Below are 62,377 nucleotides of genomic sequence, written 5' to 3'. Positions count from 1 at the left end.
TCTTTCCTTCATCGTTGGTTGCGGAAAATTTTTCCTTACATATATATCTCTTCGTGTCAGAAAAAGCCCAAAATTTGGAAGGAAAAGAGAGATGAGAAAACCTCAACCACGAATTTCACGTAAATGCCTCATTGGACTCAATGGATTAACACTGTGGACCACACAGTTCAACCCTTTTCTTCTCACTCTCTCCCAGGTTACCCTTTTCCTTTTGGTTTCCTTTCCCTTTCTGCTCTTCCTTCTCCATAATTTCTTTCATAATTCTTCTTCTTCTTCTGCTCCATTTCTTTTTTTCTTTTTTTCTTTTGATTATTATTATTATTATTTGCTTTTTTGTGTGTTAAATCAAAGGTGAGAACTCTACCCAAGATCAGTTATTGTTCTGTGGTTACCTGCACATTATTTGATACAGAACTGAAAGAACAAAGTGAAAGTGGTGGATAAAGATAAAGCTAAAGCAACTGTGAAGCTGTAGGAGAGGAGATATGTCTGCTTATGTAGATAATGAAACCAGTATAACTGGAAGGGGATCGAAGTTAATTAATGGAACGATTTCGGCTACAAACAAGACACATGAAGTAATGGTGTGTTACTCACCTAACATGATCACGACGAGCGGTATCTGGCAAGGTGATAATCCACTCGACTTCTCGCTTCCTCTCTTCATCTTGCAGCTCACCATCATCGTTCTTATTACTCGCTTTCTTGTATTCATCCTTAAACCTTTGCGTCAGCCTCGCATTATCGCAGAAATTATTGTAAGTATTATTTACAGTAAGATGTAATTTTTAATATTCGTTGGCTCTGATACCATGTTAAAGTATCTAATCAAAAAGCTTAAGCTATTAGGTAGCGATAACCAATAGATCGTTTATTCTTTTGATAGTCCCTTGGTTGATGGAAAGTGATTCTTTTTTTTTTATTTTTACTTGATTTTGAATTTGATTTGTGTATAGGGTGGTGTGGTGTTGGGTCCATCAGTGTTGGGAAGGAGCAAAAGGTTTGCAGAGTCAGTTTTCCCATTGAGGAGTGTGATGGTATTGGAGACTATGGCCAATGTAGGTCTCCTCTACTTCTTGTTCCTTGTGGGTGTTGAAATGGACTTAACTATGATCAAGAGAACAGGAAAGAAGGCAGTAACAATCGCCATATCCAGCTTGATATTGCCGTTCATCATTGGTGCTTGTTATGCCATAATCCTCATGAAAATGGAGGAAGAAGAAGGAGATATTAAGAAAACTCCAGAACAAACTAAGATCTTCTTCCTATTCTCTGGGGTTACCCTCTCTGTTACAGCATTCCCGGTGCTGGCTCGTATCCTTGCAGAGCTCAAGCTCCTTAGCACAGAGTTAGGGAGGGTGGCCATGTCGGCGGCTCTTGTCAACGACATTTTGGCTTGGATCCTCCTTGGCTTAGGTATTGCACTTGCAGAGAACAATAAAGTAACATTAGCCTCTCTTGGGGTTATCCTCTCCACCATTGCCTTTGTTATATTTTGCATCTTCGTGATCAGACCAGCCATTGGATGGATTATACGACGTACTCCAGAGGGTGAGAGCTTCAACGAGTTCTACCTAAGTTTGATCCTTACAGGGGTCATGGTGTGTGGTTTTATTACAGACACCATTGGTACACACTCCATCTTTGGTGCCTTTGTGTATGGTCTTGTGATACCAAATGGTCCACTTGGGACTGCACTCATAGAGAAGCTTGAGGATTTTGTGTCTGGGCTGTTGCTTCCTCTCTTTTTTGCCATGAGTGGGCTTAGGACAAATGTTGCAGAAGTTGGAGGGGCTCAATGGGGCTATGCCTTCTTCACATTGACCTTGGCTACTCTAGGCAAGGTTTGTGGCACACTTCTCGTCTGCCTCTACTATAAGATGCAAATGAGTGAAGGGCTCACTTTAGGTCTCCTACTCAACACCAAAGGACTCATCGAGATGATTGTTCTCAATGTCGGGCGTGACCAACAGGTAACCTTTGACATGCTCACTCATTCTCATGTGCCCTGATTTTTACGTTTTTAATATATGTTTTGGGGAAAGTTTTCATACACGGCTGTGTAAGCCGTGTATGTGAGAGGGTCTCTCACAGAGTATTGGCAAAGTCATAAATTCCCACCCATTAATTAATGCCTTGAAACTCCCACCCTCTCACATACACGGCTTTCACGACTGTGTATGAAAACTTTCCCCATATGTTTTTACGAAAAAAATTGTGCACAATGACAACTCAAAAATGAAATTGCACACCCCCTCACATATCACTATTCATGTGAGGGGATGATATATAATAAATGCCCTTCCCCCTATTGTCAGACTCCAAAGGGGGTTCATTCATTCACTGAAACTACACTCGGGTAGTGTAGGGAACTCTCTCCAATGTTTTTAATATAAGGACCATAATTGGAAAAAACAGGTTTTGACTTGGGCAAGTCATTCGAGTCAAGTAAAAAAACAGTATGATACTTGGCTAAGAGTCATGAAGATTCGTCCATGTTTAAGAAATGACCAGACAAGGTCCGAGTCAATCCGAATTTTTATTGATTCAATGTTTTTGGTTGTCATATAAAACTCACCGAGTATTATTTCCTTTCCATTGGGTCATATACTATTCATAAATCATAAGTTTGATCTACAACTAAATAAAACCCTAGAAGTTTTGTTTGTTGTCTTCAATAACACCTGTCTTCCTCTCACATGTGAAGCAACCATAACCACAATCAAAGTTTTAAGAATTGGTATTAGATAAGGGGTTAGCCTCGGCTGATATCAATCCTGATCATCCTGGATCAGCCCGAATCAGATAGATTTAATTACCTCTAGTTTTCATTAAAAAATTCAATTTTTTTAAAAACATTTTTAGCCCCATCCATATCGATCACCAATATAGGATCGCCCCCGAATCGGGCTATCCCTTGACTGATACTGATTTGATCTGAGTGATTCTGCCGATCTGCTACCGATCCCTAAAACCAAGACCTTAGTCCCTCCTAACTTGTAGAAAAAGAAGAAGGAATATATTAAAAAGAAAAAGAAAAAAAAAGATTCGTCCGATCAGGTTTGACTTGCCTGATTCACCAAGTTTTGAAAATGACAAGTCGAGTCGATAAACTTGATTTTCCAACTATCATATGGTCAAATTTGTTGAAAGGATATCCATTTCTTATGCACATTGCCATTACTGTAATGCTCATGTGTTTAAAAAGTTTGAAAACACATATCCAGACCTGGCTCTCCTCCAGCCATGGCGGGAGTTGGAAGATCCAGCCAAGCAAAAACAGGAGGGTTTTGGTCATTTCATAGGGGGGGATGCCTGTGAAATGACCCAAACATCCCTGTTTTTGCTAGGTTAGATCCTCCAGCTCCTGCCACGGATGGAGGAGAGCCGAATACCACATATTTGGAGTTTATAGCCTATTTCAACATATTCCATTCTATTTATCAAAGAAAAAAATAAACTTCACTTTATTACTTTGAAAGACACGAGTAAAGCAAGACCAGGAATGTCGCATGAGTGGAATATTCTCTTATAAAATGATCCAAATCAATTATATGACTTACCGTGTATGAAGATGCTAATGGAACAACCTTTCCCCTTGTTTTCAATGGTCCAATTTCTTCAAATAAAATCAAACTTTAGACTTGTTGTGAAACAAGATTGACTTGAAAAAATAACCACATGAGAAGATAATTACATGGAACATTAGTTTAGTGTAATTAATTAATTAATTTAAATTTTTTTTTGGGATTCAATCCTAATAAGGGTCTATATCCAAATCCGATTCTTGGGAATCATATCCTCTTATAGGGTCCATAGGCCACTATGTTGGTGTCTCAATCGGGATCTCTATCCCCTGTAATTCCCTGCCTGGTCCAGTTTCCCTAGTGCCCCTAACAAGAGGGGGGAGATGACCACTCCATCTCTACCCAAACACTTTGCCCGAGTGGGATCCACCCCCTCTATTATTACTGGCATTAAGGAATTGAACCGGACAAGTAATTGTAGGAGATAATTTTCCTCTCAAGAAGAAACGGTTTGGGGGTGGAACCCAGAAGAGGGTAGTAGCACCTAGCATTGCAAATGTAGTGGGAAAAAGTCAGAAATTGAAACCGAAGACTAGGACCTGCTACAATGTAACAGGAGCTAACCAACTGATGAGCATATCTCAGTTGTCCACAATACCTGTTTAGTAATGAATTCTAGCCAAACTGCCATGTGGAACTTTATGAAAAATTTGTTCGTATCACATCTAATTATGGGTTTCACATCAACATATTTGAATTTATGAAAAATCAAATTTTTTTTAAGAAGTGTGATAATAGAAAAATATGATATATATTCATTTAAATGATAAAGGCCATTAAATTTAACAAGTTGCTCTTTGAATATATTCTCTGTATGAAAAAAATAATCATTATTGTGAGAAATTATAAGGAAAAAAGTTTTAATACCTTATAAGTTATATCTATCTATCTTAGATTAGTATCCTTGAAAATTTCCAACCCATAAACAAGAATTATTCACGAATTTACTAACTATGAGTTTTATTTCCCTTGTAATATTATCAGGTAATAACCGAAAGTGCATTTGCAATATTGGTGTTGATGACAGTGTTGATGACAAGCATCATTATGCCGATCGTAAATGAATTTTACCGACCGGCGAGACGTTACATGCCTTACAAGCGTCGAACTCTGCAAACATCAAATCCCAATTCAGAACTCCGGATCTTGGCTTGCATTCACACCCCTCGCAATGTACCCACCATCATCAACCTCCTAGAGGCCTCTCACCCAACTAAGAAATCCCCCATCACTGTCTATGCCCTCCACCTAGTAGAGCTCACAGGCCGGGCCTCTGCCATGTTGATCGTCCATAACACTCGCAAATCGGGTCGACCCGCCCAAAATCGAACCCAAGCCCAATCGGATCACATCATTAATGCCTTCGAGAACTACGAGCAGCATATGGGCGGCATCTCAGTACAACCCCTCACAGCTATCTCTCCCTACTCTACCATGCACGAAGACATTTGTAACGTTTCTGAGGACAAGCGTGTAGCCTTCATCCTTCTCCCTTTCCATAAGCAACAAACAGTGGATGGTGGCATGGAAGCCACCAATCCGGCTTTTCGAACTGTGAACCAAAATGTCTTGGCCAATGCCCCTTGTTCGGTCGGCATCCTTGTCGATCGAGGCCTTGGTGGAACTGCACGTGTGGTATCAAGCCACACAACCCATCATATTGCAGTCCTCTTTTTCGGAGGACCCGATGATCGAGAAGCATTATCTTACGCTTGGAGGATGTCAGAGCACCCAGACGTACATCTTACGGTGCTCCGCTTCTTAGCAGGAGAAAATGCAGTGGAGCCTGCAATACTGGCCAATGAAAACAGTGATATAAGAATCTTGAATATTATCACAGACAGCGAAAGAGAGAAGCAACGAGACGAAGAGTTCATAAGCGAGTTCCGGCTGAAAAACGTGAATGTCGAGTCAATTGTGTACTCCGAGAAGGTAGTGAACAATGGAGAGGAGACGGTGGCGGTAATACGGTCAATGGATAACATCTATGATCTATACATTATTGGGAGAGGACAAGGGATGATATCACCATTGACCGCTGGATTGACAGATTGGAGTGAATGCCCAGAATTGGGAGCCATCGGTGATTTGTTATCATCGTCAGATTTTGCAGCGACAGTATCAGTGTTGGTGGTGCAGCAATATGTTAGTAATGGACTGGCCGGATCGCTTGAGAGCCCTATTCAACAACAAGATGATCAGAATATCAACCAATGGACACAGAGGGGTCAAGCAGTTAGCCATGGCGGAGGAGGAGAGGTTCAGCTAGGGAACATGCACCAGCGAGGAACAACAGGAAATGGGTGGTGAACTAAGTACAACACTCTCTCTGTCTTTCTCTCTCTTGTAAGGGTTAGAATGATTTAAAAAAAACAATCCAAGTAGTCTGCACCATGCCAGGCGGTCAGGAAGGCCTTGGGTAGATTTCGACTTTTAAAGTTTAAAAAGTTCATGATTAAAATTTGGCAAAAAAATTTCTTTGTGCTACTTGCTTAGAAAGGGAATTTTTATCTTCTAAAGATTGAGAGAATGAACTTTAAAGGTGGACTACCCAGTGCACTGTCGGATTGGGTAGTCCGCCGTTAGATGCACAATTGAGGTGCATTGGGGGGCAGTTCAATGCATTCGAGAAGATAAAGATCCAAAGGAAGGGAATCTGCCCTGTCTAGTCCTTTTATTGTTCCACATAGACAAATATTGGATTTTCCAGGAGTCAAATTTTGTAGCATAATTCAATTAAATACTTTTTCATTAATTAACATAGGGATAAAGTTCTCTGCATTGAGGGCGCAGGGTACGCCTAGATGTACACATGGGGGGTGGGCGAAATAATCAGCCTACCCCCCAATGATGCAAACCCTGACCCTGTCCCACCCCATGTGTCTAGGCTTAGCCTGCGCCCAAATGTGCTCCCGGATAGAGATCGTGCACCCATTAACATACAGGGAGAAAGAATGCTACCTGGACGTGTATGGTGCATAGCCCCTGCACCCAAACACATGGGTGGGTGAAATGACCACCATGCCTCCATGGAAAGGCGGAATTTTCCAAGGCCACAATGGTCATTTCACCCACCCTTGTGTTTGCCACAGGGGTAACGTACCGCACCTGCCCAGGTATCGTTCTCTTTCCCTAACATATATTACATTATTACCATGTATGATACTTTGATCATTAGTGTGCACTCTCCCATACTCTTGATATTTCAAAACACTAGTTTGCTACAACACTAACTCCCCTTTGGCTGAAATAAAATATTTGAACAGAACATTTTGGTGTCAACTTGTCCACAAAATTTAGACCCCAACTAGGTTGCCATGTAGCAGCTATTTAGACAGTGCAGGGAATCCTTCTTAGATGAGCCATGCAGTGAACCAATTAAAGCCCATAAAATTTATACCTTCCTAGATGGGCGCTACCATAGGGCTTGCTCGCATGCCAAGTATCAAACTTAATTATTAGAGTTTGCCACGTGAAAAAATATAGCTTTGAAAATCTAGGGTTATGAAAAAGTTCATCATAGTTATCGGAGTACCATCTTGAAGTAGTGGGAGAACTGCAATTTATGTCTCAATAAACTCTATGTAGTCTTAGAGACTTCTAGAATCATATTTGAAAAAAATAACCAAAATAACATTAAAATCAATCCAAAATTTTACAATAAATGATTTTATGATAAAATTCTTGTACTTGAAAATGGTTTGACAAAGCGATTATATGTAGGCACAAAACGATTTATTTATATATATAGAAAGTATTCTTTTAGCATCAAGTGATCTAGGGTTACTACATGAAACTAAAATTTTTTGAATAATAATTTTGATATATTTTTTAAGCCTTGTATATGTAAGCATAAAGATTCATCATGACATGTCTAATAAGACCTTAGGAAATGTCTTAAATGGATTATATCAAGTTTTGGATCGATTGGAATCATTGTTTTTAAGCCTAAAGTAGCAACTATTATAATGCAACTAGGTATGTTACCTAGTTTGAGGCAATGTCCGATAAGTGACTTGGAGCAATAATAAATAGAAAGTATCTCATATGCACTTGTTATTAAGTAATTTGAAGTAAAGTTGGGTCTATGTCACACCTGGCGGTGGGAGTATTGAGTCTATTATAAAATGAACTTAGATGATAATAATACTTTTAAAAAATTCGGCATAATAAAACACACATGACAATGATACAGGACGTGTTTAATACGACTGCTTCGTTAGCAAAATTTCAGGTATATATTCACTATACAACAAGTTTGTAAATCACCTAATATACAGAATAGTAACATACAAACAATGGTTTGTAAATCACCAAATAAACAGATTAGTAATATACAAACAATGGTTTTATCAAAAGAAAGCATCAGAACTGTTAATGACAAAAATAATCTCAATTCAGAAATGTTTCATGGAAACCGTTTCTTGTAATCAAGTGAGACTCTTGCCCCCCAACTTTGAAAATTCCCAAAAGCCATAAGAAAGGGAATAGAGACTAACCATCCTCATAATTTTTGTGTTTAATTAGCATTAATGATGTCAATAACATAACACAAATACACACACTCCTTACCCAAAAAAAAAAAACACACGAGTTATAGACAGAAGAACAACAACCAACTTTAAGAATGGGAGCTACAGGAAGACAAATTATAAAAGGCTAAAAGGTCGCGGGACGTGCGAACAAATAGGGTTCTGAATGCGATGGAAAAAAAAAACAAATTGAATCTTAAAACTTAGTTTAGCGATTAACTAAGATAACAACAGAAAATGAAGTTGTTTGAAAGAACATCCACCCTGGGGGGAGAATAGGAAGGGCCAAGGGAAAGGTACCAGCCAAAAGATTCAAAATCGAGACCTCTTGGTGAGCATGGGCATGAAGCGCACCACAGCTCACCAAATGCACTAGGCAACTGTTGGTAGCCGCTGAATTTTTTATTTCTATGAACCTGAGACCGACTGTCACCGTATTTATCTCAGTTCTTATCGTCCGCAATAACTGTTAATACAACTCCATTTGAACATACGACCTCCCATTGCAACTCATCCCTCCACGGTGACTTGCCGTTGCAACTCATTCTTCTGCCGGCAACCTTCCTCTTTTCCCATACTGTTTTCTCTTCTCTGTCCCCACATATCCATAGCGGAGATAGTCGGAGTCTCTGAGAACATTATGGAGTCTTCATTACTACTACAGACATCTAATGGTAGAATCGACCTCAGATCCACCGTCTTACAGACCTAAATCTCTCAAAATCCAAGAACTCAAAAGAATGGTGAGCAGGTTTTACATCGTGAAAAAGAAATTCCATCACTATTCTTTCCTTTTCTTTGTTACTTTTTTCTACTTTAAGGATCTTCTGCAACTTCAAGTTTCAATGAGCTAGGCTTGAGGATGATGAGAGAAAAAGAAGCGTTTTTTTTTAGGTAACTCTCGTTGGAGAAAGGTAATAATTACGATTAAAAATTATAAAAAATAAAGATCAAGGGTACCAAAGATTTAGAAAAATAAGAAGAAATTGATGATTGCAGAAAAGTCTAAGGAATTTGCGGTGGCAATTGCAAATCTGGTCGAACTTCAATGTCTTATTCTTCTCTGCATATGAATTGAGAGAGTATTTCATCTCAGCAGATCAATTTCAAAGGACAAAAAACAGTTACCCACTTCTACATTCATCACTCCTTCCCCATTTACCCTAATCGAATCTACCCAACCTTGAAACATACCATCCATCCTCCCATTCTCATCTCTCCATTTCCGAAACCTATCAACAATCCCACTATCATCGCTCTCAAAACCCCTTTTGCTCCCCATCGTTTCCAGTCTTTGATACCTAAAATCCATATTAATACACCTGCTGATATACAGATAGGTGGAAGGGTATACTTTTTTCTCTGCTGAAAAATGAAAACAGGGAAGAGAAGGGACAACCGTAGTAGCTAGGAACCGGTCAAAGGGAAAATTTATTGAATGGTTGAGATTAATCTCATGTGAATCTACGGTTAAATGACAATATACGGATGAATAAGGTCACAGTGCGTATGTACCGCTACCACTCACCCGTATCAGCTTCAATCGCTTATTGATTTAATCCGCCATGCGTATGAGATATCGCCAGCAAATAGACAGATTCACAAATCAAAAATATATTTACAGAGAGAGAGAGAGAGAGAGAGAGATTTGGGCCGCTGCAATAGGCACTTGCAGAGCTTTGGGCCACCACAATGGCCGACGCAGACGGAAAAGAAGAAGATGAGAGTTGTCGGCATATCAAGATTGAGAATTGTGGAATAAGGACTTAGGGTTAGAGAAGAGGAAGAAGGGGCAAAGAAATCGGGGTTTTTGGGGATTTTTTTTTTTTTTCTTTTTCTAAAGTAGCGTTTTTATGGTGTATAATACGTTTTAAACGTATAAATATGTGTTTAATATGTGGACCTTTAAAATGCGCATTTTCCCCCTATAACTGGATATATATGTTTCACCAAAAAAATAAAAAACTGAATATATACGTAAAAATATGTTTTTTGAATCATATGTACGGATACGGATATTATAGGCGTACTTACTAACTAAGCCAAGGACTACATCTTTTGTGCGTTGATCAATTGAACTTGGTTTGCTACTTGAATTCAGGTTACGCTACATGTGGGGATACGAGGAATTTTGCCTCAAATTATATCTTATACATTATTAGAGCAGAATTTTGGAGAAGCATTAAGCAGACTTAGAACAGCTTCTTCACCTATGAAAACTGAAATACAAGCATGCTATGAGGCTGTCTCTCATGATTTTGGTTAAGGTAGTTTATCACAAATTTTGAGGTGTACCCTCAATAGATATGCATATTTAAGTATTATGTGATAATACTGTAACAATGAGGACAAAGGAAATTGTTTGGATCGTGGAATAGCAATTGATCATATTTGAAACTGTTGCAATATGAAGCATATGATACTTAAGATCACATTTAAGAGATGGCGCAATCTATGGTTAATGATACTTGAGATCATACTTAAGACATTGCAATGTATAGTTTATTATTCTGAATGAGCATTCAACCGTTTAGTTTTTGATGTCATTACTGTTATGTATATGGTGATATCACATTAAGCTTTGTAATGACTGATGCCCATAAGACTGTAGGGAAATTTTGTTTGGACCTTGAATTAACCATTAGGTTGATTCAATAAAGTCTCACTCACTACATTAAGGTTCATTTTGAAAAGGACAATCTATCGCGTGATATATGGAAAGAAGTATTCTTTGTAAGGATGCATCGTCATGATCCGTGGATTGAAGTTTTCATTTCGAATGTTTTTTATACTCCCTCTTAAAATTTTCTAAGTTAGAGAAAATTACTTGGACACCCCTTATACTATGGCCTAATTACTTATTCTCTCCAACTTTTCCAACAATTACTTGAACACCCCCTGCAGTTTACCATTTATTTCAAGTAGGTCAAGTTCGGTAGTTTAGTGATGTCATCGGTTAAATTTTTGTATTACCTAAACTACCCTTAAAGGATACTGAAGTGACGGATTTACCCTCTTCTTCTTCTTCTTCTTGCAACCAAAAAAAAAAAAAAAAAAAACCGACAGACATAGGTGCTGTTTCAAAAACCACTAGGGCATCTTGTGAGCATACTGCGGCTACGTAAAAAAGCCCTAACTTTTACCATAAATCCTTGCTGAAACACCATCTCCTATATGTAATCCTAACTTGGAACCTCCACTGCAAGCCACGACATTAACAACGAAGGTGGTGCCAACGACACAACAAATTGGGCCAGGAAGAAGAGTGCCAAAGGAGGGATAATCGGTTTCTGTTTGACAAATCGATCTCATCCTTGATCTCTTCCACTTCAGACTCCTCTTCCTCTAACGAATCTTTCGCCCTCTCTTTATTTACTCCTTTTCCCATTACTACCTTCGTTTTGAGTTTTCCAAGTTGCTTATGGCAGATGGGTTTTGCATCTTCTGGTGTTTCAGAAGTAATTTATTGTAGGACACTGGGGCAGGGATAATGGGTTTTTCTTCTATTGTTTTTTCTTTGGTGGGTAAGGGAGGTTTTGGTTTCTTGTACTATAGGTGGGATTGAGAATGGGAATTTTGTGGTAGATTTCAGGAGATAATTTGTGGGTTTGTGTCAATATTGTTATGCTTTAGGGGATTTGTGGTGGTTTTGGACTTGAGATTGGTGATTTTCAAGTCCAGTTTAGTGGTTTTGAGGGCGGAAACTTTTAAGCGGTTCAGTTCAAATTCAAAAGTTTGTAGCAGTTTGGCTATTTGAGAGCGTTTCAGAAGTAGATCGAACACCTTTGGATGCGGTTATTTATTTCTTTGGCAGGGATTGCTGCGTTTTTGTTTACTCTGTTGGAGGATTAGAGTGGTTTTAGCCTGTCATTGGTGGCATTACATTTGTAGTTTTTCGGTCAGAAACGTTATGGATTTAGTTTCCGGAGATGAATTTGAATATGCAAGATTTTTTCAAAGTTTTTCGGTTCCTGGTTTGAAATCACAGTGAGCTTGAAAGTTGAAACCCCTTTCAGAGAGGAAATCACGAGCTGTTAATGAGCGTTATACTATGAGGTTTCCCCAATCTGAGCTTTCCTGGGTTGTTTGCAGGAAGAAGAAAGAGAGTAATTTGGTAATTTTAATTTCACTGTATTCTATGGAATAGGTGATAAGGGTAAAATGGACATTTTCATTTAAACACTAACAACAGACTAACACTGTCAGGTTTCAAGGGATGTCAAGTAATTGTTTCAAACGTTGGTAATTGTAAGTAAAATGGCCATAGTACAGGGGGTGTTCAAGTAATTTTCTCAATAAGTTATGTATGGTCATGCATTCAATCTGAGGTTATATTATTTATTTGCCACGTGGCAACATAGGTCAAGTGGGAAAATGAAAGCCGATGTGGCTATCATGCCACATTAACATTAGGTAGTGCGACTTAGTTGCTAACCATTAGGATAACCACTATGATGGGAGGGGTTAACTATAAGGGTACTTAAGAAGAGATAGGTCCATGGTTTTGGTTAACAGGAACTTCTTGCCATCAGATTCTTGCCATCAGATATAGCCATTGAATAAAACCCAAAAGCCAGAAAGACTTATCTTAGAACATAGGCATCGCCGCCGTCCGAGGTTCGTCATCGCCGGAGAAGATAAAATGCCAAATAGGAATTGGACTTTAGGCAATCTTCGATCCTACATGGAGAGGTAAGTCTGCATTCTCTCCATTATGTTTATTACACAAGAGAGTAAAATAAGTGAGAATGATTTTCCTATGATTAGGTTGTCTCAGTTATTGAAGACCCGACTTGGGATCAGCCCAACCATAGGTTGTCTCTTTAGCACTGGGGAGCTCGGCTTCGAATCACTTTGGATCAGACCGGACAGTTCATCTGTTAATTACTTCACTTAAGCTTGAAGGTCAGGAATGTGGTTGGAGAAGCCGAGGTGCAGGGACCACACGACCGGGTAGTGTTCTCTTGCCCATAAATTTTTTTTTAGAAATTAACTGTGATTAAACTTTAAACCGAGAGATGGCCGATCAAGAAAACCACCAATAATCATTTATAGTGGACCTATTAGAGGTCATCTTGTTACGGTCCGGACCGAACTTCCAATAATTCTTGGATTAAAATCCTCTTCAATTCCCCCATGGTGCAGTTCGGGGTGAAGAGATCAACACCTCACAGGCACAGGCACAGGCACGACATCCAACGATCCATCTACCACAAATTCGGACTGTTTAGGTGATTGAGTTTGAGTCAATCTCCTCTTGGTGTCGCCAACCGATAGGGACAGTTTCTTCTCATCTTGAGTCTTATCCTTTATACAAACCATGTTCACTCTATCCAATAGTTGGAATAGTTACATTGTTTTTCCGCATTGCCATTTTGATGAGTTTTTCAAATTAAGACTGTGATGATCGAAAATGAGTTTTCCTTTTTGCAAATGGTTTCCAACTTGAGTTTTGCTCTATTATAAAAGTTTTTATTAATAGGGGGTTTTTGGCTGAGGCAAAATTGGGAAAAGGAATTGTTTCTTCAGATTTAAAAAGGAATAAAAGTAGGTGCTATCTATAAATAAGTAAAAAATCAGGGACTCTTACCAAAAACAAAGTCATAGACTATTTTATTATATATATATATATATATATATATAACTGTAATGTTAGTGTATTTATTATATTCTTTTTAATTTAAATTGAGTAATAAAATCTATGTATGCTCATATTTTATGACATTTGTTAGCCACTTCTCTACTAATCTTTGTTTATCTTTAATAACAAATATAAAAGTTAAGTTTATAAAAATAAACAATAACAATAATACTACATTTTATATGGTAACTAACCTACCCTCGTAGATGCCTTTTTATGACTTTTGCAAGCTAACATCAGCAAGTGACGAGAGTGGACAATCCTTTTCTTAATCATTTGTGCCTTTTCACATTCACCTAACAATTTTTTGTCTTCGATTTTAGCAATAATTAAAAAATTGAGGGTGGGGGGAGAGCTTTGTGCCTAAGAGAACGGCTTTTGTGCCAGTGTGCGAGAATCAATGGGTGCGCACACATGGAAGCATCAATAGAGATTAAGAAACTCCTTCAAAAACTAATAGTGGATTACAATCTAATCCCTAAGAAAAATAGTTCTAAATTTTTTTTTTTTTTTTTTTTTTTTTGGCCCTTTGGTTAGTATGAAATACTTATTTCACTTGGTTCCTTTTTTTTTTGGTAGAAAAAGCTCAATTAAAACTGTTCAAAAATTGCAGAGTTTGTCTAACAGAGATTGGATAATCAAGGAATGGAAATTAGTCAATCAGTCCTTCCTGCTAAGGAGACCGTTTTTCAGACCGAAGAGTCAGCCATACTGCTAATCTCCCTGAAAATATGAAAAAAATATAAGTTCTAATGTGAGTCATTAGAATTTTGATATCCCACATTATAAGAAGAATATCAGGCTTCTGATGTCAATAGGAAATTGGGCAGTTGTTTGTCAACTACTTTTCAAATGTGAATAAGATGCTGGCCAGTTGTTTTATCAAGAGGACGTTTGTTTATTAGGAATGCGAAATGCATAGGTGTTGGTGGGCTTGTTTGGTGCTTACCAGAACTGGGAATTAGTTGAAAAACAAACATATATCAACTTGTTGGAGTTTGGTGACTATATAACAAGTATCATTCCCATTTCATAGCAAAACAGGGAGAATCCAGTTCAGGTTCATCACTGCTTGGTCGCATGGTCTCTATACCAGCGTCCGGGCCAATGGGGGAGCCTGCTTGGGTATTCACCCAGGGGGCAGGGGTGTCATTTCATAGTACCCTGTGAGAGGACGTAGGGTAGGGGTGTCAATCGGTTGGGCTCAGTTGGGCCTAATCGAGCCTCACGGTGCTTAAAGCCTGCATTGTGACCGACCGTGTATATAATCGGGCCAGGCCTGGACAAACTCGATCGGACTCGGGCTATATTTGAGTAATACAATTGAGCCTTAAATGGTGCAGAACTGGGTTATGGGCCTATTTAATTTAAACGGGCTTTAAGCAATGCAGTCATTTCTGAGTAGTCTAACGTCCGATTTCATTCCTTTACAAATCTAGGATTCGTGAGTCCACCCACGTAAGGTTTTAATTTTCAAAATCTTAACAAGTGACAACCATTTCAATCACTTTGTTTGCCTCCAAGCTTGGATGCCTTTTTAATATTTTGAACTATAATTTCTTATTTTCTTTGTGCTCTCCTAGGTGCTATTGGAATTGGTGCGAAATTCAATACTGGAATAGTGTAATTGGTGCAACATTTTAGGTGAAGTATCTTTAATCTTGTAAGTTCATATAGTTTCCTCTTAATTTTTGTACACGGGTAAATATTGACACAACCACATAGGGGAGACCGGGAGAGGCAACGGGAGGGGAAGTTTACAAGTTATAGAGTCGGATTAGGTCAGACCTAGAATCGATCAGTTCAGTCAGGCACTCGACAGGCTAGAACCCCACACCGGGACCACCTGATTCTTAAACGTGTTGGGTTTAAGCTCGACATGTTTAGTAAACAGGCTGGGCGGGCCGGGCTCAGTTGGGTCTGCCGAACCAGGCCTAGAATTGACACCCCTAACATAGGGGGCGCCACAAAGCAGGGATCTTTTTCACTTATTTAATGATCAAGTGAGAGCTATTTTGTCACGAATCGAGTGTGAATCGAATCGATTAGATCTCTTAAGCCGTTTGGTAGAAAATTTAACCTCTCAAGTGCAGTGCAGTGCCCAGTGCACCACACTTAAGAATCCAACCATCCACTCAACACTTGGGAAGATAAAAAGACGTCATTGCCCATGTTTTTACGGTTGGATTCTTAAGTGTGGTGCACTACACTTGAGAAGACAAAAAATCCCGTTTGATATGAGGAAAATTAAGAACCAGTAATTGACCAACAGATTAGTATTTGACCAAGGTCTGAATTTTAAAGACCAGTTAGATAAATGGTCTGGTCCTAATCTTGGGGCTTAGAGTGGTAGGAATTGATCCAGACCGACCGGTTGATACCCTTGATGAATTCTCTAACCCTACTTTGCTAGCCATGCATAAATCACATTTGATACCAATCTAATGGATACAGCTACCCCAGATGAAACTCTCTTATTCATGCCCCAGTGTGGGGTCAATAAGAACACGTATAGGAACATTTGACTGAATGGAATTTTTTAGTTCACTATTTGGGCACACAAACCATATGACTAGTTAACAGTCGTTTTTCATTCAAATTCAAACCTTGAATTATTGAAGCATTTTTGCCAATCAAAAAGAGGCACTTGCTTGTTCTTGACGGCTCTAAACCTTATTTATGGGGCAGAAGTTTCCCACGGCCCAAATGAAAACTATACAAATGACGAGGTGGGAAGACGAATTCCTTCGTTTGGGAGCCCAAATATTTAGTCTCACTCTGGCATCGTGGGAATCTTTTTTCCCTAAAATTGTTTAGCAAAATCCAGTTCTTCTAATATAAACGCAAGTAGTAATAGTTTAGGTTTGTTGCAGAGATATGATTAATATGATTTCTTGAGATTGAATATCGTTTCTTGACCGTTAGCCAAAATGAGCAAGAACGAGAAAAGAAACAAATACATAGATATTCAACAACTTGTCTTTCTTCCTCCTTTGTCTAAATTAACTTGGATGTAAAACCTTATGGAAAAAGAATTTTAAACTCTTTCATAAAAGAAGTGTCTATCTACTGGTTTCGCGGAGAGAGGCTTAGTCGAGGGGGGTGAATGTTCACATACATGAGCGTACGTGAACAACTGACAGTCGTTCGGATGAAACATTTTCATAGAATAGATTCTATTTGAACAGCTGTGAGTTGTTCATGTTCGCTCATGTACCTGAACATTCCCTGCACTCTGCTTAGCCTGGTGGTTGCGCTTTGCTAGTGGTTTGCAGGGTTGAGCAGTGTTGGCTGTCACTATCCCCTAGTACCAAACCCCCCACCTCCTGCACACGCCACACCACGGGCTAATCCCTTGGGTGCCCACCTAGTGGTCTGTCTATGGGCCCTCAATAAGTTTAGCTGTTTAGAAAAAAAAACAAACATGCATTACTTTTTATTTGGGGTACATGGTCTTTCCGTGGGTCCATAACTTGTTGAGAGTAAGATGCCTTGTATTCCGTCACTTGCATACGTGGCTGATGGTGAAGGACTATTAAGAGGCCAAGGGCCTGAAGGGATCGTCCTACCTTGCACATTTATCTTCGTTATTGGCGGGGCCTTGACGAATTGGCGGGTTCATGCAAGGGGTTGGGGGTGGTAGCCCTAAGGAAATTTTTTTTTAGGGCTATATGAGTATTTCATTAAATTATCTGTATAGAGTTTCTCTATAAATTTCTAGCGAGTGTTCTTTTAATGTAAGCAATCTCACTGTGGACGAGTAGTTATAACCCTATTCTCCATTGATAGTCAAGCAGGTCCATCTCACTGTGGATGTAGGCAATCTTACCGAACCATGTAAATCCTTGTGTTCAATTGTGTGATTGTTTGTTTGCAATTTCCATTCTTTTCTATATCGTGTAGGTTCTCTCCTTTTTGTACAACTCTAATAATAAGCTAGGAGTCTATTCCACTGGATCAGTTTAGTTGAAAATCTGAAATCACAGTATGCCAAAATATGCAACAATAAAATAATACCAATAAAATTTAGGTTCTACTTGGTATAACCACGATTGCTTACATTGAGTATGAGAAATTTTTTTAGTTTAGACATTTGTACAATAGGAATTGTTTTGAGTAACTACTTCATTATAGTATTTTATCTTAGGGAGAGGGTTTCCTACATTGCCCCAGTGCAGTTTTCAGGTGAATGAGATTCCCTTTGAAATTTGACAATAGGGGGAGGGGCATATATGACATATCACCCCCTCATATGAACAGTGACATGTGAGGGATGTGCAATTTCATTTTTGATTTGACATTGTGTACAACTTTTTCCTTTTATTTTATATGCAAATTACTTTTGTATTTTATGTGTCGCATAGGCTAGTGACAACTAGCTTAGTGTCATGTCATCATGCATGGTTACCCTAAAGTTTTCCTTCACCTTGTGATGGAAGAATCCACTCCTCCCTTATTGTTCCAAACTATCCCTTCCCTTGGGCATCCGATGGTACTAGCACCCTCCTTCACCATGGGTGAGGAGAAACTCGGCCGGGACCCTACCATGGTCTAGGAGGGTCATTGGTTCAATGAGCGTTTGGTTTTGATCCGACTAAGCTTCAGTGGATTGATCTGGTCTGGCTCTTGCTGCAATCCCAACTCATGGTTTCAAGTAATCGATTAACTTGTTTCTACTTGGTCTTTCTAAATTAACCAAATAGCAATATTGTCTATTTTAAATCTTAATTGATTTTTTCCAAGCTGTATACTAGGGGCGTTGATCTCTGTGCCGCAGCGCCCAAACACATGGGGTTCTTTGTGCCACAGCGCAGGCTACACCAGGCACATGGGGGTGGATGCAATGACCGCCCTACCTTCTAAATGGTAGGCCCATGTACTTGAGCGCAATCTGCACTGCGGCACAGAGAACATTCTCCCATAACTATATATGATATATTTATGGGCATGGGGAGGCCCTTGAGCCCTCACACTTCATTTACTTACAAGCCAAATAGTGAATAAGCTTATTGCACTTCCAGCTTAATACCACCACCACAACGAAACACCCTGTATCATGTTGGCAAATGACGATTATGGTATGATGTCAGATGGCGTATGTTGGCAAACAAGACATCATAATCACCATCCACCATAATTGACTTGACTATGCCCTGTTTGTCTAGGCCCAAATGGGCCTGTCCAGTGTGTAAGCATTTTGATGGTAAGATTGCTTAATTTAGACCGTCTTTACGCCCGAAGTGGTGGTAACCTCATTCATTGGGTATGTCTTTTTATGTGATTAACTGTTTGATGAAGACATCATATATTAATATGATAACAAAAAAAAATAATTTTTAAATGGGTTGATGTGCTCTGTGTCACAATGCAGTTTGTGTCCCAATACAGAGAGTATTTGGCCTTTTTAGATTTATAAGAAAGGGCGATGTTCTCTGTGCCACATTGCAACCTGTGCCCAGAAACATGGGGTGGGCGCAATGATCACCCTGCTCCCTGCATAGGCTGTCATGTGTCTGGGCGCACGTTGCACTACAGCACAGAGAATATTCTCCCCAAAAAGAATTACGAAACAACTACATTTATCATACAAAGTAATTGTAAGACGAAGCCAAAAGCACTTATTTTGTTGTTAATTTTCTTAGGAAAAAATACACCCCTCCCTTGAACTATGCCCTCACGGATCTTTATCCTCTCAATTTGCCTGCCTGTAATTGACGACAAGTACATCTAATAGAGGGAGGTGGACCCCACCTCGGTCAGGGTCCACATGGGATCCACCTCCCTCTATTAGATGTACTTGACGTCAAGTACAGGGCAGGCAAATTGAGAGGATAAAAATTCCTAATTACACCCCTCATTCCTTGTGTTTTTTAAAATTACATTCATATCCCTTAAGGTAGACGGTGTTAATTGTAAAATGTAAAGACTATATTACCCTTAACCCTTTCTCTGCATCATGTTCCTCAAATCACCCTCCTCAACCCTTTCCATATAACCCCATCCCCACCCCCTTTCCTGAAACTTCGCTATCCTTGCTGCTATCCTTGCTGTCAACGTCATCCATCTCTCTGCCCCCAACCCTGCTAGTCTGCTACCAACGCAACCCATCTCCCCTCACCCACTCATGCTCTCTCCTTGATCCTTTCCCTGCAGCCCTGTCCCCACCTCCTTTCCTGCATCTTCGCCCTCACCCTTGCTACTTGTGCAACCCATCTCCTAGCCCCTAGTCATGCTCTCTCAATCCTTTCTCTGCAACTCTAGCCCCACCCTTGCTGCCGGCACAACCCATCTCTCCGCCCCCACCCCTACTGCCGGCGTAAAAAAGTATCACAATTGTGAATTGTATCAATGACAAGAAAATTGAACACCTCCCTCTCACATTTTCTGTTATTGTCATGCGGAAATGAGACAACAAGAAGTTTGCTTCAAGAAAGTCTTATGTTCAAGAATGAGGCGATCTACATGGAATCAAGTTCTTCCTACAAGTAATTTCAATACTGCAATTTCCACCATTTGCACCTCAGATAGCCTTAGTGACTCTGAGATTGCAATCCGTGTGCTTGCCAAAGCTTGCTGGTTGAACTGAAATGGGGATCTGGCGTTCTTCCTAGCTCTGGAAAATTGCAACTACTCAAATCGCCGGAGAGTTGCAAGGCTTGATGCTCGTCGGTTAAGCTTTCATCGCCGGCGAATGGAAGTTAGGAAGAAGAAGATGAAGTTCAGCGTGTATTGCGGACGAAGAAGATGAAGCTTTCCCCTAATTTTTTTAATAAAGGGTAAAAAAGTAATCTTACACTATACAAGGATTTTTTTTAGATTAAACGAGTTTGTCTTTATTGACGTCACTACTTAACGGAGAAATACTAAACTTGTAACATATTGTAAACTATAGAGGAGTTCATGTAATTTTTGAAAATACAAGGAAGATGGTGTAATTAGGGCATAGTACAGGAGAGGAGGTGTAATTTTCCCATTTTCTTATCTTGTAGATATGTGGCTATGGTGATTGGTGAAGGATAAATCATAAAATAAGTGACAGAAAACTGCAAGAATGGGAAAGGAGGGGTGGCTGTGTGGAATGTTCTCTTACTGTCTGTGTGAGGAGGAATTTGCACGTTATACCAATGAGTGCTTTGAAAAAGGTATCATTTATATGAAAATCACATTTTCAAAATAAATTAAAAAAAATCGTGAGAGAGAAACTACACATTGAGACCGTGGTAATCTTTTTTTCATGATTTAAACTTAAGGATTAAGTTTCCTCCACCTATAGAGGACGGTTCACCCACCGTCTTAGGGTTCACAAACCCCTCCTAAGGTTTTGGTATGCTTCAAAATACCCTCCTAATACCCTTTTCTGCCCTCTCTTGCCCTGTGGTGAATGGGACCATTCACCGTGGGTGAAGGAAAATTTAGTTCGTAACTAAAATTCAAACCTTCAAGGTTCACGATCTAACTAAAACCTGCCAGCCCTCTGAAAACATATTCAAAAACTGATTGTTACATAGCAATTGAGTAGAGTTGTATATCTACTCTACTTCACTCTCAGTTCTCATCATGAACTTAATATTTCTGTAATGGACCTGAAGCTAAGACTGCTAGATGTTTAAGTAATTACTACTTTGTGATAATTGTGATGATTTAATTTTTAATTTTTTTGAGGGGTGGTGGGAATGAAGGAAACAAAATTTTATATTGTGCATAATAATGATAGAAGCTCAGGGTCAAAAGTAATATAATATGATGAACATAAAAATTTGATTGAATCTGATTTACAATTTAGAAAAAGGCAGATTTTCCCAGATTAACTCATGGAATTCATATCTCAAATATGATTAACCTTGTATGAGCTCAATTAGTGTACTCACCAATTAAATCTGTTAAATATCCTAGGATTGGTTTGGATTTCTCTAGGGCTGACTTGAAACCAACTTAATAGATTAATTTTGTATTGAGGATTGATGTCATGTACTCTATGGTTTGGGTTGTGGGCTGTCTCCGAAGAATTGTTAAAAACCAATTGTGATGGGGTTATTAAGGTTATTATTGGGAATTCTATAGAAACAAAGATGAATGAGGAAAAGAGCTAGCAATCCATTTCTCCATTGCTAGTGAAGTCGCTCTCATCTCACCGAGTCACCGTAGACATAGACGCCTTACCAAACTATGTATATCTTGCAATGTGATTGTTTAATTGTTCTTTCTTTTGTTTCGTTTTGTTTTCTACATCATGTATAAATTTCAGTTTTATATTATGAAGATTTTCAAAGTTGCACTTTACAAATTAAAAACTAAGATTCTAGTTTTTAAGTAACTGAAAATATAATTAATAGAACTATCCGATACCTAACAGTTACTTTATATTATTGTTTATTTTTCCTCCCTAATACAAATTAAAGTTTAGGGAAAAAGAAAGCTAATTGGTCGTGTAGCTCCTATGCCTAGATTCAAAAATGCACGAAATTACCATTCCACCCCGTGGAAATCAAAAATCCTATCTATGTTAATGCCAATGCATTCACTCTCATTGGCCCCCGTGCTGATGTGGAGATATGCCCAGATAGCGATCTCTTGCCCATTAGTTTATTAGTATGTAAATTTAGGAAAATGATATAGATATTATCATAGTACACACCCACACTCTCTTTTTCGTTATACTTTTTGATATTATCTCTGCTTCTTAACCATGTGTGTCTTCTGTATGAAAAAACATCAAACACTTCCTCGTGTGATAACTCACTCAACTATATGTACATTTGCTAGAAAATTACAATAAAAAGAAGTTAATCCTCGCTATGTACTGATGATTACTAGAGTTTACCTCATTTAAAAACAAAAATATAGAGTTTACTTTGTTAAAGAAAGTGCATTAAAAAATATTTTATCCCAATTGAAACCTAAATCACCTATGGCATATCCCCACAACTCTGAAGTCTAAAAAGCTCTTATGAACAAATCATGCGAAAACAGATCTCATTGGATCCTCTCATACAATTTCTATTACATCCCATATGCTCCTAGGGGTTCTAACTTCTAAGTTTTAACAGCTTTTGAATTTGAATTTGAATGTTAGGTATTGAGTGATAGTACATATTCTAATCCATTGAGTACAAATCAATCTATAATTCATTAAAGATTCCAATCCAGTTGTTCTGGGTTGTGGTACAGCATAAGAATTAGTACCAAAGTTTGTAGGGTCACATTTCCCTGTCTGCAATTCAATTTGATACATTTGACTGGCTTTTGTCGCTCTGTATTGAGTGTGTTCTCATCGGACTTTGGACAGATTCAAAAGAGCGTACGCAGCCCTCCGTGGACTTAGAGATTCATATTTCAGAGGAAACAAATATTATTTTTGCGGCTTTGCGTGGCAGAGGAAAAGCTTTTCGTTTTCTCTCTGTGCTCGTTTATTGGGCCGTACGAGGAAGATACAAACCAGCTCACATACCAAATTTCATCCCTTCCCTGTCTCTGCCGGTCTCCCTCGGTCTATGCTGTATCGACCTGGCTTTCAAGGTAAATATCCTACCTGGGTCTTTAGACTGTCAGTGGTTCTATTTGGATTCTGTTGCTTCTCTGGTCTGTAAGTTCTGTTTGGTGTCTGGGGCTGTTTTGGGGTATTGGGTTTTTAATCTTTTGGTTTTCTGTGTTGGGGTGTTGGAATTGTTCTTGTTTTGTTCATTTCTTTGAGCTGCTGAAGCATTTTTTTGGCGTTGTTGCTGAAGTGAGTTAGTGGATTTTTGTGGAATTTTCAGATTATATGGGATATTGGGGGTTTTAATATGTTGTGCTCTTGGAATTTCTCTTGTTTGGTTCAGTTCATTGAGTAAATAATACATTTTTCCTATGTGGTTTGTCAGTGTTGATTGAGCTATAGATCTCAGAAACTCCTCTTTGAGGTGTTGCTATTTTTTAAAAATTTGATCTTACAATTCACCTCTTCTTCCTTTCCCAGATTTAAGAAAGTATTGAGGATCAACCAAGATAGGAATCTGATAATTGTAGATGAGACTATGATTCCCATTTAGGGGTTTGATATTTATTTCCTTTTGAAGTGCTTGTGAAATATTAAGTGCGATTGTGATGAACCTGACAGATTTTTTAGCTTCCCCCTTTATGTGGCTGTGGTTTTGAAAGCTCTTACTTTGTTCTGTGTGCTTATTGCATTCATTTTAAGCACCTGTCAGATGGAAACTTCATAATATGTTCATTAAAATGTTTAGATCATGACCCTGTTATGAATTGGAAGTCCAGAAGTGAAAATGCTGAATCATTTCCATTATGTGTATCTTCTTCCTGTATTTATTGGATTGACAGTTGTAGGAATGAGAATGATAAATGCAGGATTTCCGTGCACATAATGAATTTCCCCACTTCTTTTGCATAAACCCACTTTTTATTTTTGCCTTTTTGATCCATTTCTTCGTATTGGGAGTTAGAGGAATGTTGCTGGTATTTGTATTCATAGTCTACAGAAATTATCTTCTTGGGAATTATAGATTTATAAAATGAAACATGAGTTTCAGTTTTTCTGTTCTTTTATTCCCTTCACCCTTTCTGAAATTACCATGCTGAAAGTAGTTTCATTGGTTGATTTGTTCTGCTCTATTTATATTGTTCTATATTACACATAAAAACCGGGAAGGAATTTTACCTCCTGATGCATCTGGTTGCATCGCTATCCATCATTGATGAATTGATGGGAAGCTACAATGGATGGACATTGTGGCATTACGAGATGGATCCTACCAGTTGCATTAGGAATATCTCTTTGCATTTTTATGTAAATGAATTAACCGACCCCATTAAGTTTGAATAAGGCTGAGTTTGTTGTTGTTTGTTGTATTCTTATGTAAAAGAAAAGCTGTTCTAAGGCTAATGAATCTGAAGATAACCATACAGTTGACATTGCTGCTGTTTTGGTCCATTTTTACTATATCATGCTAGAATGGTTGCTACCATTCTCAATTGTGAAAGCTATAAGATCCATGTAGAATCTTCCGAAAAGCAAGGTAGGAAGCTGATAAGAGCCACCAAAGATCTGCATTCTAGATGCAAAAGGTTAGCCTTTCCTAGGTTCTCTGTATTCTTAGAACTTTCAACTATTCTGCTTCATAAATCAATGGAGTAAGGATTCTCAAAATATCTGGACATTATAAGTCAGAACTTTAGAGGCTTTTCTGTCAGACAGAGAATGTGAAGATTAAATATCAAAACTATTGACTGTTTCTGTGTTTGGCCTAGAAATTAACTGAATTCCTCCATTATTAATAAGAAAATGTTTTGGCCAGTTATATGGTGGAAAGATCATCCTGGGCTCAGATGATAACATCTGTACTTCGTGGTTCGTATTGGCAGGTTTTGGGTTCTTTTACAACTGAGACATTGAAAGCTTGTCAGTGGTGCATTATACAGTAATGAATTGTTTCTCTTTCTTGTTTACAAGGAAGAAAGCTTCATCAGCTAGAGAGACTGTTGAAGTTGTAGAAGGTAACTAGCTAAACAGTAAAAATTGTATGGGATAATTATTTCTCAAGACTCAAATCATTGAAGTTGATGCCTTTTTTTCTGATTATTTTATCATGTCTAACTCGCATCCACCTACGCATACACACACACATACAACACTTTGTGTGTGCTTGGGGAAGGGGATTGATTGGTATGATATGTGTAATATATATCTTCATGCCTCCAGACTATTACTGCGTGTGCATCACCAAGACAAGGGACTATCTTGTATGTAAATATAAACTTTTGGAACTAAACTTGTGTCAATTTAGTTCCTTTATGAACATGCATTTTAAGATACTGTAGTCTCTACTAAAGGACTTCCCAAGAAGCAGAAACAGAATAAGGCATTGAATGCTAAAACTGGAGGCCTCTTTTCTCTTAACATGTTTAATACAAAACAGTTCCAAAATAGCAGAACCCGAACAACTAGTGGAACCAGGATCTCCAAAACAGGAAAAAAAGAGCAGTTTATGGAGAAAATTAGTAACTTGAAGCAAAGAATGAGATAAGTCTGATTTTCTGGTTGAGTTCTCTTCTCTATCAGTAGAATATGTATGCATAATGTCTCTGAAATCAGAGGACAAGCATGTCATGCAGACAACCCCAAGTGCTGCTAGGAGAACAGAGTAGCAAAACTAAAAGTAAGTATTCTAGTTAATCAAACTCAGCAGAATAATTCAAAAATCCAGAGAGCAACGAACTAAGAACTCGACTTGAAGAGAATTATGAGCACAGCAAGTTATCAGGAAAAACTTGACATAACAGAGGTGCTACAGGTTCTTAATAGTTGGAATAGACTGCCCTGCTGATGAGAAGAATGGAGTATAAGAATAGAAGATATAGAACAGGCCAGGAATCTACCTGAAACCCCCTTTTGAATCTGCAAGTTGAACCTGAAAATTCACTCAGAAGATCAGAACTGACTCTACAGTACTTCAGAGGAACCGAAATTCATTAACTCAAAAAATCTTTTTTTTTTTTTTTTTTGGGGGGGGGGGGGGAATGTACGCCTTTGCACCTATTTATAGGATTGCAATATTCATGGACTGATTAGGACTATCCTGGACCAAAGCCTATACTAAAACTGAAAATCAAATAAAAAAAACTACGACTTAACATACCTATTGACCAGCTTTATATAACTCCTAGTTCATCGAGGACTCTGACAAACTTTCATAATTCAAGCTAGAAAACAGACCTAATTCCAGCCAAATCTATTAACAAAGCAAACGTGATACAAAACAAAATGACTAAACTATCCCTACGACCAGGACAGAACTGAATTCCTGAGGACACAAGCAATCAGCCATTGTATGTCCAAATCAGGTCCTCCTCTTTGACTTCAATACTGCATCAATGTTCCTTACCCATCCAACTGTCTAGAGATTGAAAATGTATTTTATTTTATTATATACATTTCATTCTTGATTTGAACAAGTTTGGGTATTGACTGTATTTGTGTTTCTATATCTTCTGTCTTTTTCATATTGTGTATTATGCATCTTCATTCTTTACTTTATATGTTTATAAGCTTCTTACTCGTTTCATATTATCTCAGAAGTTTCAGGCATCCAGAAAGTTAAACAGTACACATACAGAGAATTAAAAAATGCTACCGAAGATTTTAGTCACGAAAATAAAATAGGGGAAGGTGGTTTTGGTTGTGTCTACAAGGTAAGTTGCATATATTTTGCACATTTGAGTAGAATACTTCTCCTAGATTTGTTTTGTTGAGAAAAGTGGCTCAATGACTCCTCTAATGGCTTCTTCTATCTTATAAAATACTTTCTTATGTTCAGGGAAAGCTTAGGGACGGCAATGTTGTTGCTATTAAAGTACTTTCAGCTGAATCAAAGCAAGGGGTCCGGGAGTTCCTGACAGAGATAGAAGTGATATCGTATGTAGAGCATGAAAACCTAGTCAAGCTGTATGGTTGTTGTGTGGAAGGAACCCATAGAATTTTGGTATATGGCTACCTTGAGAATAATAGTCTTGCACAGACTCTCCTTGGTAATTCCACTTCTGTACTTGGTCTGGATATTTTTGCTGTGATGCCTGGATACTCTAAATACATAGCATACAAATATACCTCATGAGTCCTTTATAATATACTTTCTTGTTTTGTATTCTTACCTGTTGAAATTCTTCTTATTCATTTTGTCAGGAAAAATATATTGGCCTATATTGATAAATGTTTTTGTTAAGATTTCTTAATATTAGAAGTTTGATTAAGTGTAGTAGCATATAAAAACAAGAAAATGATAATTTGAACAAGTGGCAAATCTCAGCCAGAGTTCCTAACATGCACACTCTAACCTGCTTGACTCAATGGGCTAACTGTATCCCCCTCTTTAACTCCATCTCAAACTCACTAAATTTCCCAATTACATATTTTTATTATGATAAAATAATTAAAATTAAGCTAAATTATTATTTATTTATATTTTATTTTAATTAGGTTACTGAACTCGCCTGGTTATTAGTGGGCTGAGCTTGGGCATGCCTACCCCATGCCAATTGAATAAATAGGCTGGTTTAGGCCTGGCATATGGCATGGGACACCATTTTCCAACCTGCTAGGACCTGCCAAATTACCAGTGTTGATTGGAACATAAGAAAGTGAACTTCAAAATGCTATCTTGGAGTTTGGATTCGGTACTTGGATATGAGGAAAAAAGGATTTGTCAATATTTCGTTTAGCAATTACTATGCGCCTATTTCATTCACAACATCTATAATTCTTAAGCCATTGATCATCTTGATAGTGATTTGGGTCCTGTTTATTTTTCAGGAGGCCACAGTAGGATGCATTTTGATTGGAGAACACGTTATAAAATTTGTATTGGTGTTGCACGTGGGCTAGCATTCCTTCATGAGGAAGTCCGACCTCATATTGTTCATAGAGATATCAAAGCAAGCAATATCCTCCTTGACAAAGATCTCAATCCCAAAATTTCAGACTTTGGTCTCGCAAAGCTTATTCCATCCAACATGACACATGTCAGTACTCGTGTTGCTGGAACAATGTAAGTTCAAAGGATCCACTTTGCTCTTGTGAAAATTATACCTTTTTTGCAAGTGAATTTCAGTTTCTTGGTCATCTTGGTGTAATAACTCTACTACAACAACAACAAACACAGCCTTATCCCAACTTAATGGGGTCAGCTACATGGATCCAAACAAGAACAAATAAGGGAAAATTGAGAAGAGATGGGAAATGCAAAAAGGGAAAATGAAAAATGAAGGATAGTAGATAAAACGAAAAGTGTAACATAATAATCCCTTAATGCAGCATTAAGGCATGTGGTTAGGATTGTTTACCAACATAGAAGTTATACTGGCTTTAATCCATTGAGGACAGTGATCCACATGCAGGGATAGACATCTCTATCTTCCATTCTCATGATCCCAATTAAAAGGTGAAGACAAAAAGGTTGAGCTCATCAGACCCTTGTAAACATCCACTAGGACTTCTCTGGATCATTTGGTCTTTCAAAATGAACATGTTGATCGAGTGACTATGTTCGTAAATTTGTTTGTGTTTTCTGCCGAAGACAGTTCCCATTTTGAGACATGAATATTGGTCAGTCTGGCATTTGGCTCCCATATTCTTTGGATTGAGCTCACCATTTATTTGTCTTTCACTGTATCTGGATCCTTCAAACTAAGGTTTTGGCAACTCATTTTCGAATTCAACACCATAATTATTGAATGTGCTGTAGAAATGAATCTATTTTGGCGTAGCCTTTGAACCATACCTCAAAGTCTGCAAGACTACCTCTAACAGTGTAAAGTTGGAATAAGACCAGATAAATGTTGGCTGCTGCTATGATTTACCAAAATTGTTCTATATGAAAATAGGTCTAACATATGAAAGTTAGCTTCTACTCTTGATTCCACTTGCTTTAATTCTCCAATTTTCCCTTTTAATTTGTGATGCTTTATTTTCTTTTTCCTTTTTGTAGAGGTTATTTGGCACCTGAATACGCAATACGAGGACAACTGACACGTAAAGCAGATATTTATAGCTTTGGAGTTCTCCTTCTAGAAATAGTTACTGGCAGATGTAACAATAACTCGCGGTTGCCAGTTGAAGAACAATATCTTCTTGAAAGGGTAAGAGACTCTTGTGAACCTACAACCCAACTCAATTTTAATTGGCAAATTTGTATCTCGACTGTTAGCTAAAGTTGCCATAGCTGGTAAAGATTTCATGTGAAGCACATGCAGGATTGTAAGACTAAGACATTTATTAATCCTTGCTATTTTTTGTCAATAAACTTGATTTAGAAATGTTCTCTGTCTCATCCTCCCAAGTGCTTGTAATAGATCGGATGTTACATTCATCAAAAGCATTGATATTTGACACACCAAACTTCCTTTACTCATGAGTGGATGATGTTCTCCATTTCTTTAACACACCCAGAGTTTTAGATATTGTAGATTAAATATCTCGCTATCTCATTTGTAACACAAATCTTCCAATTCAACCAAGGAATGTCATTATACAATGATGTTCCCAAAATTGAAAAGACGTATTGTCATAAAAGGTCATAGATACCAAAATCTTGTAGTGAGATGCATATCAAACTAGGTAAAGGAATTGATGACAAATGATGTGAGGAAAACGTATCATGCGTGAAGAAGAATGATATGTAGGCTAATCTTTTATATTGAATACCATTCTCTAGTAAAGGAACATTACACTTTTGCCTATTACCTATATTACTAGTGCATGAATCCTCTCTGATTTCAGAACCATGGGGTGGCTGTCGTGTTTTTTTTTTCTTTTGTGGAAGGGGGTGGTTAGGAGGTTGTCGATTTTTTAGGTGGATTCCTGAACTGATATGGGCTCTAGGCGCCTTTCATTAAATTCTGTATTTAGCTCCTGCATGTGCTAGTGTGTTGAGGTGCCCTTTATGCATGGAAATGACTAGAGATTATCCCTTGGGAATGTTATCATAGGCTTCAATGAAATATCAATAATGGTGATTTTACTTGTCTTTGATTACTAGCTCCCATTTTCGAAAATTTCTCAATGATGGTATAGACACCACTTTGTGGGGATTCTCCTCTTGCAGACATGGGTGCTGCATGAACGAAAGGAGCTCGTGGGGCTGGTTGATACATCATTGGATGGGATTTTTGATGCTGAGGAAGCATGCAGGATCTTGAAGATTGGCTTGCTGTGCACTCAGGATGCACCTAAGCTGCGGCCATCAATGTCAACTGTTGTCAAGATGCTAACAGGTGAGATGGATGTGAATAACATGAAGATAACGAAGCCAGGTCTTATCTCTGATTTCATGGATCTCAAAGTTAGAAATGGTCAGAAAAAGAAGACTGATGCGATGACATCTTACATGGCATCCTCTGGATCAGATAAGATGGATAATTCATCCCTCTCTTCAGGAAACACCACTTCCACTTACAACGCCACATATGGTACCATGACCTTCAATTCTATATACGAAAGAAGCAACTGAGAGAAGTCATCCCTACGAAAGATGTTCTATTTTTTTGTTTCTTGCCTGATCTACAGGTTTCTTGTCACATAAGTTTTGGGTAACCCCATTTTTTTTATTTTTTTGTGTGTTTAACTTTGCTTACCATGATCATTGTAGGAAAGTAAGCTTGTAAAAGAGGATGGTTTGATATATCAAATGTTTTTAACTTCATACAGGTATGTTAAAAGGAGCATAGCAACAGAATGGTAACAGTTCATGTAGTCTATGAGGACTGCAATAAATTTGTTTTACCATCTTTTTCTTCAGAAATAAAAGAATTTCATTGAAACTTCTAATATTTGGGATGTGTTTGGTATGCATTCCAATAAATCATAGCAAACAGAGTAGGACATTGAGAAAATTTCTTTTTGGTGAAATATTATTGCCACAAGGGTCTGTTAATTTTCCAATTATCAGATGAACCTATTCAACCACGTGGACAAATGATATATCCATTATGAGTGTATGATCTAGTAAGAGTCTAATTCTATCAAATACCTTCACATTTATTGGCACAACTTTGAGGGATAGACAGGTTAGATATGAAAAATAATGAAAATAAGCGGCTCAAATTTATCTTGTGACTTTTGGGAACAACACAACTCTCGCGACGCCAATAAAACTACCCTCTCCGATGTTCATATCATTGCGTGAAAATTAAGTGTAATTAAGAAAATCTATTTTGAAGGAAAGCTCAAAAAGGCCCAGAAAGAAGGATAAGCAAATGAAGCTCGAAACAGAACAGAACCCACAATAAATAAGCCGAAAGCAAAAAACCCATATATGAGGGATGGGCCAAAAACTAAACCGGTTACTGAGTCCCAACTCACAAGTTAAAGGGTTCTTCCTGGGTTCCAGGAGGATGTGGCAGTCATTTTGTCTACCCTTGTGTCAGGGTGTAGGAGTGGCATGCGCTGCGCAACTGGGTGGTGTTCTCTTTCCCTTAAATGTTATATAAAAATAGTTGAAATGGTTTTCCGTCGTTTTTTAATGTTATTGCGAGGGACCTAGCTGATACCCGGCCATGAGCGAGGAGATCATTTTAATGTACAAAATAAACAAGATTAGACTCAAAATAATGAAAATATGGAGTCATCATCCACTACAAACTGATCTAATCCATAAATTTAAGGAAATAAACTTTGTTTCCTAGTTGCATCCAGCACCTCTGACAAAAAGAAAAAAAATGATGGAAATGCTGATTGGAGAATCTCAAGTTAGTTAGAGATATTAGATTGTTTAGTCTTAGTTTTGTAATTATGTTTTTTTTAAGGGAAATTTTCACATTTCTCTCCTGAGGTATCACGTAACTACAAAAACATTTGTTTGTTTAGTCTTAGTTTTGTAATTATATTTTTTCTAAGGGAAATTTTCACGTTCCTCTCTTGAGGTATCACTTAATTACAAAAACATTTGTAGTTTTAGAAAATTATGTGTGCCTTCTTACTTTTGTAAAAAGTTAACAAATGCACCTATCCTGTTAAGTTGGGACTAACAACGTTAGAATTAAAAGGAAGGAAAGTTACCAAATGCACCTATCCTGTTAAGTTGGGACTAACAACGTTAGAATTAAAAGGAAAATTAATCAAATTGCCCTCATCTTTCCCAAATCGTTTAAGATTTGAAAAAACAAAAAATCAAATGGATCTTACCATTAAACCCACCAAAATCCACATAACAGGGTACCCAACTCAATTTCGACTTGGATTGCATTCAAAAGCTTGGGAAATTTGTTTGATATGGAAGCTAGCTTTACTGATTCAAGGATCAAGCTTAAATTTTTAGATGCAAGAGAGTTAGTAGGCAGCAAAGTGTGGAGATCGAGTTCTATGGAATAGGTAAAAGTCATGAGTTGGGCACCCTGTCCATTCACTTGCGCGTGAGTGGGCTGGCCAATGTGCAAGCTGGATGGGAAGGCGAGGGGGTTCTATTCCATGATGGTAGGGAGAGACACAAATACATGCTAGGTAGTCCGGCGGCATCCCCAATCTTTTCCCATAGGTAAATTATGTGGGAACTATAGAAATTTTTTTTTTTCTATTATTATTTGGAAAAAACAAAATTTGTAATATGAACGTAGTCTTCCTCCAAGAAAAAAAAACTTTAAAAAAATTGAAAAATTGCACTAGAAATACACTTTTGATTTGTTGGATTTTCCCTGGACTTGGGTTTCCTCTAGCCGTGGCGGGAGCTGGAGGATTCAGACCAGCAAAAACAGAGCAATTTTTATCACCTCAAGAAAAGTACACCTGATGCACCAAAAAGGTACATCTGACGGTGCACCTTAAAATGATTTTGTTTAAAACACTCCTCCAAGTGCATGTGCACAGTCAGATGTACCTTTTTGGTGTACTTGAGGGGATAAAGGTCCAAAATAGGGGGGTCTTGGTCATTTAATAGAGGGGCCCCACATGGGACCTAGCTGTGAAATGACTCAAACACCCCTTGTTTTGCTGGGTTGGATCCTCCAACTCCCGCCAGGAGGAGAGCCAAATCTCCCCCCCTCCTTTTTTGTTTTGCCTTAAAATAGAGAACACTTTGATCACTTGCACTAAACTTTTTTTTAAAAGTTTTGACTCATATATGCTACAAAGTACTGTTTGCAGTCCCTGACAAAGTTATATCCTTCTATAGAAATTAAAAAATCTATTACTTGTCCTATATCACTAAACATTCTTACATGTCTCTTTTGTTCATACTTTACACTCTCTTAATCTCCTTTTATATTATGAGCTTGAAGCCTTAAAATACTTCTAGCTTTAAGGCTTCTGAGATTGGTTTTAAAGAGAGAGAGACAGATGTCTGTGCCATGTTAAATTTTAAAATATAAATGGGTGTACGTTCTCAGTCTGAGAGCGGATCTGGGCACAGGCTGCGCCCCGACACATTGAGTGGGGTTTGGGTATTTGGGGCCAGTGCAGAGAACTTTATCTCAATAAAAATTATTAAATTAAGCTCCTGACTACTGCTAGCTGTTCATGACATAATTATATATGTAGGACATCATCATCAGGGGTTGTTGCCACTGCTGTTGGAATTTGAACTTCCATTCCCAGTTAATTTGTTTTTAAAACCCTAAAACAAAATCCTTTTGGGACTTCTTAATAGGATTTATTAAGTCTAATCAGCTGCACTAAGTGGGATTACATCTTTCTTTATTTAAAGAAAACAAATAGGCCCACTTGAAGACTTGAGGACATCTCTCTGTGCATGAAAATTGAAGAGCACTAATAATCAAAAGGGCTTGCAATTCCTAAAGAGCTTTTTGGCTTTGGTGTTGGACCTCACCATAGTTCTCGTATATCGATTAAACTCATATATTTTAACATCAAATTCAAAATCTTAAATAAGTTTCAAATGCAGTTTTGTTTCAACTAGTGTCTCCACATTAAAGCTCCATTTACTCCAAAACCTCTTTTGCGCATGCTTGATGCTAGCAATGGTTGTCCGCATGCTTAATAATAAATTAGGGTATTGAAGTATATGTTATAAGTTTTTAAATGGGCTTAATTAATTATTGGGTTAGTCAGTTAATGGGAGTCTATGCATAAACTGGTTCCGTTCATTATACACTAAGATAGGCCAATCTAATTCACTATGGAACTGAGATTAGGGTTGGGACAATATTATATATACTTATCTTAGGTCCCTGCAACCCTCATCATATTTTTTCCCTCTTTCTCCCACAAAGAAGAGACTCGTGGAGTGCCAAAAGATTATAAAAGACTCAAGTCTAAGTGTGGTCATAATGTTTTGACAAGGGATTCGATGGCGCAATCGTCATTAACATACGTGGGGCAAGATATTCTAATCTTTACATTTGCATTTATGTATTCATGTTCTAGGTCATTATGTGGAATTAGGGTTTCAAGTTTGAAACCCATAATGTTTTCATCTAACTACAAGATTGTAATACTATTAGTGTGTTTAGGGTGTTTTTATTCAAATCTTGTTATTTCATTCACTGCACTTGTTTTATTACCTTCAACTAATTATGCATGTTACATCTTATTGAAGATTGATATTTTTGGAATGTGTCTATCAAAATCGGATTATTTTGGAATAAATAAATTTAATTTTGATTATTGCATGAATTTATTTACGGCTTTATAAGTTTGTTTCCTGGACTTTTTACCCAAAACAACTAAGGATAGGACCAGACATCCTGTTCATATGGTTGTTACATTGTATGTTGCTAAAAAAATTGTTTTCAGACATAAATGTAAGTACACATTATTTGTGTGTATAGAAAATAATTTAGTACAAATTATCACATGTGTTACTGTACTACATGTCGTATTAAGGAGAGATCCATACCTGTCACCAGTGACCCCTTGACCTGAGAGATCTTAATCGTTATGGTGTTACATTACAAATTTTGGTACATCAATGGTTGATGTCATATGGACTATTTTATATCAGTGTGTTGGATTCGTGATGGCGCATCGTGAGCGAAAGGGATGCTCCACATGGAATCCACTACCCTTGATTGAGGAATATCAACTAGAGTGAATATGTCTTTGATCAATTGGATTGAAATCTGAATCCAGTGGTGTTTTTGTAAATTGTTTAGAATTTTTATTTTTAATTTATTAAATATATTAGATTATTATTTCAAACAATGTTTAATCGTGTTTCTTGTCATCCGATTGGATCACGGGATCTTTGATTAAAGACATGTACGATGAATTGGGGTTTGAAAGTATTTAATTACATGCTCTATAGTCCATCATGAGATATTGTTTAATGGAGTATCCTATATGTAAATTAAAGAGTTTAGTTATAAATGACAATTAATTAAAAAATAAAAAAGGTTGTTGGTCATTTAATTATAGTATTTTATTTGATAAATTATTGACTGTAATTAAATGGATCATAGAATCCCCCTCTTCCCTCTTGATAAGTAAAATATACTTAATTGTTCCCAAGGGGACTTGATTCCAACATCTATAGCTTATGAGGATAATTTGATAGCCATTGAGCTATTAAATCCCTTAAGAAAGACGAGAGCATAGTAAACCTTTCTTTCATGGAACATTCTCTTAAGAAGCAAATTGGAATGCAAGTCAGAGTTTTCTTCACCAACAAGTTTCCTATTCACTTTATGAAAGTGAGTAAGGGAATCCACTTCAACCCTAAGGGATTGGGGAATTATATAAACACACCATAAGGGGGGGGGGGGTTCGTCCAGACAAGCTTGTCCGGATTTTTGGGCTCCCGCTCCCCAATTTGAGTGTTGGTGTATGGTTAGGGTTTTTGAAACTCTAGTTTGTTGGTGAGTGATTGTGTTGGCTTTGTTTTGATTTGGATATTCAAGAATTGAACATCTTCATATCCCATCGTTAATTGAGTGTGAAAGAACTATTATCTGGAGTAGGAAATACACTTGTAATTCTTAGGTAACCTATGTTTACTAGTTTAATTTTTAATTATTAGAAAAGATCTTAAACTTGAATGTAAAAGTAAATACCCGATTTGATTCCATTGTGCATTCAAGTAATCAAATCGGTGATTAAATCTCAACAAATATATTGTACTTTGTAGTTTGGATTGTGGGCTGTCCTCAAAGGGCTATTAAAAGCTGGTAGGGCTAGAAACCTGGAAGAGTCGGGTCACCTTGTTGCTTTATTTTCATTTCTTACCCCATGTCAAGCTGAGGGTTCCTTGTGTGTGTGTTGGGGGGGGGGGGGGGTAGGGTCAGGCAGCTGCCCACAAGAAAATTTTTTAGGATTTACATGGGATAATTCGGGAAATTTTAGCTCATTGTTAACCCTGTAAATTGGTAGTAATGCGGGTTAAAAGGTTTTGACAGAATTCTTTATAAACATAGAGAGTGTAATGAGGAGAACATGTAACTCTTTCTCTCCTGGTAGTGAAACTACTCTGATCATCTCTTCATGGACATAGAAACCTTGGCAAACTATCCTTAAATTGAGTAATTGTTTCTTCTTTCTGTTTCATTGTGTTTTTCACAAAATGTATAAGTTCCAGTTAATTTCTACACATCTTTCTAACCTAAGGTGCTAAATAATGATGCATGTAGTATGGACTATAGATTATCTGTTTGTAGTTTTGATCTTCTTAATGAAATGCTTTTTCCGTCAAAGGAACGAAAAAAGTAAGTTGGACCAACAAGACCCAACTTATCAATCAACAGAAATAGTACCATGTTGCCACATGCATGCATGCATCGAACAGTCATAATGCAACACCCAAGTGTCATCGTCAATTGATCATAATAATCACTCATTTCCAAAATGATACAAGACAAATCTTTGATAGGTTTCCTCTTCTGAAATCCACATGGGTAAAGTTTATTATACCAATAAACATACTTGCATTTCCATTGCCTTAATGATATCTCTTACCAATCAAAATAGAGAGGAAATCTAAACATATTTTTTTCCTTTTCGCTAAAAGGATCATTTGTATTAAAGAAGAAAAGAAAAACAATATATTACATAAAAAAAAACTGGATTAAGCCAGACACAACTACAGTCTAGCCAAGATTTACCCTCCTACCTTTGGCAATTCTATTTACCACAATTGTTTTATTACCTTCAACTAATTATGCATGTTACATCTTATTGAGGGTTGATATTGTTGGAATGTGTCTATCAAAATTGGATTATTTTGAAATAAATAAATTTAATTTTGATTATTGCATAAATTTATTTACGGGTTTATAAGTTTGTTTCATGGGTTTTTTTATCCAAAACAGTTTTCGACTAAGGATAGGACCGGACATTCTGTTCATATGGTTGTTACATTGTATGTCACTAAAAAAATTGTTTTCAAACATAAATGTAAGTACACATTATTTGAGTGTATAGAAAAGAATTTAGTACAAATTATCACATGTGTTACTGCATGTCGTATTAAGGAGAGATGCATACGAGTCACCAGTGACCCTTTGACCTAAGAGATTCTTATCGTTACAGTGTTATATTACAGATTTTGGTACATCAATGGTTGATGTCATATGGACTACATATCAGTGTGCTGGATTTGTGATGACGCATCGTGAACGAAAGAGATGTTCCACATGGAATCCACTATCCTTGATTGAGGAATATCAACTAGAGTGAATGTACGTTTTTGATCAATTGGACTGGAATTTGAATCCAGTTATGCTTTTGTAAATTGTTTAAAATTTTTATTTTTAATTTATTAAATATATTAGATTATTATTTCAAACAATGTTTAATCGCATTTTTTGTCGTCCGATTAGATCAGGGGATCTTTGATTAAAGACATGTCCGATGAATTGGGGTTTGAAAGTATTTAATTACATCTCCTATAGTCCATCATGAGACACTGTTTAATGGAGGGTCTTATATGTAAATTAAAGAGTTTAATTATAAATGACATTTAATTAAAAATAAAAAAGATTGTTGGTCATTTAATTATAGTATTTTAATTAAATGGACCATAGAATCCCTTTTAGATTCTACCTCGTTAGAGTTTTCTTCAGCAACAAGTTTCCTATTCACTTTATGAAAGTGAGTAAGGGAATACACTTCAACCTTAAGGGATTGGGGAATTATATATACACACCATAAGGGGGGGGGGATCGTCCAGACAAGCTTGTCCGAATTTTTTTTGCTCCTGCCCCCCTTGGGCGAACTCTCTCTCTCTCTCTCTCTCTCAATTTGAGTGCTGGTGTATGGTTAAGATTTTTGAAACTCTAGTTTGTTGGTGAGTGATTGTGTTGGTTTTGTTTTGATTTGGATATTCAAGACTTGAACAATCTTCATATCCCATCGTTGCTTGAGTGTGAAAGAACTATTATCTGGGGTAGGAAATACACTTGTAGTTCTTAGGTAACCTATGTTTACCATTTAATTTTTAGTTATTAGAAAAGATCTTAAACTTGAATGTAAAAGTAAATACCCGATCCGATTCCGTTGTGCATTCGAGTAATCAAATCGGTGATTAAATCCCAACAAATATATTGTACTTTGTAATTTGGATTGTGGGCTATCCTCAAAGGGCCATTAAAAGCTGGTAGGGCTAGAAACCTGGAGGAGTTGGGTCACCATGGTGTTTTATTTTCATTTCTTAGACCATGCCGAGCTGAGGGTTCCTTGTGTTTGTGTGCGAGGGGGAGGGAGAGGGTGCAGCTACCCACAAGAAAATTTTTTAGGATTTACATGGGATAATTCGGAAAATTTTAGCTCTTTGTTAACCCTGTAAATTGGTAGCAATGCGGGTTAAAAAGTTATGAGAGAATTCTTTGTAAACGTAGAAAGACATAATGAGAAGAACATGTAACTCTTTCGACATAGAAACCTTGGCAAACTATCCTTAAATTGAGTAATTGTTTCTTCTTTCTATTTCATTGTGTTTTCCACAAAATGTATAAGTTGTAGTTTCTACACATCTTTCTAACCTAGGGTGCTAAATAATGATGCATGGAGTATGGACTTTAGATTAAATATCTGTTTGTAAAGTCGGTTAATCTTTTGGTGTAAAAAAAGAAGGGTTGTATGGATTTAGTCACACATCGGGTGTGTGAGTATGGTGTGTGTTGTGTATATCCGTCATTCTATGGTCCTAAAAGTCGGTTAACCTTTTTAAAATTGATGTGTGATTCGTGTGATTACACTTTCATAAAAATAAAAAATAAAAAAATCTGTTTGTAGTTGTGATCTTCTTAATGAAATGCTTTCTCCATCAAAGGAACAAAAAAGTAAGTTGGACCAACTAGACCCAACTTAATTATCAATCAACAGAAACAGTACCATGTTGCAACATGCATGTATCGAACAGTCATAGGGCAACACCCAAGTGTCATCGTCAATTGATCATAATAATCACTTAGGGGTCACCTACTGAGGCCCACTGATGATCAATCAAAATCCCAAAACATTTCCAAAATGATACAAGACAAATCTTTGATATGTTTCCTCTTCTGAAGTCCACATGGGTAAAGTTTATTACATCAATAAACATACATGCATTTCCATTGTCCTTAATGATATCCCTTACCTATCAAAATAGAGAGGAAATCTAAACATTTTTTTTTTTCTTTTCATTAAAAGGATCATTTGTATTAAAAAAGAAAGAAAAATAATATATTACATAAAATAAAACTGGACTAAGCCAGATACAACTACAGTCTAGCCAAGATTTATTCTCTTACCTTCGGTAATGCTATCAACAGGAGGTAAAACCAGTCAAAATCAAAAGAAAAAAATAAAAAAAACTACTATGCTAAATACCCAATATCTTGATCTACAATGAGCATCAATTAACAACTCATCATTAACTAAGGGAGGAAAAACTACCATTGACAACCAATATAATGAAAATTTCAAAAAAGTTTAAAAAGACATTTTATGTTTTAAACTTGATTTGATGGGTAATTACATAACACATAATTATGTGTAGGTTATTATTACCCATTAAAATTGGAGGGATGGGGTTGTTAAATCATTATAGCCCTTTCTTTCAAATGATAATGACACCTTAATAATGTGTTTTGAAAGCTAAAAGATCTTGGTCATTCTTCCATTAGCTAATCCTTACTAATTGATAATAACAAATGTGTTAGTGGATTGCCTTTATCAATAAATCATTGTAAAGAAAAGGCAAGGGACTCTTTTGACCCAAATTTTTGGACCAAACTAAAGCAACCAGAAATTTGACAACACATTTGTCTCCAGCCCATGCTGTCAAACATCCCATCTTGGAGGTTTTTCCTTGAACAACACACCACATGCAACAAATTTGTCAAGGTTTGAAAACTATTTTGAACGGCTAGGATAGGACCCTAGCTAGGATGTTTTTATTTTTAAACATCACACATGAACCACATTGTGAAGGTTTTGGAAACTATTGAATGGCTAGGATAGGAGAGTTTGTCCTAGGTAGGACCCATCAAACCGTGGATCCTTGACCTATGCAGATCAAGTTACAAGGACATGCTTTTGTCAGTAAAGACAAGACTCATATACGTGATCATCATGGGAAAAAAAAAAAGATTTCTACAAAACAATACTTTCTTGTGCATCAAGACCCTTACCATTAAACCAGAATTTGGGACTAATTAATTACTTGCATAGTCATTCCGGGTTAATGGTTCGGGTCTTCCCCCGATTGAATTTAGTTCGTCTCCAGGAAGTCCAATACGCCCAGGGTGCTGCCAGCCATTGGGCTGTGCTGCACACATCCCTAGGTATGTGTTGAGATGTGTGCAGCACAACTCAGCCGCTGGATGCCCCCTGACAACACTCTGGGCGCTGGGTTCCCTGGAGACGATCCTGATCCATCCCGATTGGCTTGTCTCTTCTTTTTATAAATATTTTCTTGGAAAAAAGAATTCTACCCGGTAGTGTGGCCTACGCCAGCACTCCCATGAATCTATCTCTCTCCTACCCATATGAAAAGACAGATCTGCCCCCTTATTTTAAGGAGGAGAGATAGACACATGGGAATGTTGGTGGAGTCCAGTGAATCTTCACACATGAACGACTCAAAACCGTTTAGATAAAATATTCTCCCAGATTGGATTCCATGTGAACGATTGTAAATCATTCACGTATGCTCAAATATGTGAAGATTTTCTAGATCACACTCTTGGATAGAAAACTGCTTCCCTATTTTCTTATACCTTCCTTAAAACAAAGGTTCATGAATATAAACATTCCAACAGCAAAGCTAATGCAGATGAGAGACAGTGCTTCAAGGGGGATATTTTGGTAATAAGAAAAGCTAGTTTACTATTAGATTAAACATCGATATGGACATGGGTCAAACGCAAAGAGTTTCTTCTTACCACTACTTCATACCAAATAAAGGTCACTTAAAATTGTGAACTGTGATTGCGCCTTTGGAAATCACAAGCACCGAAGTGTACAATAAATTCCAATAAAATTCCAATACATAAATGAAATTCCTAAGGAATAATCTTTTGAGAAAGTATACGAAAAGAGAGAATCAAAACATTGGCTGCATTTTGCAAAGCCAACAACACAAAAAATAAAAGGAAGTAAAGCAAAAGCAAAAGCAAAAGTAAAAGACAAAGCATAAAAGAGAGAGAGAGAGCATCTGGAGAGGAAAAGGTTGGAATTCCCATAATCCAATCTACAACAAAGATCAAACAACAGAAGTTGAAGAGAATAAATTAGGCTAAGGAATCCGGGCCAAAAGCTATTATGCTTTATGTTTGATTTACCAAAATGCCCCCTTTTCCACTCCAAAGAGTTTTAGACAAAGAGATTTAATAATCCTTGGTGACAAATTCAGTAATTTTAATCTAGTTTTAATCCAAATCAGAACATGATTTTTAGAAAAGGAAAAGGTTATTAAGTTTTCCTTCACCCGTGGAGTAGAGAAATCTCTTCTTTGCACCGGTGAGATGATCATGTGATTAAATTCATTGTCACCATCACATGGACTCACCGTGCTCTAATCCAAAAGGTTAGATGTTCTTAGATGTAGAGATTCCCTTGTTATCATGGGTGTAAGAAAACTCAGTCCAAATCAAAATTAAGATGCAGCACAATAATCCAAAAGTAGGTAATCTATAGTCTATGATCCTATCAGTGTTGATTTTAGGCTTAAAAACAAGTTATATTTTTCTATTTTCATTCACCTCATGGTAAAGGTTCACCACACCATATTAGGGTTCACAAACCACTATAGGGTTTTAGTATGTTCCCCAAATTATCCTCCTGATATCCTCCCCACATGCATCTAAAGCCCCATTCACCATGGCTTAAGGAAAATTAGGTCTTAATTTTGTGCACAATTATGCCCAATGCATGCATTTGTTTGGGTTCTTCACTAAAACAACTTTTTTTTTTCACTAAAACATACTTACAAGGTACATTTGAAGTAAAAACATTAAAAAAAAAAAAGAGGGGAGGGGGGGGGGGGAGGGGGGGGGGGGGCATAAATAGAAAACACTTGTAAGGCAAATGGTAAGCTAATTTAGGTGAAAGAAAAGGAAAAACCTAACTTGAACACCTTGTAAGGCAGATGGTAAGCTAATTTAGGTGAAAAAAAAGAAGGAAAAACCTAACTTGATACAAGAAATTTGGCCAAATGGGTTTCTTGAGAAACAATCAACTCATGAAAGAAGTCTATATGGAAGGAAAGAAAGGAAGAAAAGTCATAACAATGGTAACAGCTAGATTGGAATTTTGGGGGTTGAGGGTGGTGTGGGGTTTGAAGATAGCTATATCAGGTCTTCTTCATTGGAAGGCTTGCGTAAATCACGGGCAAGGAAATCTTGCTGATGAGGTGGGAACAGTTGAACACCCCAATTCCCCAAGTGTATAATAGTGCTTCCCTGTTTGTGCTGGAAAAGAAAGAATCAAAGAACATAAGACATTAGTAATAAGGGTCATTATGAAGTTGATGAAGGGTAATTTTGGGATAGTATTTTTTTTAACCTTGATGATCAGGAGAAGCCCTTTGGCTATTTGGGTTTGGTTGTATGAGAAAATCAAAATCAAAATAAGAGAAGAAATTTAAAAATGGTGAGGTAATGCTGTGGAGGGGTTTCACACTCTTCATCACTTTCCCACATAGGAATCTTAGAAATTCCTTGGCAAAGGATGTGAAGAATAAAGCTGCAACCTGAGAGAAGAACCAGTTCTTCCCCATTAGTACCCAAGAAAATGAACCTAAAGAATAAAACAAAAAGCACCCACAAAGAAACATAAACAGAGGAAGAGTGAAGTACCCATTGCATGTGTTTATGTTGAAGAAATTACAAATTCAATCTTTAAGAAATGAATAAAGATGTCAAACATGGGTGAACCTGAAATTGATATTTTAACAAGTTTTCTGATAAAAATAACACAAATAACCAAACCAAGAAGAGTGACAGAGAGAGAGAGCTTTTATGGAAAAATAAGTATATGGGTTCTCTTGTAGGCCTGTTTGTATGTTTGTTTGGGGGGAGGGGGGGAGAGGGGAGAGGGGAAAGGAATCCTTCCATCCAAACTTGATCTTAAATTGCTGTTATAATATTGTTTTTAGACAGTGAGCTTGTCTCAAAAGTGAGAGAAGATTAAATATTTGGGTTCTGTTCTACATTTCTCATCTATAAAATCTATCAGAAGGAACAAGATAGATAGAAAATGATCAAAATGCACATAAATGGGTTAGATTATATAGTAATATAGTTCACTTCTATCACATACAAAAAAAAATTAGCAGAGATAGCAGCAAGGTTAGGTTGAGAGAGAGAGAGAGAGAAGGTATGCTTGGCTCCTCGCACGCCACCCACAACAGCCGATCATTGATCAGATGGGTCTGTACGTGTGGCATACAGGGAGCCAGGCACAACCCATTTCACCTTTTTTTTCATCTTCTAAACCTCTTTAGCTCCCTTTCATCCAAAGGTAAAACCTATCTCTTTCACAAAGAAACGCAAGTCACCACCCTAGGGGGGTTGGGGTGTTTGAGAGAAAGACTGAGAGAAGAGGTGATGCTGGGGGATATAAAGAGCTCAGCAGAAGGATTTGTTCTCTTTCTTTATTTAACACAAAAAGTGTCCTTACAAGCACCTTCCTCACAAACCCAATTAAGAAATAAATCCCCACCAACAAAGATAATGAGATACACCTTATCACTCTCTACCACCAACATCACCACCACCATACCCAAAACTCTACCCCCACCCTCAGCTTCTCCTTCTCTTCCACTGAGAACCTACAAAACTCCAATTTTTGAGAGTTACATTTCATAACTGAGGTTAGTGGAACCTCTGCTATACAGATATATAGTCAGTCTTTTGCCATATATGGTGAGGCTATAATTTGGTTTTTATCTCTTTTAATTTTTCAGAAAAAGGAAGAGAATCTCTGGCACCCTTTCTCCCCACTCATTTTCCAAGCCAGCAGCTTTGAATTCCTTTCCTTTTTCAACTCTCTAAAGGGTTTGCTTTCCCCTTCTGGATCCTGATTTGTCGGGCGTGTTTGGAAGACCCGAGGATTCTTTGCAGGAGCCAAAGCCACCAATGATGTCAAGCCAAGGTCTTTATTCCTCTCTCTCTTCTTTTTTAATTTGTTCCCAATTAATTATAAGGAAAATTACCTGTACATCTCCTAGACTATTGTCATTTTTCTTGAAATATCCAACTTTTCAAACAATTACTTGACACCCTAAATTGTATCCGATTTGAAGTTTTTGCATATAAGGGTAAATTGGTAAGTTTGTCCTTCTTCAAGGCATATTATACATGATTTTGATAGCAAGAATTAAGAAAAAGGATAATAATAAAGAATAATGATTCACATTTTATACATACAAATATCATAGTAGTCCTAAGAATGTAATAGAAGTAATTCCCAATATCTCTCACAATTTCCATAAACCATATATTTAACGGTAAATATGTTCCTAGAACTTATAGATGTATATGAATTATGGGAGAAAGTTCTCAGTCCAGGAGTGTGGCCTATGCCAACACTCCCATGTGTCTATCTCTCTCCTCCTCAAAATAAGGGGGCAAAGGTGTCTTTTCAAATGGGGAGGAGATTGATAGACTCATGGGAGTGCTCGCATAGGCCACACTCCCAGATAGAAAACTACTTCCCATGAATTATTTATGGAAATAACCACCCTGCCCAAAAACATTGCCCAAGGTGGGGTCCACTCTCCCCTATTAGAGGAATTGGAGGTGCCCGCGAATTGGAGGTGATAATTATTCCATCAACCCACCAATCCTAGACTCCTAGTCACCTGACTATTATGAGATAAGGGTGAAAGTTTGTCCTGGCAATCCTGAGCCAGCCCAAGCCTAACTTGAGTACTATAGGGGGCTAGGCTTTTCAGCCTGTGGGTTGGGATAGGATTGAGATTTACTAGCCTAGGTTAGGCTTGGGCTAAGGCCATGGGTTTACCCCAATCCGACTTGGCTGTGTATTTATATAGATATATGATATATGATTATACATAATAATATCATACATTCGGAGAAAACACAGGGCTAGCCTTACCTAGTCTAGCTCTAAATGATAAGAATAGAGGTTGGCAAAGTCAATCAAGGCCAACCCGGCCCAATCAAGGTCAATTAGGGCTAGGCTATGTTAGGTTGAGCTCGTAAGGCTGGGATTGGGGCTGGGTCTGAGCCATGATATCGGGCAGGGTTGGACTTGGGTTCAGCTGGGGTTTGAAAAAATCTTGCCTAGCCCAGCCCGATTGCACCCATTTTATGATAATTTCATTGGTTAAGTCAAAATTGATTTTAAAAATGCTGAGTGGATTTGTTTGACTGCTTAAACTGGATTCACATGACTGAACCACCAAATATGCTGAGTGTTGGGCAAGGTTTCAAGTAGGGGTGTCAATTGGTTGGTACAGGCCAATTTTCGGTTGGGCCTTTTCAGTTTCCGTTATTTTAGGATCTCACACCATGACCGGCACGTTTGAGTAATCGGTTCTCATAGGCTAGACAATAGACATGGTCTCATTTTCAAACAGTCAATAGGGTATTGGTCTATAATCGGGCTTGTACTAAATGGGCTATAAACAGGCTAAATGTGCCCAATGAGTGCCCAATGAGGCATCTAACGGATGGGTTGTGCCACACATCTCGGCACCCATTGGATGCATCATTGGGTACTCATTGGGTGAGACCCTCCAAAGAGAGGAGCCGAATCCCTTACCGCTAGTTTGTTGCCTATATAAAGGCTGAGTCATTTGAAAACTACAGGAGAATGAACTTAAACAAAAATATCATCTTAAAAGGGCTGTCAAATGTTTTGTATAAATCATTGTGAGCTTAATTGGGGCCATTTTCAAGCATGAGGAATAAGCCATTTTGCTGTGTGAGCTTATCTAGCTCAATTTGTACTTTGTGTACTTGTTTGTGGATGTGTTCCATTGTTGAGAATGAAATCATTGAACCAGTGAGTGTTCCGAGTGCTCAATATGCAGGACTGTGGTTGAGAATTGAAGAAATCCTTTGTGTGATCTGGGTAAAAAAATCCTTAAACCAGGAAGTGTTCTAGGTGCTCAATCCAAAGGACCATGATTGAGATGTGTAAGGCTTGATTCATGCTATTTGGAAATGGATTGATGATTGTGGAAGAAATCTATGATTTTGTGATCCGGGATGAGGACATAGGATTACTTGGATCTGAACCACTTTAAATTTTTTGCTAGAATTTAGCCCACTAGTAGTGACCCACAAGGGGCCTACTAGGGATAGTGACCCACGAAGGGGCCAAGACAACAAATCCACGAGGGGCCAAGAGGGGCTCACGAAGGACCAACACTCCAGAAAAGACCTGATTTGCTGCAGGTTAAAGAAGATGAGGGGTATCGAATACAGACCAACATACCTCAAACACCACTACGACCAGTGACCCCAACTATCAGTCCAAGACCAATTTCCCTACTCAATGAATAGGTTAAATTCACCAAAAAGGTTCAATATATTGTGGTCATACAGTTGACATATTCTATAAAAAAATTCATTTGACTGGCATAGATTATAACTTATAATCCACCCATGAAGCAAAGAATTGAACCCCTTTTGCACTCCATTTCCTCCTTTTGTTCCAAAAGTTCTTCAACATGTTAAATGTTTCAATCTCAACCTTGAAGAATCAATAAACCATAAGTAGCATCAACTAAGACTACTTAAAATAGAGAACCCTAACTAATATCAAAATGTTTTGCAATTGGGAAAGTTTCCCACCATCAGTGGAGAAGGGTTCACCCACCATCCTAGGGTCTTAATTACTTCCCCCCCCCCCCCCCCCCCCAGTATGGCATGGGATAAAAAAATACCTCTCCATATGCTATCGATGCCCATCCCAAGGTACTGACACCCATAAGAAAACAAAGAACTCTATCAACGTGGGTGAAGAGAAACTCGATCATTTTGCAATTGTCCTCGTTCCATTTTGTTTTCCTATATAAGAACAAACAAATATAGCTACATCGATAAGCCATGGGGCCTAGGGGAACCACCAAACTAGCGGAACGTATGGGTATTAGTACATGAATATTCCCCCCTTCCCTCCAATTTTGCATGCTACGTATAGCATCAATCCTATATCTTTTGGTCATCTTTCATCATATATTTCTAACTTCTATGTACAATGACCTGTTTTAATTTGCACAGGCATTTCTGACCCGAAGCTAAACTTAACCGGTTGGGCTTTTTCAATTTTGATAGATGGACAACATAACCTAACGTTTGCAGGTGTACATACTACTATAGACAAGGTGGAGGCTTAACTAATTGAAATATTGAAGGGTTGAAAAACAAAACAAAAATATATATATATATATATATATATATATATATATATATCTAGCATCAATCTTCAAGAGGTCTTTTACAGCAACAAAGATTTACTCTTTTATCTTCATCTTTCTGATAATACAACAATCCCCTAGAAGAATTGCTCCTAGCTTTTTGGAACTGGCAAAGTTAAGTGGTACCTTCTCAACAGTGACATTTAGTTTATGTATTGACAACCCCTTCCTTGATTACTTTTGGAACCTAGCACTTAAAACCATTGAGGATTGGCCTACTAATCACACAATGGAAATGGTTGTAAATAGTTTTTAATCTTCTAATATATTGTTTTTCTATAATTAAAAAAACTAGGAACGTACCCCAACTGTTCAAGCAAAAGTGGCAAACTGATTGTCAGTATGCACCATGCCTATCACGCCAAGCTACAAAAGCACAAGGAAATAGGAACAAAAGAAAAGAAAGGAAAAAAACCATAGATCCAAAGAAATGTTTCTAAATATCCTAATCTGTAAAGGGATATTTATGATGCTAAATTTGGATATATTTACAAGCCTACCCTTAAGATGCTTTCCCCTTTGCATAAGTCATAAGAATAGCTGGTGACCCTCACTTGCTGATAGTTATGTTCTAATCCAGTCAAACATATGAAATTCATCTCCCATGTATGCAAATTCTAGTTGTTGCATCAAGAAATCCTCAGATGCTTCTTTCTAGATCGTACCTATAGAAAAGAACAAATGGGCAAGGGAGAGCCGGTCTTCTCTGGCGGGGGGGATTTTCCAATGCTTAAGTCAAGTCACTCTAGCAACAAATAATTCAGGGGAAATTTAAGAATAATGAGTGAGATCCCCTTTTACCTTGGTCATACTTGTGTATTTATAGGCCTGGGGTGGAGAGTGAGGCAGTTGTGGAGAGTCCCTGATTGGTAAGTTTTTTAATTTTGGTAGGAAATCTCATCATAGAGTCTCTTTGGGAAAGTGTTTCCCTGTTGGGTTAGAGTCCTTCTTAGTGGGAGATCTGACGTGGATTCCTTTTAGGAAAGGGTTTCCTCTCGGAGAGAGATTCTTCCTTAGCTGATGCGGCGCTGGACCACTGAGGATGAGCCATGGGGGTTGGCCTTTTGAGGATGACCTGCGAGGGTCAGTCTTTTGAGGATGACCAACGGGGGTCGGTCTTCTGAGGATGACCAGCGGTATCACACCCCACCCCAGATACCTCAGCTAGTGTGACTAAGATGCCTACAACCATCCCACTAGACCTCCAGGATCACAGATACAGTACATTGACTCACAGTCCATAATCTAAATCAAATACATCAGAGCAACCGAAGATAGAATATAACAGCAAAATCTAGAATTGAAACCTACTGTGTGATATTATATAAATAAACTGTGCATTTATTAACCTTCATTACATTCCAATATTTCATCAAGACGTGAATACCATAAATAACAAAGTATACGTCGACATAACAAAAGATTGGAAACTACATCAATGCATCAAAAGGAGAAATGAGGTCAGCATTCTCGATCAATATGCCCTATAGACACAATCATCTCATCTGCATCCGGCATCATGCCCCTCAGGTTCTGGTGCCCGCCAAACATCATTAGAGTCAACAACAACGAAGGAAGCACTTGAGTCCACTAGCATGGGAATACTTGCATCACAATCTAAAAAGAGATATCTGCGTGGAATGAGCTTCACTAAGCCCAATGAGAAATCAGATCATGCAAGTATACACACATAGTCCATGATGCAGTGTTGTGAGTTCATTTTATTACTTTCCACCTAACAAACAAATGCCTAAGTCATTGGGTATCATGCTACTACAACAAAAAGTACCTTTGGGCTTGGTAAGTGCCTCGTCTCCCATCGGTAACCCTGGTTGCTAAGGGAGCCTTCCAATCCGGTATTACCCTCGCTCACCTAGCGAACCCCCGATATAACCCAAGCCCTCGTCCGGTCCCGGTATTAGCCTCAGTCACTCGGGTTTGAGAATGGTATTCTAGAATCCCCATAAGACCTACCATCGATTATCCAACACCTTACCCCTATTGGCAAGGGTGTAGCATAGGGTAATTATCTTAATGACCATTCAATCTATGTGATAAATGTTATATAAGTATATAAATAAATCCAGGTTTCATACTACGGATAAATAGATATACACGCACAACAAAAGCGCCATGACAGTTCTCACATGTATACATGTATGTATGAGGCCAACAATCACAGTATTGGAACCCCATCGGTCAAACTAACCTCCCGTCACCTCAAGCATAAACATACACATGGAAATGAGTATGACGAATACGGCACCGGTATTCCCATCGGCCATGCTGCAACCCATTTCCAAAGCCTAATCTAATGCAACTTGATGTCATGGCAGTATGGCAACCATGGGCCCGACATTCCCCTTTGCTCCCAGATCATATTCTCACACAACATTCGCAATTATCACAATACAACATGGAAATCACGGGCATGACATTCCCATCGGTTCCCAGATTCCATCAACCGTCACATAACATATTCAATTCACAAAACATACTTTCTAGGTATTTATACAATTAAGACATTCATAGTGAGGGTTAAACATATTCTAGTATTTTACACATGCAATTCATAGCATTCCTACACTAGCATACATAATGAGGTTATCAATGTTAAATGCATCATTAAAAATGATAATGGGGTGCACACACACATAGTCCATGCCTTTAAAACACTCTAAAAAATAAGATCAATTATCCAACCCACTCACTTAGCCTTCTTGGTTTGATTTGTAAATTCTGAACTTGGATTCTCGCGTACTCGGACGATCTCACTGAAGATTTAACTCACTCTAAATGTGCATAATTAACCCTAAATTAGATGGTTATTAATTGCCCCAAAGTCCCACAAACATCCCATAAAAGTTCTCCCTCAAAAGCCCTTGGACAGTAGCCACTTGCTTCGTGTGGTTGATGGAAGCAATGGCTGCTGGAATTCAAGCGGTTGATGGATTGATCAACCGCACGCATCAACCGCATGTATCCAGAACGCTCGAGTTGCTGAATTTTTAGCTAGGGCTCGGGTTTCAGCCATGGTGGAACTTGTGCAAGCCAAGGAGAGGTGTTGGGGGCCCTTCCTACACCCAAGGGAAAGTTTATGCCCCAAGGAATCATCCCCAAGCTTGATTCAAAACCTACATTGAATCTAAAACCCAAATCCATCTATTTTATACCTTTCTTGCATCTAGGGCATGTTGGGTCCTTAAAGGGATACGAGGGTGGTGGTAGATGGGGTATGAGGGTTTCATTGAAAGCCCTAAACTCCATCTTACAAAGCCTTTTAGCTACCACACCCAAATCTTAACCCAAACCTAAACCTAGGTTGACAAAGGAAAAGAGGGGGAAAAACAATGCTTACCAAAGAGGGGCAAGTGTAAGGCTAGGGGAGCCCTTGTTCCCTTCCTTCTCCTTCTTTTCTTTCTTTTTTCCATCTTCCTTTTCATCCTTATTCTTCTTCTTCTTCTTCTCAGCTTCCTTCCTTGATCGGGCTTCAAGAGGGGAGGGAGAGAGTGTGAGTGGGGGAGTTGGACAGCTAGGGCTTCTCCCCTTCTTCCCTCATCCTTCTTCTTTTTCCTTCGGCTCTCTCTCACGTTTTCTCTCTTTGAGGAAGTTTGAAATGAGCTAAGAAAAAGCATGTGTCTTTATAGACACATGCCCACTAGGTCCTGTTTGGCTTGCTTAGTAAAAGTTCTAATTCAATGAAGACTTAAACCCTTAGTTGACCTATATGAATCCATAGGTTAGGGTTTCAAGTGTGTAGGTCACTTAGGTAGGTCCTACACATCTTAAATTCATGGGAAGGTAGGTCCCACACAAGCCCAAGTGGGGTCCACACTCCAAAAGTGCCATTTTGGGCATGACAGCTCATGCGGTTGATGGACTTCCATCAGCCACATAGCTCTGTCCATCAGTCGCATGGCTTTATCCATGCTTCCGGTCTGTTGATCTGTATTCTAATGGGCCCGGGGTATTCCCCAACACTCTCGTACACGCACATGGGCCTTAATACGATAATTTAATTGGTTCGGATGCATTGACTACCATGCATGGATAAGTTGAACGGATCAAGGTCAGTTACCTATTTCAGTCATCCGTTCGATGACCCTGTGTGTCAATTTTCACCGGAGTATCTTTAAAATAAAATTTCAAATTAGTCCTAATTTTGGGTTCGGGTTCAACAAGCGGGGGTCGACCTTCTGAGGATGACCCACAAAGGTCGGTCTTCCGAGGATGACCAGCAGGGGTCGGCCTTCTAAGGATGAGCCGTGGGTATAATTTTGTTTATCACTAGCTAGCTTCAAAGAAGAGAGAGAGAGAGAGAGAGAGAGAGAGAGAGGGAAACTAACAAAATATTGGGCTGTGGAGCAACAGGAAATTATATGTACCACCTATATATTTATCAGGGTGGATTCAAGGGATGTAATGGACTGAGAGGATCTGTCTTAATATGATTGAAAAATTGTTTGCAAATTGCAAATAATTCAGGAAAAATTGGCTTAGATCAACGCAAACTATATTAGAACATTGTAAAATTTTCATGTGCTTTTGGGGTCGTTTAAATAACTTAGCCCAAATTGGGTCCTTTCAAATAATTTGGTTAAAAGAAATACAATTTTTTTTTATTAAGCTTAGGGGAAAGTTTTCATACACGATCGTGTAAACCGTGTATATGAGAGGGTGGGAGTTTCAAGGCATTAATTAATAGGTGGGATATATGACTTTTCCAACTCTTTGTGAGAGACCCTCTCACATACACTGCTTAAATAAAAAGATACTTTAATGGGGGGACAAATTCATTGTCTTAGATTTCTAAAATGTTAATGTTTAATGGGTGCATCTTGTTGTCACCAAAGTGGAGAACTAAGAAGTTGTGACCTTCTTTTAATGGTCTCTTATCTTTTTCTAAAAAATTATTTAATGAAGGAGTAAAAAAGGATTTTCAAAAAGTTATTTGATGTAATATTTAATGCAGTAATTATGTCTTATCGAAAAAATGTAGTATTTATGTGAAAATGACTGGATTTACACTTTTGAAAAATAAAAAAATGTTATCTTAAAAGGGTAAAAAAGTAAAATTACAACTTCCTAGTTCACCATTTTGGTTACAAATTTACAATAAGATTTTCTCATGTTTAATACTTAAATTAATGAATACAATTCTGACTTTCAGTTGAAGTCCATTCTTTGATGGTTTTAATTGCATTTTTCAAATTTACAATCAAATTGTACCTGAAATATATTTTTTTTTGGTGAATAAAATGTACCTAAAATATTAACATTCCCATACCTAAATTAAGCCTGCACACCCTTGCTGCAAATTAACACCTAATAAATTCGTCAAGGTTCTAATAAGCCGTGGCATGTGCTATTTTGATCAACTTACAAATTTGGGTAAATTACACATCACCTCCTGGTTTTTAAACGAAACTCAGATCACCCCCTGGTTTTTGAAAAAACTCAAATCAATCCTTGGTTTAGACCCCAATATGACAGATTAGTTCCTACTATTAGTTTTATGTTGTTAAGTGATGATGTCAGCCAGTTAAATACATTTAAATCGCTAAACTACCCTGGACATCCAAACGTAGATTTTGAAGGGTAGTATTGTAAATTTAATCCTAATGTTTTAGTACAAGGGTAAAATAGTCATTTCACACCACTAACTAACAACAGACTAACACCGTTACTGTAGAGGGGGTGATTTGAGTTTTTTCAAAAATCAGGGGATAATCTGAGTTTCGCTTGAAAACCAAGGGGTGATGTGTAATTTACCCTACAAATTTTGATTAGTCTGACCTCAGGGGAGCATGTCGTAGTTCCAATTGGAGCTCATGGGTTGGCAAAAGTTATACTCCTATGACTACGGTTTCAAATATTCGAATTAAATCGATCATAATATTGGCTGATACCGTATTATTGTAACGGTCCATGATATAGGCTGATCTAGTCGATCTATATCGTTGTCAATAATGGTATCGGCCAAGACCAATTTCGTTACAAATACCAATACTTAAAACCATGCTTATTATGACCTTTTCATTTTCCTCTTCCTAATCCCTATAATGATCCATGATCAGTATGCAAGTAAGCATGTTTAGATCAGTCTTTTAGCTAGAAAAAAAATTTGTCTAGATCAGTCTTTCCTTATTAATAGTCACTTAACCGGCCCAAAGCCGGGTAAAACCTTATGAACCATTCTTAAGTCTCTCTTAATCTTCTAGCCAAAAAAAATTTCTCTCTTAATTGACGATTAGTTCCTACTTTAGTTTTATGTTGTTAAGTGATGATGTCAATCGATTAAATACATTTAAATCGCTAAACTACCTTGGACATCCAAACGTAGATTTTGAAGGGTAGTATTGTAAATTTAATCCTAATGTTTTAGTACAAGGGTAAAATAGTCATTTCACACCACTAACTAACAAATGTAACACCGTTCTTGTAGAGGGGGTGATTTGAGTTTTTTCAAAAATCAGGGGATAATCTGAGTTTCGCTTGAAAACCAAGGGGTGATGTGTAATTTACCCTACAAATTTTGATTAGTCTGACCTCAGGGGAGCATGTCGTAGTTCCAATTGGAGCTCATGGGTTGGCAAAAGTTATACTCCTATGACTACGGTTTCAAATATTCGAATTAAATCGATCATAATATTGGCTGATACCGTATTATTGTAACGGTCCATGATATAGGCTGATCTAGTCGATCTATATCGTTGTCAATAATGGTATCGGCCAAGACCAATTTCGTTACAAATACCAATACTTAAAACCATGCTTATTATGACCTTTTCATTTTCCTCTTCCTAATCCCTATAATGATCCATGATCAGTATGCAAGTAAGCATGTTTAGATCAGTCTTTTAGCTAGAAAAAAATTTGTCTAGATCAGTCTTTCCTTATTAATAGTCACTTAACCGCCCAAAGCCGGGTAAAACCTTATGAACCATTCTTAAGTCTCTCTTAATCTTCTAGCCAAAAAAAATTTCTCTCTTAATTGCAGATTAGTTCCTACTCGTTAGTTTTATGTTGTTAAGTGATGATGTCAATCGCTTAAATACATTTAAATCGCTAAACTACCTTGGACATCCAAACGTAGATTTTGAAGGGTAGTATTGTAAATTTAATCCTAATGTTTTAGTACAAGGGTAAAATAGTCATTTCACACCACTAACTAACAACATGACTAACACCGTTATCTTGAGAGGGGTGATTTGAGTTTTTCAAAAATCAGGGATAATCTGAGTTTCGCTTGAAAACCAAGGGGTGATGTGTAATTTACCCTACAAATTTTGATTAGTCTGACCTCAGGGGAGCATGTCGTAGTTCCAATTGGAGCTCATGGGTTGGCAAAAGTTATACTCCTATGACTACGGTTTCAAATATTCGAATTAAATCGATCATAATATTGGCTGATACCGTATTATTGTAACGGTCCATGATATAGGCTGATCTAGTCGATCTATATCGTTGTCAATAATGGTATCGGCCAAGACCAATTTCGTTACAAATACCAATACTTAAAACCATGCTTATTATGACCTTTTCATTTTCCTCTTCCTAATCCCTATAATGATCCATGATCAGTATGCAAGTAAGCATGTTTAGATCAGTCTTTTAGCTAGAAAAAAAATTTGTCTAGATCAGTCTTTCCTTATTAATAGCCACTTAACCGGCCCAAAGCCGGGTAAAACCTTATGAACCATTCTTAAGTCTCTCTTAATCTTCTAGCCAAAAAAAAAAATTTCTCTCTTAATTGACAGATTAGTTCCTACTGTTAGTTTTATGTTGTTAAGTGATGATGTCAATCAGTTAAATACATTTAAATCGCTAAACTACCTTGGACATCCAAACGTAGATTTTGAAGGGTAGTATTGTAAATTTAATCCTAATGTTTTAGTACAAGGGTAAAATAGTCATTTCACACCACTAACTAACAACAGACTAACACCGTTACTGTAGAGGGGGTGATTTGAGTTTTTTCAAAAATCAGGGGATAATCTGAGTTTCGCTTGAAAACCAAGGGGTGATGTGTAATTTACCCTACAAATTTTGATTAGTCTGACCTCAGGGGAGCATGTCGTAGTTCCAATTGGAGCTCATGGGTTGGCAAAAGTTATACTCCTATGACTACGGTTTCAAATATTCGAATTAAATCGATCATAATATTGGCTGATACCGTATTATTGTAACGGTCCATGATATAGGCTGATCTAGTCGATCTATATCGTTGTCAATAATGGTATCGGCCAAGACCAATTTCGTTACAAATACCGATACTTAAAACCATGCTTATTATGACCTTTTCATTTTCCTCTTCCTAATCCCTATAATGATCCATGATCAGTATGCAAGTAAGCATGTTTAGATCAGTCTTTTAGCTAGAAAAAAAATTTGTCTAGATCAGTCTTTCCTTATTAATAGCCACTTAACCGGCCCAAAGCCGGGTAAAACCTTATGAACCATTCTTAATTCTCTCTTAATCTGTTAGCCAATGTATTATTGACACGTGTATATTTCTACTTGGTTGCAGGCTTGCAGCCCCTCGGCAGAGAGAATCTTCTTTCCAGTCATCTGAAACGTACAGCCATCCCTCAGTGGATAAAAAGACCCACGCAGTAACGAGGTGTGTGGGGACTGGGGGTTGTGTGTGTTCCGGTCTCTGCTATGCTCTGCAAGTCTGCATTGCATTTGTTTGAAACTTTGAATACGTTGCTCTGATTTCCTATTACTAAACGTCACCACCATATTTGCTTTGGAGGAGGGAATGAAACTTTCATCTTTAAGTGTACGTCTCGCTCTCTCAAAAGAATCGAAACCAAATGATTGTGTTTCTCAACTTTCTCTCCTATCAGTCAAACTCAGCTTCTGATCTCCAAACACAAACACAGGAATCAAACCCCCCAAGGCCCCAATGATCGCTTTTCTCTTCTGCAAAGAAGACTACATAGTACACTTTAATTAGTTCTTCAATATAATTATCATCTTCTTTTCTTTTCTTCTTTTTTTTTTTTTTTTTTAAGTTTTTTTTCTAAGCCAGACATGGTTCTAATTAGTATCGGTATCGTATACGGGCGATATGTACCGGTTTTGCTAGTCACCGATACCAAATTGGTAGTACTGTACGGACAAGGGGTCAAATGGTCAGAAAACTCAATTTTAAAGAAAATTTAGGGGTAATTTTGTCTAATGTAGCCGATCTAGAATGATACCGATATGATATCGGTATTGTATTGGTTTTGCAAGTTACCAATACCCGTTTCGATACTGTGTACTAAAACCATGAAGCCATAAGCTAGATAGGGACTCATTAGGGCCTTTTAGGACCAAAGGGGCTAGAATGAAGCCCACTAGGCTACACCTTTTGCCATACTACAATACTATTATTACGGATAAAAATCCTTAGCAGTACAGAAAAAATTTTGCTACTACACCCATAGCAGAAATGTTCCTGCTACAAGGCTAGTAGCCAAGGAAATGGAATAATTCACTTCTCCTTTGGGTTCATAAATATCCTCCGAGGTTTTAGTATTTTCTAAAATACTCCTTAAGATCTCATTTCCTTGGCTGCCAGCCTTGTGGCAGGAACATTCCTGCTACTAGTGTAGCAGCAACATTTCGTCTCAGCAGTACTATGGTGCGGCCTTGCGAGCTCGACACGTGGACATGGCGACATCCAATGGTGCCAAGTTTGAGAAGAAAAAAAAATAGCAATCGAACTTGTACAATTAGATGTCACTACGTCTACATGTTGAGCTCCGTAAGGCCACACTGCACTATAGAGGTTTTTTCTCTCCCTATTATTACTTTTTCAAGAAGGGTAGGTGTAGGAGGATGGAACTCCCGACCTTCTCTAGACTTGTACTAGACCAAACTACCCAAGTGTCTAGCCGCCTGCCATCGACCTAGAAGCTCAATCTTTTAATCATATTGTAGAGTGTAAACTGGATCTAGATACTCTACGGCGCAGCTGCCCGTCCTGCCTGTGTTGCACAAACACAGGGCTACGCACAAGGCAGGGATAAGGCGATCTTTTCACCCGGCCCTGTGTCTGCGCAGCACAGGCAAGACAGACAGCTGCGTCGTAGAGGATTCAAATCCATGTGGACCTCCTTTAATTCACCATATCAAAAAATAGTTTGCATGTGCATTGCTTTTCTGGAGCCTGCCAATTGTTTCTAGCAAATTTCTTTAAATCGAGGCATGGGTAGGGAAGAAAACTACCCACATGGCCACATTACCATATGCCCTCCTATATAATTTTGGGAAAGGTTCTTTGAGCCGTTAGTGTAGGGTACACTAGCATCTCTTCAAGTCAATCAATCTCTTTCTCCCATGAAATGACATGTTGTCCTCCTATGGTCGATATTGTTTTGCCACGCACCTTGTGAATGCATTCCCTTATGCCGTTTGCTTAGAGATTTTTCTTCTTATAATATTTTAAGGAGAGAAATAGGGTATGCTAGCGGTATACTGTATGCTAGCATCCTATGTGTCTATCTCTCTCGTCCTCCTTTTATTACTATTTTTAGTTTTTTCTCTTGTTTTTGTGGTAACCATGTAGATGATACCATTCCCCACATCATTATGGTGCGGTGTGGGAGATTCTCCTCCCCCATATAGGCCGGCATGAGGATCTCTCTCTCTTATCTTTAATACTTTGCGAACTCCACCAATGAGATTATTTTTCCTCTTTTAGCAAGTTTCATTCCTAAATATCAACTTTTTCAAACTAATCCTCTTGTTTGCCTTTAAATTTACTATTGGGAAATTTTTTTTCTTCTTCCTATTTGTAAGTTTACGGTGAAATACAATAATAAAATATGTGAAAAACTAATCATAAATATAAATCAAAACAAGTAAACTATAAAAGAAGATATTGATTTTTAACATGAAAAACCCTTCAATACGAAACTATTAATATGAGACTCTGACTCAAGAAAATCTAAGCTCTGATGTAGAACTCGAATACAAATTTACTTTAGAAAGTACTAGAAATTACCAAACATGAAGAGCAATAACCTCTCTTGGATAACAAAATATATACTCCTCACCAAAACATGTGATCTCTGCTCTCACCTAAATTTACATATCCATACATCCATGTATTAATCATCCAGTTATTCTCATGCATCTTCATTAAACTTTTCATATACCTATCTACAAAATTTGAGTTTCCATTTGACACGTTTTGTGATAAGTTTTTTTGGTTTACGAGATAAACTTATTTACCTTTTTTTTTGTTGACAAGATAAACTTCTTTAATCAGACGAACATATAAATGATGCCCCATGTGATAAATGCTTATTATTATCCCATTAAAAAAAGACATGTAATCAAATTGAAGAGTCCTCCAACAAACCGGTATAGTAAGTCTGTAAAAACTTCTACCTTAAAAAAAAGGGGGTAGGGGGTAGGGGGTAGGGGGTGGGGGGTGGGGGGTGGAGGAGAATGCCACCTGGTCGCTTGGCATGCGTGACTCCTACCCCTAGGTATAGAAGCATATGAAAGTATCGCACTACTCTCATGAAAAGACGTAAATGCGGCACAAGGTGATGCCACTCCCATTGGTTAGCACACACATGCAAACTCTAAAGGTCCAAGCAGCGACTTCTTTCCGAAAGAAAATAAAATTGGGAGGTGGATTTATATGCTACCTACTTCTATTGACATCTTACACGTAAAACCGATGGTGGACAACAAATAATAAATTTTATGAAAGAAAAAGCAATTATTTAATGGGGAGAGAGAGAGAGCGAGAGAGAGAGAGAGAGAGAGAGAGAGAGAGACTTTACAAGATAAGTATATAAATTTCGGAAGAGGGTTTCTTCCGAGAGTGTAGCTTAGATTGTCGTCCATTCTTGTACTGCCTGAACCGTACAATAGGAATCCAAGAGAGGTGGGTCCCATTCTAGGATTCCATTTGTATGCATCAGTCATGTAAGAGAATAGTTCTTGAGAACTTGAGTGAGCTTCGTCCTCCAATGCTTTTGTGTAGTCTCGGAGACGGAGAGGGAGAGGGAGAGAGAGAGAGATGTATTACAAAACCTGACAATAAGGGATACTTGAGAATTAAAAAAAGGAATACTACTGTAAAAGGATGTGGATCTTCTCCAATGACCATCCTACCAAATGATTGTTATTGGGATGTGTGCGGCATAGTCCAACCTTCAAATGCCTCATTGGGCTCTCCACTCAGTGGAGAGGATCCCAATCCACAATAAAATGGATGGGAGCGTGTAAACTTTGGATCCGATTCCTCTCCAAAGAACCTAACACCCAAGGAGTGTCAGGAGCATCCAACGGCTGGATTGTATCGCATCTAACTGACTATCAATCACATTCCGAGATACATGCGATTCAATCCAACCCTTGGATGTCCCATGGACACTTTCTTGGCGCTGAGCTCCCTGGAGACCAGCTCGTCTCCAGCTCTATGCGTGAAAATGATGATAGGGATGACGGCATGGTGAGGACCTTTTCCCCATAAATCCCTATATTGGAAATCCCCACTGCTTTCCATGATGAGATGTAGAAAAGCGAATTTGCATAGAAAGGATAAGAATGCTGAGAAATCTGTGGAAAGAGTATCTTTGCTGACCTTTTCGGTGGGCTCTAGAATTCAAAAGCAATGGGTTTGTATGGTAATCCATCATTTCTGGGATTTTTCTGACGGGATTGATACAGTGGACCCATGGAATCTAATCATCATCTCACTTATGTCTCCCTCTCATAGGAGCACATGCACACGTGTTTACACGTGAAAATGGAGGGTTTTTATTTTTTTCTGGGTACGAGAAAATGTAGGTTTCACAAGAATTAAAATCCTTTAGGTTCCTTTCGTTTGCCGGATATAAAGGAATGAAAAATTTGTGAAGGTGAATCTCACATGTTGTGGATTGAATTAACAAAAAAAATGAAAAAAAAAACAATGAAATATACATTTTGTAGTGGTATGGGATTTAGCGGGAAAGAGAAATAATAGACATGAAATGAGATTCTATGGAAAAAAAAGAAAATAGGAAAAAAAGAACGATAGATTCAAAAGTAACTTTTCCATGAAGAATGTTGAAGTCTTACAAATTATGTAGGATTTTGAAAATGATTGGGGTGGAAAAAAGAAGGTTACTATCTCACCAGACAAAAATAAATGTACTTAATGAGCTTTTCTAAAAGTTTCCCACCCCATGTATCCAAACACACACATTCTTGGTATTTTGTGGAGAAAATAGTATACTTTTCTCACCCCTTTTTGCCTATCCCACTTTTATTCGACAAACAAACGAGTCCTTATAGTGCCTTAATTTATCTTGGGTGCCTTGCAAATCGATAACTCGACAAGTGAAAAATGTTTCATTTAACAGTTGTAGCTCAATTGACCCATTTTTTATTTTTTATTTTTTTTTCTTTTCGAGTTCGACATTGTTGGATGTCGCATCTTCCACATGATGAGCTCTGAAGTCCGAACTATAAAGCACCGCAAGATTAAGGCACTGCAGTGGATCTTTTTTCTGTTCCAAAAAGCCATGGTCTCAGCCTCCTTTATGACCCGATAGATACGATATCGTATGAGATTATCACAAATTGTTAGATTCTAATCCAAAAGTTCACAATTTGTTAGATGTTAATCCAAAAGTCTCAGTCTCATGTATACCATGTTAAATACTTATTTCATATTTTAAATTATAATATGGAGTGATACTGATTCGGCCGATCGGATACCGATATCTATGGAATGTTTTTTTTTTTTGTAAAAACCTTAATTTGACCCATACCCTATCTTGGTTATGGCAAACCCACCCCAATTAGGGATGAAGCATGGGATTCCTATTTAGCCTACTTCATTGTGGACAAAATTTTCCTTTGCTCCTAATGGAAGGCATCGAAGCGGAAATCTCTTCAATTAAAAGGGGAATTTTTTAAAACATTAAGATTTAAGAGGATATTTGTGAACCATAGAAAAAGGGAATTATTTCATTTGGTCTTTAGGGTTTTTTTTTTTAATAGGTTATCACTTTATTGCAAAGAAAGGAACTATACAGACTAAAGAGACAAAACCTTAAAAACAAACCCAAGAGGGGAATCTAACCTGAACTCCCCTAACAAGGACAAGCCCTTGTAAGGGGAGCAGAAGAACCAAAAACCAAAAGCATACAAAAGCCCTGTAGGAACCACAACAGCCTCCTTACAGAAAATCAAACCTAGTTTAAACTCCAAGAAATCAGGACTCTCCGTTTCTTATCCAGATGTCTTACCCTATTTTATGTATGATCTCTCTCTCTCTCTCTTAAAATATGAGCTACATAAAAAAGA

General features: G+C 37.8%; 2 protein-coding genes and 1 long non-coding RNA gene across 3 annotated transcripts; all 3 read left to right on the top strand.

Annotated features, from left to right (window-relative positions):
• The first annotated feature begins 485 nt into the window (after window positions 1-485).
• LOC122639072 (cation/H(+) antiporter 15-like) lies at window positions 486-5,897 on the top strand. The gene is made up of 3 exons (XM_043831910.1): window positions 486-758; window positions 957-1,973; window positions 4,572-5,897. The coding sequence occupies exons 1-3, from the start codon at window positions 486-488 to the stop codon at window positions 5,895-5,897; spliced, it is 2,616 nt and encodes an 871-aa protein (XP_043687845.1).
• A 17,346-nt stretch (window positions 5,898-23,243) lies between these two features.
• Window positions 23,244-30,957, top strand: LOC122641108 (cold-responsive protein kinase 1-like). Its single transcript, XM_043834428.1, has 7 exons — window positions 23,244-23,276; window positions 25,119-25,250; window positions 26,830-26,945; window positions 27,071-27,281; window positions 28,063-28,297; window positions 29,237-29,387; window positions 30,353-30,957. The coding sequence occupies exons 2-7, from the start codon at window positions 25,178-25,180 to the stop codon at window positions 30,755-30,757; spliced, it is 1,191 nt and encodes a 396-aa protein (XP_043690363.1). The 5' UTR covers window positions 23,244-23,276; window positions 25,119-25,177; the 3' UTR covers window positions 30,758-30,957.
• Window positions 30,958-44,050: 13,093 nt separating this feature from the next.
• Window positions 44,051-53,774, top strand: LOC122640943. The gene is made up of 3 exons (XR_006329787.1): window positions 44,051-44,185; window positions 48,917-48,925; window positions 53,762-53,774. It is a non-coding gene; the product is annotated as an uncharacterized LOC122640943 (long non-coding RNA).
• The last annotated feature ends 8,603 nt before the right edge of the window (window positions 53,775-62,377 follow it).

This window comes from Telopea speciosissima, chromosome 9, assembly GCF_018873765.1.
Source record: "Telopea speciosissima isolate NSW1024214 ecotype Mountain lineage chromosome 9, Tspe_v1, whole genome shotgun sequence".
NCBI classification, from domain to species: Eukaryota; Viridiplantae; Streptophyta; class Magnoliopsida; order Proteales; family Proteaceae; genus Telopea; species Telopea speciosissima.
The sequence above is the reverse complement of the archived record's forward strand: the minus strand, read 5'-3'. Positions and strand labels throughout refer to the sequence as shown.

Excerpts from the sequence above, each read along its gene's own strand:
- LOC122641108 (XM_043834428.1), top strand. The coding sequence starts at position 25,178 with ATGAATTGTTTCTCTTTCTTGTTTACAAGGAAGAAAGCTTCATCAGCT. Across the intron at positions 26,946-27,070 it reads GTTTTGGTTGTGTCTACAAG|GGAAAGCTTAGGGACGGCAA; the intron begins GTAAGTTGCATA and ends TCTTATGTTCAG. Across the intron at positions 27,282-28,062 it reads TCTTGCACAGACTCTCCTTG|GAGGCCACAGTAGGATGCAT; the intron begins GTAATTCCACTT and ends TTTATTTTTCAG.
- LOC122639072 (XM_043831910.1), top strand. The coding sequence starts at position 486 with ATGTCTGCTTATGTAGATAATGAAACCAGTATAACTGGAAGGGGATCG. Across the intron at positions 759-956 it reads GCATTATCGCAGAAATTATT|GGTGGTGTGGTGTTGGGTCC; the intron begins GTAAGTATTATT and ends ATTTGTGTATAG. Across the intron at positions 1,974-4,571 it reads ATGTCGGGCGTGACCAACAG|GTAATAACCGAAAGTGCATT; the intron begins GTAACCTTTGAC and ends TAATATTATCAG.